General features: G+C 31.1%; 1 protein-coding gene across 1 annotated transcript; it reads right to left on the minus strand.

Annotated features, from left to right (window-relative positions):
• Positions 1 to 18,574: 18,574 nt before the first annotated feature.
• LOC135955632 (uncharacterized) lies at positions 18,575 to 19,492 on the minus strand. Its single transcript, XM_065505990.1, has one exon. It carries the CDS (start codon positions 19,490 to 19,492, stop codon positions 18,575 to 18,577), a length of 918 nt encoding a protein of 305 aa, XP_065362062.1.
• Between the last annotated feature and the right edge of the window lie 52,597 nt (positions 19,493 to 72,089).

A 72,089-nucleotide genomic window follows, 5' to 3' on the forward strand; every position in this document is an offset into this window, starting at 1 on the left:
CATTAGTTTAAATTCACTTTATGCAAACTACTCAACCATTGAATTTTTGTATACCCCCAAACAACATGAACGTAACGACATATAAAACATCGCAAAAAAAACCGATTTGGGTTATTAAAAGGAAATGCGAGAAAAAAAATATAAAATTAAATATCAATAAATCAATTCCACACTATGAGTTTTATTAGAATTTGTTACAATTTCCAGAGGAGCAGAAGAGGAAAGCGAAGAAACACAGCATATGCAAACGTAATAATTTTCACATCGATACTCGTACCAGTTTCCTTTATTTAATTTTTATTATTTTTTTTTTTGGTTGTACGAACGAGTATTTTTTAAAATTGAAATTATGTTAATAATTTGCAAAAATTGATATTTTGATTGCACAAATACACACAGCCCATGAGCAGATTCAATTCAAGTGCTGAATGAAGTACTTGAAAGCTGAAACAAAATTATTGGGTCATGTGCGATTGAAAAAAGAAATGGGAAAATGAAATATGATTGAGAAATGCAAAAAGGGGGTTGACGGCAGCCCAGAAACTTTCTCTATTAAAAAAATATGAAATTTAATTTGTGCTGTTTTTGGTTATGACTTTAGGAAGGGTGTTTGAGAAATGTTGGTAATGGATATGGATAAATTTATACGAGTATAATAAATAATATTTGAAATAGTATTAAACAATTCGCTGTTGCTTTGTATTAAAAATGTTCACAAGCGAAAATGTAAACAAATTCGATGATATGAACCACCTCGACATTAATTAGTTCACATTACCGAGAGTTCACTGTATTTAATGTTCTCTCTGTACCGACCACTGGTCAATTGTCTTTGCACTACAGCAATTGTCAAGGTATGTAGTTTTCAAAAACTTTAAAACAACCCATGTCCCAATATTTGTTCGTAAGTTCCACAGTGTGTATTTGCCAGTTATCAGCAATCCAAAATCATTATTGTACTGCTAACAATAAATATGTAGTACGAAATTGAAACTTATGGAAAACCATCAGATGCATACAAGTTTCAAAGCATGATGATGGTTGCTATTGATGTAAGTATGAATCTCTATGTTTGGATGTGTATACGAAGCATTTGTTATGGAAATTTCACTGGCTTTTCATTGACTGATGATGTTTGAACTGAATAAAGTACCACTCGCTGAATAAAGCATAAATAATAAACAATATAAATGTTTAGAAGCATAATAAGTAGTGTGTGTTTGTGTGTAATATTTCATTTCCATTCAAACACAGTCGTGCTTAATTATAATTTACGCGTACATCAACAGTTTTGCTAAAGTTTATCGTAAAGGTCCCCAGGGAAATTGTCAATATTCGTTAAATTGTATTCTTTAATTTTTTTTAATACTTTGTTAATAAGTTTCTTCTGCTGCGCCTCTGCTGCTGTCTGCTGATGTGATACGTTTGCTCATTTGGATTTTCGCATAAATTGAAAATTGATTATGTAAACAATAGGAAGTCCTACATTCTTCCCTAAATGGCCATAATACGAATACTTATTTGGTACAGTGTTTTATATTTTCTTCTTTATGGAGATTTTCTTGTCAAAATTTAAGGGAAATTAAAAACATAGGATCAAAACTTAATAAGCTGTTTTTTTTAATTTTATGAATTAAATATATAAATATGTACATTAGGCCGGGACGATTTGTATGGACGATCAAAAAGTAAAAAATAGTATAGCAGAAACGCAATCTACTGAAAATTCTAATAAAGTTTCCTCAAGAAACAATAGGTCTAAATTCAAATCCTATCTTTCGCATTTCGCCATTTATCCAATAAAAAAAAACTATTAAAAAAAATATTTATATTGAAATATCATTAGATAAAAGACGAAATATGCAAGATAAGATTTGATTTTAGACCTATGGTTTCATGGGGAAAATTTCGTAGAATTTTCGTAGAATGCATTTCTGCTATACGATTTTTGGTGAAAAAATCGACCAACCCTAATATACATACAAATATATATATCTCATAATCTATATATATATATAGATTATGAGACACTCTAATATACATATATGTATATTAGAGTGTCCTTTTGAATTAAATTTTTTGAAATGTTGACACGGTACCTTCTGAAAACTTTCGTAATGACCTAAAAGGGGGAAAAATAATTTTTTTTCAGTTTTTTTTTTTAAATTTTGCTATTAAGTAATTACTTTTGCAATTTAATTTAAAAGAATCGAAATATGTACGTAATTATCGTTCTAATGAGATATAAAAGACCAAAATTGGTTAAAAGTGTTAAAGTTATTAAAAAATCGCTAGGCCATTAACGTGTCTCAGGCCACTAAAACAAGAAATGTAACATATTTTGAGAAATATTAAAACAAAAGTTTATTCTTACTTAAATATATATCCATATTTACTTGTATATGAGTTTTTATCTTCATAGGATACAGTTAACCTATTTAACGGCAGTTTCAAAGCTACAATTAAAAATTTTTAAAAATTTTGTTAAACAAATTTCAGAATTTTTTGATCATCTCATGGGGAATAAAAATGTGAAAAAATATGTCAATACCTCCTATAGTTTTTCGGTACCTGCGATATAAATTTTGCGATTTTCGCATTTGGCCATATTTTGGCGAATGAACCCAATTTCCTTACAGTTATTAATTTTAAATAAAATCTGTTCAGAATATTATAGTCCGGGTAATTTTAAATATAGTCAGAAAGTTTTCCTAAAATCGGAAAACGTTAACCCTTAAATCGTGAAGGTCAAAGGTAAAATTTTTCCATTTTTGGAATTTCTAATGGAAAGATAACGAAATGTTATATATTTTTTGGTTGATTTTGATGAAACTTAAGAAAAATATAACATGAAGTCTAGTATTTACAATAACAGTACAAAAAAGGAAAAATTACTGTTTTTCGTGATTTTAAAAGTTCAGGGTCATTTGGACCCCAAGTGCTCTTTTTTGGTGGTATTTTACATCTTTAAAATCAACCCTTAAGAGTACTTTGGGTCAAAATGACTGTTTTTCGTGATTTTAAAAGTTCAGGGTCATTTGGACCCCAAGTGCTCTCTTTTCAGGGGGTACCGTTTCAACATTTCAAAAAATTTAGGCCCTAATTTTATAAATCACGTCACCAAAGTGATATTTATGTGCAAAGCAAAAACAACATTTCACACATTTTAAAAATTTGTTTTTGTTTCTTATCCACCAACAATATGAATTTATCCAATTAGGCGGACTGGTTCCATGATAATGACATTTAAATTTTGAAATAAACAGAAATAATTGCATATATATTATGAATCCGTTATAACTAAGTGCAAAAATTAATATTTAGTAAATAATATTATGGGCAATTCACTGGTAGCTTCAGCACGATAATTATAAAACCTTTTCTTGAAGTCTTTAGGAACGTTAAAGGTAAACTTTAGGTACTTGTAAAAATACCAAAACTTTAGTATAAAATCATTAATCGGGTAATTTGTTTTAAATACATCACTTAAAATCTGTCAAAGATCGGGGCGCAAATTCTCGTACTCGTAATGGAAATAAATTTCTACGCTTATAAGCGTACGAGTAAAAACTCGTTCGTTATCGAGCACAATCATTATAATTTACATTTTATTCGATATCGAATAAGTGAATGTCAAAATAATAAAACCCGCACGTTTGAATAAGTATTCGATCGTGTTCGACTGCGGAAGTTAGCCCCCTATGCTTTCTCCCCGATATGTCGCGAATTAGAAATAAGCATTTTTGGTTCCAGGAGAATTTGGAGCTTTGATAAATTCCCAATAAATTAAACGAACTATTCCCATGACATATGGAAATCGATCAGATCACTTCGCCAATTGTGGCAAAAGTTTGACAATTTATCAATGAATTTCAACAAATCTAGGAAAAATCAATTAATTTGAATCAAATTGTGTTGCCAGTATTAGAATATCCGAAAATGAACACATGTTTTTGGATTAAATCCGTGACCTGTCATAAAATGTCAATGTGCTCCTTGCTAGGACGTCGCCATATCCGATCCTTATCACTTTGGTACTTGTCACGTGACATGTTTTGTGTTAATTCCCTACCTAATAGGGGATCTATAATTAAGATGCCTGCACCAGCGTGTACATTTCCCTCTAGGTGAATGGTGGTTTGGAATGAGCAACCTGCAATATTAAATCTATCTATATACAAATATAAAATACCAAAATAGTTCCTACCCATGTCCGTTATAGACTCTGAAACCATCCAACCGATTAGCTCCGGTTTCATTTGAAAGGAAATTTTCTGAAGATGGTTTTAGACACCTAAAATACTACATTAGGTCCATTCGGTCCATTCGTAAATATGATTTTTGAATTTTCCTATACAAACATTTTTCCTAAATTTGAACTTTTGAAAATTTGTGTCTTAAAATTTTGTATGAAGGTACCTCACACTATGTGTAGATCCACTAAGAAGGGATTTTTGGAAATTTTAAGGGGGTAAAAATGTGTAAAATCGTATCTCTAACTTAATCTGAATTTATTCAAAAAATAAGTGTACATGTGTGTGCTACTTTTTGATTTTTATACTTTAAGGGAATAAAACGGAGGTAAACCGAGTAGTTCTTCTAAAAATGTTTCAAATGGACCCTTTTTGAAAATTGATCGTATTGAACGTCTAATTGATACCTCTTTTTGGTATTTTTTTTGTAGCGTAGTAGGTATCTGCTAGTTTATATATGTATATTTATAAGGCGAGTTTCAGAGATCAGCCTCAAATCGATCATTTAATTTCTGTTCGTTCAAATTGTATGTATTTACAATTGAATCGAATAAAATTTCAAATTGGGAAAATTGACCTGTTATGCTAAAATTTATAGATATAATCAGCAATATTTTATTCTCTAAAGACAACTTTTAAAACACAGTAGTGCATGTGTCATTTAAACTTTAAATTGGTAGTAACTAAAACATCTCAAAACTTGTTGAAAAGATAAACTTATCACAATGACTGTGAATATGTAAATAAGCAATACAAATCCATATACCTTACCCAGCGGGAAAAATATGCAGTAAAGATTCCTTCCTAAAGGCCTCATTTTACAGACACAAGGACATAAAGCCGCATTACAAAATCATTTCAATCTTTCGCGTAATGCCTCAAAGCCTGCGTAACATCAAATGTTATAAATTTTGTACAAGATTTTGTTTCTAACGGTTATTTTTTAGACCTGATTTTGTGATGCAATTTTGAATAAAGGTTTCTAAAAGGAGAAGCAAATCTTTTCTAGAACATCTTCTGAGAGAAGGCAGATTGGAATGAATATCGGATTTTATAGAATGTGCAAACAGGTATTTTAAAAGGCCTACAATTTTTCCCGCTGGTTCCCACTTACATTTATACATACCTAAGTATGGACGTCAGTCCAAATACACAAGTACATGCAAAAGATAAGTAAATTATGTTAAGAGAAATTGATTTATGTTATTAAAAGTGTACTACTACTATTCCTGGTTTGTTGGTAACAACCACTTGCACAAATATGTAAGTATTCACAATTCACAAAGTTTATGAATGTCTATTCTGTTGGTCTTTTTCCCCATTTCTCTTCTCGTTTGCACAAAAAATGGGCTTAGTGCGATACAATAAATAATTTCCTTTTTGGCCACAATTACACATCAAACTCGTGCCAACAGTAATACTTACTCATAGTAGTCGCATTTCCACGACTAAACAAGTTTGTCACTGGATATATGTATTTATTTATGTATGGATGTATGTAGGTATGATGGTTGGAATGGTTGTAGCTGTGGTTGTGTAACCAACCAGGAAAAGGAGGAGGAGGTGGATGGCCTGTTGTTATTCAAAAATGTTCGACCAACAAAATTCAGAGTAAATTTGGTCATTCTTCTTACTCTATTCAAATGATTTATTTATCTTTTTCGTGAATATCAGCTTTGGGTATTATAATTAAAATAAACAGCTTTCATTGTGGTAATATAATAGGCTTTTGTGTCAGTTTTTTACTCGTTATTGTTGTTGTGTTTATTTTATTTACATTTTTTTTTCTTTTTCAATAATTTCTTCTCCTGTCGTTTCTAATTTCCCCAAAGAGATGACCTTGTGGCACAAAAATAAGTTTTAATTGGATTTCAATTAAGGCACGTTTTGCTACAAGAGATAATAAAATTTGACAACTTTTTCTCTATTCGTACCAATAACAAAAACAAAATGGCAGTTGAAATGAGAAATTCTCTTAAAGTATTAACTAATGTTGGATAAAAACAAATTATATAAGTTTATGTATGTATCTATGTCAGAATTTCGATTTATACACGTAAATACTAAAAGCTTCAAGAACAGAACACGTACGCAAAAACGATTGTAAGTGATTTAAAAAAAATTGCTCGCAGCTCCAGGATGTCGAAAGGAAAGTGAGTCGAACCTTACCCATTCCATATTTGTTAAAACTTGATGAACAGTTTCTTTTTGGTTACTGAATATTCGTAATTGCTTAAAATTATGAAATTAGCTTTGGTTTGTCATAATCCAAAATTTATATAAGAATAGTGTAAAATTGCTCAATTTCAATTTATTATAACTTTAATTTCAATATATTTTCCTAATAATCCTTTTCATTTAAAAACATGAATTGAACAGAATATATCTCAAAAATAAATCATCCATTTTCTAAGGAATTTTCTCAATTATAACCCATTATTTAGTCAACACCATATACAAAATTCCTAGTGAGACCATGATAGGATCTCGAGATAATAAACACTTAGTAAAAATGTTCAAATAGCTGACTGAAATTTTCAATAAATACTCTCTGTTTATAAGGTTTGTTTGGTATTGAAACTGAGCTATATCGGTCTATGATTTCATCCAGCCCCCATATAAATGTACCCTTGGAATACTAATTTAGCAGTCCTAAATGCACTGATAAAATTGTTCACAAACCAGTTCTAAGTACTCTGAAATTATACTCTAAAGTATTGCAATGATCGGGCAACATTTGTCCCTATTCCCTATACAAGGTCCCCCTCAAACAATGACTTGAACATTCATAATTGTCTTATAATAATTAATATCGCGATATTAATTATTATAAGACAAATTTTACTTTACACTCTTTGGCATTAAGTTCTCTTTCGGGATCATATAAAAATTATATATAGTCCCAAAGAAAATCTTGTTCTACGAAAGAAAAAATATGTAGGCTTTTTTGAGAAAAAAATACGGCCTTTTTTACATGTTCCAATTTTGAATGCGTGTTACTTTTTTTAGGGACTAGATAACTGTCAGCAATTTCTTTTATTTAGAATTTTATCACCAATATAGCAGGCAGCTGAACACACGTAAATCAACTTGAAAACATCTGAGCTCCAACTATGTTATTTATTATATTATAACAATATTTCCAAAAGTACCCGAGATACCGAATTATTTCAAAAACAAAACGTTTCTAAACCACTGTGTATCGTTATGAAATTGGACATAAACAAGTTATATATGAACCTAAATATTTATGCCAACTTTTTGTGAGGATCGGTCCATAATTGACCAATATAACACCTATAGCAGAAAAATATTTTATTGTCAATAAATAATTTATATATGGGGAATTTCATGTCAAGTGAACCAATTTATAAAATCGATGTCTTCCGATGAAATTTGCACCAAGCTTAGACCAATTGAATAGCAATTCAGATAAAATTTTTGAGTTCTTGTTCTTAGCAAAATGTGTCCCAAATAGTTAGATAGCTATTTCTTCAATCTTTCGAAAAAAAATATTTAAAAAAAATCTTTTTTTCGAAATCAAAAACTTTTTTGTGTTACAAAATATTTTTTTTGATAGATATCCCACTCGCATCCCACTAAGCGACTAAAAAGGTCTTCAAGGAAAAGGCAACAAAGAAAATAAAAACGGGACCATTTTGAAAAAAAAAATGTCAACAAAGATTTTGATTTTGCAAAAAAAGTCAAAAATACATTGTTTTGAGTTACAGCACATTTATTTTGATAGATATCGAACTCGCATCCTACTAAGTAACCAAATAGGTCTTCAAGTAAAATATCTAAGCTATCTTTTAAGAAAAAAAGAGCCCATTTTGAAAAAAAGTCAAAAAAGTAATAAGTTACATGGATGAGAAAAAACACATGATTGGCCAAAATGTCAAATTTTTTACCCCCAATAAAAAATATTTTTATATTTTTTGATTTTAATAAAACTAGACATTGAAATTTACCTTTTACTTTGTGTATTTGTAGGACATATAGAAAACAAAGCATTGAATAAGTTTTCAGGCTTGCCAGATCACTTGTGACATTTTCCAAATATAAAAAGTCTTCTAAAATAGCTGAAATATTTGTTTTAATTTTTTTTTTGGGATTTTGAATATTTTTTTAAGTTTTTAATACACTAAAATTCATAAAAACACACTTTTAGAAAAAAACCGGCTATTCGAGGAGAAAAACCCAATTTCTTCAATATTCGAAATTTGAGCTTATTATTTTTCTCCAATAAACAAATTTGTGCATTATTTGCCGGGATTGGAAAAATTTTATTAAGCCCACTGGTCCCTTGACATATGAAACTGAAACTTTTCTAATCTAGTTAATAATTTATCAGTGAATTTTAAAAAAATATTACCAAATGATTTTGTGCTTAGAACAAGCTTGTAATGATTAGTTTCGTCACAGATCAATTGTCTGGATCCTTTCACACAAAGTGGAATCTATAACGGAACCAGTTCGGTGTCGATTCCTTTCTCTCTAAATATTAGAGAGCTACAATGAAGTATTGGGTTGGACTTAGCAATGAATGAAATGTATGTTTTGACTGACAGTATGATATTGTCATATTAGTAAACTTTTATAATTGTACGTTTGTATTATAACAAAAAATAAAAGTTAATTTGAATTCCGGAAGTGGGCATTATATGGGAACTTGTGCCTCATTCGTCAAATATTATTTTAAATATTTCAACAAGTACCATATAATATTGCTTAATAACCAATGAACTAAAGGCAAACATTTCAAGCTTCACAATAAGAGATTTATATATCAACACTTGTGTATTTAAACTCAGATCCCAAGTTGAAAAATGTTAAATTGAACAACGAATTGTCACATTTTTCATACGTTTATACATTATTTATATGTACTTTTTTTAACATTACTAAGTGTCTGAACATTAAATATTTAAACAAACATTTAAAACAAATAAAACACTAAATATGTCAACAAAACAATAAAATATTTAACACATGGCGTTTTTCTCATTATTATCCAATTTACATTTATAACAAATAATGAAAACAAAACTAAATGTTATTATTTGTTCAATTAATTCAAATATAACAGATTATAGTCATATTTTAACCCCTTCGTTTAGCTTAATTATAAGCTGTGCAACAGAAGTTTCCTAAACAAACATATTTGAGGTATTCACGTGGTCTGCTATTGGTCATATTGTCATAAGGTCCTAATATATTATAATAGTTGTTGTTGTGTTTTTTCATAATATTCAAAAAATTTCATAATATATTAGGACATTATAACAATATGATCAAATAGTAGACCGTGTGAATATCCCAATTATATATGTGAATATGTACAATATTTGTAAGAAATGTATTTGTAAATTTATCTTAAATGCTCCATAGGAAGTACAGGAAAAAGCATGCAATTTAGGGTTCCTAAATTCCCGGACTTTTTTCTTTCCCGGGAGGAAATTAAAAAATCGGTTCATTCCCGGGAATTTTGTAATACTAAATTAAAGCAAAAACCAGAATATTTTTTCGAATAAATTGACTTATAATTTTCCAGGGTTTTAAAAGAAGTATAAAATAATTATATTTGGCTGTATAGTGTTGGTCCAGCCTTTACATATTTTCTCATTTAATAGTGGCACTTGATTGGTATTGACACAGTCGTAGTTTTAATCAGTATAAAATCAATAAATTCTTTGTTTAATTAAAAAACTTACGAATTTCGACTATGTTAAATCTATAAACGCATTCTATGGAAAATTCTAAGAAATTTTCCCCTAGAACCATAGGTCTAAAATCAAATCCTATCTTGCGCATTTCGTCTTTTATCCAATGATATTTCAATATAATTTTTTTTTAAATAGTTTTTTTTATTGGATAAAAGACTTTTTTAGAATTATCCTTAGATTGCGTTTCTGCTATACGATTTTTTACTTTTTGATCCTCAATACAAATCGACCCGGCCTAATGTACATAAAATTCAATTTAACGTTTGGTAAAATCATCCCTAAGCTTATAATGAAACATTAGTAAGATTTAGCTTAACTTCTAGAATTGTGCGGAATTTAATTTTTAATAGTTTCATTATTTGTAATTTATTCTGAAAAAGTTTTTAAGTAAACTCGGTTCCCAAATCAAAATTCTTTTAAACTTTGAATTGCGATTAAATTTTTGTTAATTAAATAAATAAATTTGTGTTTTTTATGTTTTTTTTAAAGAACATTTTTAGGACCATCAATTTTTATTAGCAAAAATATTAATAATAGATATAATTTCTTTAAAAACTTAAATCGATTATGCAACCAATACATTTTAGCTTGTAATTATTCATTTGTTTGTATTTTTGTATTTTCTTTGTTTAATTTTTCAGCTCCTCTTTTTTCTTATGATAACAAATTCTATATTCTTCCTTCATGGAAGTGTTTGTGGTACCATAGACTGCCCTGAACTATTGAATAATATTAAATTTCTTTTCCTCAGAGATCTCTTAGGAAATTTATATTTTGTCACACTTATTCTCATAGGACTGATTATGCCAGAACGTACCATTAAAGAAATCAATTAGTTTATTTAATACCTTTTGCCAATATTTAGATATAAGACAATCTAATACTATTTTTAAATCCCAATTAATTAATTTACTAAATGAATTTAAAAAAAAACTAAATAAATTAAAAAATACTCTTAAATTGTAATAGAGTTGAAAATACTTATCACTTAAATTAACTTAAAATATTAAATAAAATAAATTTATTTTTTTTATTTTTATATATCGCGATAAATTTTACCAAATAATTCACGCCAACGGATTTTACACTCTAAAGTTCTTACTCAAATTTCAACAAAATTCAGTTTTTGCTGTATTTCAGTCTTAATCCTAATTGTTTTTTCAGCAATTATGTATTAACATATTTAATTGAAATAAAACTTTTATCACATAAGCACTTGAAAATGTTATAGGCTTTTTATTTGTTGTCTTACTTTTTTATATGTTTTAGTTCGGTATGTTGATAATTAAAATGTTATTTTCATTAATAGAATCGAAACCATTTCCACAGTGATTCTTCAATAGATTCTTCCACTTGAATTGAATTACACTTTATTGTACACATACAGTGGTGGCCACCAATTTAAGACAAATACTTGAATTTTTTTCATCAACTGAATTTTAAGTGCGATAGAGCCAAAATAAAAGGACCTCGAAGGGTATGAAATTTATTATTAATGTTTCTAGTTTCTGAAAAATGTTTGGAAAAATCGGTAAAATATATATGGACAAAGATATGTGGAAATACGTTGACCCACCTTAGCGAACATCCGCTGTTAATAACATGATATGACCGAAACTAATGGAACTAAAAATACGAAATTTGTTCCGAATATTTTATAATAATAAAAATATAATTATATAAATGTGAGAAAATATGTTTATTTAAAAAAATTTTTTTTTGGTCAAGTTGTAGAAAAATTTTATGTGTTCGTGGTGAATATGTATGAATTGACACAGTCGAATAAAACACCCTTGATTGTTAAAACAGTCCTCATGCGTACATATTTGTGGAAATATTTAAAAAAATAATTGACAATTACATGGAATTTAGCAAACAATATTTGTCTTAAATTCCTGGCCACCACTGTATATCTGCTTATCTGATGCAATTAATTTGAAGTTGAGAAATTTTCCCCTATTTCGATTCAATTGCTACTTTAGATTGGGTTGAATATGTATTTTTATACCCATGAGTGGCAAGATTGTCATTCTGTTTGTAATTTTTAAATTTTTCATTTGTGACCCATAAAATATGTATATTCTGGATAGCTATAGATAATGGAGTCAAAATAGCCATGTCTATCTATCCGTCTGTATGTTGAAATTTATTTTCCGTAGCCACAATATAGCCTATAATCCCGGTTAGTTTGCTATTTAAAATCGAGAGATAAACACCATGACTACCTCGATTTGCTTTACCTATTTTTAACAGATATCTGGATTACTAGACTTTGGTGTAGGGTAGATAAGATTCGGCATAGTCGAATATTGCTCACCTACTTTTTGTTTGTTTAATATATTGCAACTAAAAACGTGTTTCAGAAAATTTTCAAATAATTGGTTTTGTTTGCAAAAACTTAAATATTTTGTATCTTTTGAGCAAGATAACCAAATACTTATTCCATTAAATGTAAAAAATCTTAATTAATAAATTCACAATCAGTGCCTTCATATTTTAAGTGTTCCTAGTAGCACTACTTAAAATGATAATATGAACGATCAGCTGTTAGAAATTGAAGATTTTTCGATTTAGGTTGATGATAAAAACTTTAGTGCAACACTTTAAAATTATTACCACTTAACATGGCAACATCTTTTAAAGAAATATTAGAGAAAAACTAAAAATGTCGAAAATAATATTAATTTTTGTACCTCTACTCATCTGCAAAAATGCGTAAAGTAAAAATGTTAATAACTTTTGAAGTGTTAGTCAGATTTTATCATTATACTCTACACCACCATATTGGGGAGGGTATAATGCGTTTGTGAAGATGTTTGTAACGCGATGAGTCGATTAAACGATGCACAGTCGGGGATCTGAAAAAAATTGGAAATAAATCTGTAACTTCTAAACGAATAGCCCGATTTTAATAAAATTTCCATGGCTATAGAGGAGGTGTCGATAAGTTTAAGTTTTGAATTTGGGCTTAAACAACCAAGGGGGGGCCGAGCCACAATGCGCCAAAGTGGGGCACCTGGGGTATATCAAAAATTAAAAATGATGCCAAATTTTTGTTTGCGATCTGATTTGAAAGATTTTTATATATATGGAATGTACTGGACGAGATCTACAAAAAACATTGCTTTAGCCATACATTATCTCTTATAGTTTACGAGTTATTCGCATTTGAAAAGTAAAATTTTATTTTTTTTGCCTACCTTGGTCTGCCATTTTGCTAATAATGAAGTATCTTTTTTTGAATTAACAACAAATTTATTAATAATCTTAAGAAAGAATTGTTAAAAAATATTTACTGAGTCAAAAGTTATGTGCATTCAAACTTAAAAAAAATAAAAAAGTCGTTTTTTCGCCATTTTTTTTTCGAAAAAAGTACCTACATAAATTTTAAATTATACAGAAAATGAGAAAAAAATAAATAATGTGTTTATATTTTTCTGAAAGATAACATTTCGGGAAATATTATAAAAGCAAAATAATATCAAAATTCGTATTATTGCGTGGTCCAGAGCCTTCCGAAGTAGACCTATTTTTTATGTAAATTTCAACTTTAGACAACATATTCTAAAATCGCATAGCTGCTTTCAAAAAATTAAGACCAGTTTTGTATGTCCCAATCTGTTCTTCAATATCATGCAAAGGGATTTCATAGCCCCGAGCTTGGTACCTTCAATAGATCCAAAAATCAAAAAAATCCCAATTTTGGGATTTTATCTTTCAGAAAAATATAAACACAAAATATATACATTATAAGTTCCATGGAATAATAGTGTCATAATAATAGTGTAAAAAAGTGTCTACTTTTAAAATGTCATCATGGTTGTGGCTACCAAAACCGCAACCATTATTTATCTAAAGCTCTATCCAATTTTGCTGCGGATAACACTTAATAAAGTTGTTGGACAGAAGTTCATAGAGCAGATATAGATTAAATTGTAAAATCAATCTATACAATTGCCAATCGATTAAATTAGAGTTACTAAAGAAGCCAGGAATACTGTTCTCAATTCTCAATTAGATCGTTAAAAAGGCGTCTTTAATAATTACAATCATGTCAAACTTATGTTTTTTCATTCACTAGACTAGGACGAGTAGAGAACAATCCCACTGTGTCTAATTTAAGATCTCTTTTATATGTTCCAGATGATACCAAAAATATAAATTAAATTTTGATACAGATAAACCAAAACCTCTGTTCACTATCATTTCAGCCAAATAAGTGGAAGAATTTGCCATTATTTTTATGATAATTTACACCAATCAAACTTCAAAAAAAACTTTTTTCTGTAACTTTTTGTTTAATATTGTTTATAAAACGTTCGACAAACTAAACACTAATATTAAATTAGCCGTTATCTTGAATACATTACGTTAAAAAATGACAGATGACATAAATAAAATCAAAATAATTTATTTTTATTAAAATGCAAAACCCTCCCTACATACACATTGAATATTTTTGAAAAGCAAAACCCTCTATCTATCATAAAGTCCACAATAATGCAAAATTTGAAAACCCATTTAAATGTGAGATTCAGTAGTTGCTTTTAAAAAATATTGTAGAATACCGAATTTAAATAACTCAAGTAATCGCGAAAGAAATAGATTTTTGGCTATCCTGAAAGGTTGTGTTTTTCAAGATAGAGGGTTTTGAATATAGTCCCTCGATATCCTTTCTTAAAGTTTTAAATATATTATAGTTTCTTCTCCGAAGAAAAAGTTGTTGGTGATATACTCAGAAAATTGAAGTGCCTACTATTTATATAAGTTTATAAAAATCTGACAACTAATTACAAATATATGCCTACACAAATATTTGAAGTTATTTGGTTAATCTTCGAAATATTAGTAAATCCACTGATGGTTCCACTTTGAATTTTTATGTGTTGTTAACCATCTAATGACTTCTAATTGAGAGAAATCTTTAGAAACAGTAAGATGGGTTTTTTGATATATCCTTTTCAAGGAGAATTTTTTGTTCAATAACCTGTGCTCAAAGAAAAAAAATTTTCCATTTACATCCAAATCTACATATTAAATGATATGAAACAATTATTTTTCAAAATGCAATACATTTTCTAAAATTTCACTTACATACTTTAAGCTAAATTTAAACAGTTCGTTCGCATTTACACCTTTTGTTAACCTACGTTACCAGAGTACGGATGTAAAGTTATAAAAAAATATACTGTAAAATAAAAGTTGATTTAGTTTTGGTGTTTCTATTTTTTTTACAGTGAACAGTAAAAATACATTTCCGCTCTTCAAAAAGTGTAACAACCTTTCATGCAAATTTATGTTTTTGGTTTTGTTTTGTGTGCTTTTTTTGTTTAATCGATTTAGGTACATATTCGCACGAGTAGTTTTGTGAAAGCCATGATACACAAGATGTAAAAATATTTATTTTCTGCATAACGTATCCCGTAGTGGCCAGAATTTGGCACTTGAATTTTCCAACTACAAAGTCATGATTTAGGGTATAAGGTGAATATGTTTGCTAATTGAATAGGATATTTCTCTTTTTTCATATTAGCAACTAGTCAAATAATTACATTTTACTTATACTTTTTTACAAGGTTGGACATTGTATAACATGTATGTAGTACTTATGTATGTTTATCTATACGCTTCACTGGTTGTTACCTCGAACATGTTAATTTTGATAGATCTGGAATAGTAAGAGTGAGATTATTATTTATGTTTGTAGAAGAGGTACATGAACATATGCACATTAGTAGTTACAAAAATAAATATACTACATACATTTTACACTCATAAGTGTTTAAAATAACCCAATGAATGTTTTAATCTTAGAAAAATATGAATAAGAATTTTAAAACCTAACACAGTGGTTTAGAAACTCAATGAAGGAAATGTTGAACAGAAGCAGTAAAGTAAGGGAGACATTTGCGATTTGAATTTAGGATGCAATACTTATAGCTTTTAAGCGGCTCATTGCGAACACGCCTTATGAATTTGCAGCAGCAAGTGGTTGTATTTTCTTTACTGCTTCCGAAAAATTTGGTTATGTTTGCGTTCCCTTACTTTACTGCTTCTTTACAACATTTTTGTAAGCTTTTGCTGTTAGTAGCTATAGTTTAAGCTACAGTATTGCTTATAAGGATGCACTGTTTTTTGCTGGGTAGAAGACAATTTTTGCGGATTTGCTAAAGGGAAAATATATTTTTTTTTTATTTATTAATAAGTTCATATGTTTATACAATTGTAAATTTGAAAACGGCATAACTAATTTTTTTTTAAATATCAATGAAAAAATGGTTATATTAAATAGGTTAGGTTAGGTTACGTGGGTTGCTCGCAAGTTAGCGAGTTCACTCGGAGGCCTTGCGGCCCATTGTGGTACCCTTAGAAGTACTATTCCATTATGCTGAAAATGTTATACATAAAGTGAGAATAGTTTCCCTCCCTAGTTTCGTCTATTATGTGATTTCTGTGGTCCCTATGGGAACCAGCCGGTACTTCTAATAAACCCAATCATATTCACTAGTGACACATCTCTGAGACAGTCCAGATCATGGAAAAGAGCTCTACCAAGATGTAGTAGTCTATGCTCTTGTAAGGCAATAGCCATAACGTGGGTAACCCATACGTTCCGACATATGTCCAATCATGCAGTGCCCAGTAATTATACCCGTGAGAAGTCTAATCGAATTCCTACTAAGAGACAAAAGAGTCCTAGTTCTATCCTCTGTCAGATTGGGCCAGAGCATTCTGGATATTCTACAAGTGATGATATTTGACCACCTGAGTTCCGTCTCGCTCAAAGCCCATTCATCTATCAATTTTGATACTGTCACCAAGGGAGTGTGAATATCCCTTTGCGCAAGAGATACGTCCAGGGACTACCCGTTGGTTGCGCACTCATCAGATACTTCATTTCCCCGGATGCCCGCATGTCCTGGAACCCATATCAACTCCACGTGATGTTGTGTCAGTTGTGCCAGTGATTTGATACAATTGAGAAGACATTTCGACCTAATCACGTTGGAGTTAAGAGCCTTGATTGATGCCAGGCTGTCCAAGTAGATATGTATGGTCGAATTTTCGAGATTCAGTTCCCGGATTCTTCTCGCGGCTGTATCAATAGCATAAATCTCTGCCTGGAAAACCGTGCAGGTATCGGGTAATCGAAGAGACATCAAAAGGTCCAGCTCATCTGAGAAGATTCCCGAGCCCGTGCCTCTTTCTGTCTTTGAACCATCAGTATAGATTGAGATCACGTCATCTCTTAGGACAGAGTTCGCGGACCAATCATCCCTTGTCGGTATTCTGATCCTAAATGTTCTATCAAAATTCGGTGTGGGTATTATATAATCCGTTTCCCGCCCTATGATTGGCCTGCCTATCTTTTGTAGGATGGTGCCATGACCAATACGATCATGCTTCAGTCCGCTCGACTGTTTGAGTCGTAGAGCAGACTTAGCAGAAATGCATTTGATATATATATAAAGAGGAGTTATATTTAGCATCGTCTCTAGACTGGCCTGAGGTGTGGAATTCATAGAGCCAGTAATTGCAAGACATGCTAATCTTTGTACCTTGTTTAGAATAGAGAGGTGAGTCTTAGTGTCCACCACTCTCCACCAAACAAGAGCCCCATAGGTCAAAATAGGTCTTATGACCGCGGTGTACATCCAGTGTACAATGTATGGTTTAAGACCCCATCTCTTCCCAAAGGTTTTCTTGCATATATAGAAGGCACATAATGCCTTCTTCATTCGACTCTCAGCATTACGTTTCCACGAGAGCTTAGAGTCCAAAATTACGCCAAGATATTTGGCTTCGCTTGAAATCTTCAGAAAAGTACCATCCAGTCGTGGAGGTTTAAATTCTGGAGTTTTATATCTCCTGGTGAAAAGAACCAGTTCGGTCTTGGCAGGGTTAACACCCAAACCGTTTTCCTTGGCCCATGATAGCAGAACGCTGAGCGCTGATTCCATGAGTTCACTTATTGTGGGAAGAAACTTCCCTTGAATAAGAAGCACAACGTCGTCAGCATATGCGACTACTTTGGTACCTATCCTACTGAGCCTGAAAAGGATTTTATTTACGACAAGATTCCACAGAAGTGGAGAGATGACCCCACTTTGTGGTGTGCCTCTTGTCACAACTTTCCTTGTCCTACCAATACCCATATTAGAGTTAATGGCCCTGCTCCTAAGCATATTTTCTGTCCAATTCCTTATCCGCTAATCAACACATAAGTCACCCAGTGCATCAACTATTGCGGATATGTTCACATTATTAAACGCACCCTCTATATCCAAGAAAGATGCCATAACATATTCCTTCTTGTCAAGTGTCCCCTCTATAGTTCCGACAACGTCATGCAAGGCTGTCTCCACCGACCTGCCTTTAAGGTATGCATGCTGTGCCCTACAGAAATTATCAGGGGAGAGGATGTTCCTGACGTGGATATCGACCAATCTTTCCAGTGTTTTCAATAAAAACGATGACAGACTGATCGGTCTATAGTCCTTTGCGGTACTGTGGTTTACCTTTCCCGCTTTGGGGATAAATACCACTGTAACCTCTCTCCATTCTTTAGGAATGTATCCTGTTTCCAGGCTGTACCTAAATATCATTCACCGCGGGCAAGATCAACCGGAGTTGGTTTAGCCCGTACTTGATGACGCCTTGAGAAGAACGCAGGAGTCGGAGGGATTCTAAACCAATTTTGATCCAGAGATCCTTGCCTTCTCCTTTGTCCCTAGAGCGTCCTCGTTCAATCGTCCAGTCCTCTGTACCAAGTTCCTTGTTCTGACGCTTTATAAGTGTTAGCGTGGCTTCGTCCTCCAAAAGGGGAGGAGGGACCCACACTCTCACCGTCGTACGAAAAGGTACTTGATCCAGTGGGACGATTTCGATTCTTGCGTTGGGCCAGAGTTCGCCAACTCCTCGGATACAGTTACTGAGAAAGCCTAGAGCCTTCTCGTTACCGCACCCGATGATCTTGACACCCTTTAACCATTTGGCGCCGTCGAATGCAGTGAAGGAATCATCCTCACTGCATGCGAGTTCGTCCACTAGTGCCCGCAAGATCTTCTCCTCCAGAAGCAGCCATCTGTCCGTAGTCATTTTCCCATCAGGTTGACTACGATCTATGATGGCTACTTGTAGCTCAGGTGCTGATGTTAAGCTAGTTGATGGTTTCAGCCGTTTAGATGTGATCACCTGCCTGCTCTGGTTTGGTTCGGTCGTAGTCTTGGCTGGCCTTACCTCCACAACAGTAGTATTTAGCATGGCCTCATACTTCTGTATGTGGTAGGTATGTTTACGCCGCAAACGCTTTTCCCTGGTGGTCAAAGACGCGGGATCTCGCGAGTCCAACGTCCTGACATACCGGAGAGAGCGTTTGTAGCCCGCCAACCTTTTCCGTTCGTCCTGTTCTGAGTCCTGTTTCCTATTTTTCTGTTCTGTGTCTCCCTTTGCAGGGTCATGGGCCTCCGGATGTACGTCTTCATTCGCTTTTAGCGGCTCGGAGGACACCATGAGTAAGTCCTCCTCATCAGTCTCATAAAGGTTTAACCCTTTCAGACCTGAGAGGTTGTCGTCGCTGTCGTCCAAAGTCACTCTTTCCTGTCTAGTCAAAAAAATATTCGTTTTATTTACCCCAGTAGCATCACCGACTACCAGACCCGGGGTATTCGTCTGATTAGTTATATTAAATAACTTCATTAAAATAAAAAAATCAATTTTAAGTGAGAAATAAAATGTGGCGTATCTTCTTATTAAAAATTGCATTAAAACTTTTTTTGTGTCTAAAATTTTAAGGATTTTATTAAGTTTCTTTATTTAAGCATTTGATATTAGTGAAAACCTTAGGACCTGAATATTTATATTTAAGTAAAATTAAATAATTTTATACATTTTTCGGATGTCATTTACATAAAAAAATATACATATATATAATATGGTTACTTTCCTCGAAGTAAAATATAAATTTCTAATAATTGTAAAATTTTAAAAGATATCATAACAAAATTTGGAACAAAATACATATATGTATTTAAATATGTATTTAAATATATATATTTAAATGTCTTTAAATCAATAGCATTATAGTTGTTTTTTGTTTTTAAATACCGAAATTCCTAAAACGGGGAAAAATTGTTCCAAAAACTGAGTTTTTATAGAAAAGTGCCCACTGTGACGTTATTTACCGTGTGATAATAAAAGACCTTTGTATGTATTTAAATAGCATACAGGCTAAACAAAAATTGAGCTTTTTCTAGGATAGGTGCTATACGTTTTTAGTTAGTAGAATTTTTTACTCAAACCTAAAATTTTTCTTCAAAATTAGCCAAGTTGTGTGAAAAAGTACCTTTTGTTCTGCGGCTCCACATTTAAGACCCGTGGTGGTCTTTCCGCTACGAAGCTTAACAAATGTAAATCAACTCGAAAACACCTACCTCAGCTCCAACCATATGATTTCGTTACAATATATCAAACAGTTCCCGAGATACTGAATTGTTAAAAAATAAAACTTTTCTAAACAACTGTGTGTGGTAGTATATTGAATAGCGGTACTTAAGAAATGAAGTTAAATGAAATTAGGGTTTCCAGTTTTATTTTTGCAAAAAGCGGGACAATTTTAAAAATAAATGAAAAATGGCGGGGTTTTAAAACATAAGCGGAACAAAAGATTATAAATTATACCTCAACTATCTTAACACGAGCAGAGTTCACTATTAAGTAAGCAAATGCAAAATTTTAAAGATTTTTTGTGTATTTTGTTATTGGATTACGGTATAATTTTGCATTTGCAATGATGTTTGACCATTCGCACTTAATAGGGAACTCCGCTACTGTATTTTTCCCAAATTGTAAATTTACGTAATAAATGTGTAAATCTTATAATAGAGTAAAATTAAAGAAAATTTCGTCCTGTATAAAAAATACGTAACATGTTTGCTACTTTATCTTGATTTGGAAATATTCCATACAAAAAATAAAAAAATATATATTGGAAAATATTGCGAGCCAAAATAAATGCACATCTTTTGAGGCCAAAAACTGTTCCAAAGTGAAGTGTTCTGCCCAGAGAAAGTGTTCTGCTTCAATCGAAACAAATAGAAAACGAACGGGGCAACGTTTGGACTATAAAGTGGATGAGGCAAAACTTCTCAACCACTTTATTTTAAGTGGTTTTTAACAGGTAATGCAAATGTTTTGAAATTGCTTATTGAGTAGCTCCCAACGATTTCGCAAGCTCTTGTTCAGTTTGACAACTATCTTCATTGAGTAACGCCTCCAATTCTTGGGTATTTCAGTCACGGACAACCAGCCAGAAGATGGACATAATGGATTTTAATTATTCTGAGTCGATTGATCATTTTCGGAATAAATATTTGCTCACTGGAAATACATACATATCAGTTCCACTTAATTGTTTGATTTTTTTTATACATTTTAAACATAATGATGTTCTTTAAAACTAGATATGAAATAAGTAGTTATTAGATATGGAAAATCCAAAAAAGCGGGAATTTCGAATCCCGAGCGGGACGTGGGATTTCATGACTAAAAGCGGGACAATCCCGCGAAAATCGGAACATTTGGCAACCTTATACTATATACTCATACACGCCCACTTTTTTTCATTTATCTATAATCTGAAAACGGATGCACCGATTTGGCTAATTTTTTTTGAAATGTTCGTATTGGTTTACAATTTAAGTTTTTACTGAAAGAAAAATTGACCATTCCCACTTTTTTATGAAGTCACTTAATTTCCATTGGGACGTTATGTTAGCACCAACAAAGCAATTTGGTGCATATTTTCATTTGCCATTCATGAAAGACATCCAAGTGTTGTTCATTTAGCCGTACATCTGGAAAATGGTCAACCGCCATCTACAGCATTGACCAGATTTTTTGAAATAGGCCGTAATGATGACTTTTCTCGGAATCAATCGTCAAAGAAATTTCAACGGCGGAAAATTCACTTCCAGGTTTCCCCCATTTTTTCCAACCGACGCATTAGGTAGCATTTACACAGTCCATCCAAGAAACAATGAGTTTTTCACAAATCGGACACAACGATTTTTTTAATTTGGACATATAATTGCATAATAATCGCAAAAACAAAGATAAACAAATTTGTCAAAAATTAAAAAAAAATATATCTCTTGAGCTAAAAGTGATAACCAACATCTATCTGAATCTGCGTCTTTCTGTTTTTGAACCATCAGTGTAGTCATCCTTTAGAACAGAGTTCCCGGCCCAATCATTCCTTGTCGGTATTCTGATCTTAAATGTTCTATCAAAATTCGGTATAGGTATTATGTAATCTTTCCCGCCCCATGATTGGCCTGCCTATCTTTTGTAGGATGGTGCCATGACCAATACGATCATGCTTGAGTCCGCTCGACTGTTTAAGTCGTAGAGCAGACTTAGCAGAAATGCATTTGATATACATATACATATATCAAGAGGAGTTATATTTAGCATTGTCTCTAGACTGGCCTGAGGGGTGGAATTCATAGAGCCAGTAATTGCAAGACATGCTAATATTTATACCTTGTTTAGAATAGAAAGGTTAGTCTTAATGTCCATGACTCTCCACCAAACAAGAGCCCCATAGGTCAAAATAGGCATTATGACCGCGGTGTACATCTAGTGTACAATGTATGGTTTAGGACCCCATCTCTTCCCAAAGATTTTCTTACATAAATATAAGCTACATAATGCCTTCTTCATTCGACTCTCAGCATTACGTTTCCACCACAGCTTAGAGTCCAAAATTACACCAAGATATTTGGCTTCGCTTGAAATCGTCAGAAAAGTACCATCCAGTCGTGGAGATCTAAATTCTCGAATTTTATATCTCCCGGTGAAAAGAACCAGTGCGGTCTTGGCAGGGTTGACACCTAGACCGTTTTCTTTTGCCCATGATAGCAGAACGCTGATTCCATGAGTTCAATTATTGTGGGAAGAAATTTCCCTTGAATATCACTGTAACCTCTCTCCATTCTTTACGAATGTATCCTGTTTCCAGGCTGTACCTAAATATCATAATAAGCCATGGCATGAGCGGAGCCTAGCAGCACATTCTATGATGAGATCATGGCCCCTTGTGTTACACTAGTCTACAAGTCTGCGTACGGCACGTGAGGGCGGATTAACTTCGTCTTAAGGTAGGTACGCAGATGATATGATTAGGGTTGGTAACCCTTGTCGCTCTAGTGCAACTACCGTTAAATCACCAGAACTGTAATTAGCTAGAAGGAAAACCTTAATGTATTTCCTGACCAAAATACAGCTCCTTACTTTACCGTCAGGTGTCGGAGAAGGGAGCACAAGCCAGGGTTAGTGGATTAAGGCCACGTGGATAGATTCCTTCTTCATGAAGCGCAGAAAATGGTCCGATGCTACTTCGGAGTGGTGCAGATTAATCTGTACCACTCTCAGGCCACTTGGGTTCATCGTTGCGTTTCACCGCGGGCATGATCAACCGGAGTTGGTTAGCCCGTACTTAATGACGCCTTGGGTAGAACGCAGGAGTCGGAGGGATTCTGAACTAATTTTGATCCAGAGAGTCCTCCTTCAATCGTCCAGTCCTTTGTTCTGAAGCTTTATAAGTGTTAGCGTGGCTTTGTCCTCCAAAAGAGGAGGAGGAACCCACTCTCTCACCGAACAGGACGATATCAATTCTTGCGTTGGGCCAGAATTCGACAACTCCTCGGATGTAGTTTCTGAGAAAGCCTAGGGCCTTCTCGTTACCACACCCGATGATCTTGACACTCATTAACCATTTGGCGCCGTATGCAGTGAAGGAATCATCATCACTGCATGAGAGTTCGTCAACTAGTGCCCGCAAGATCTTCTGAGCATAGCAAAGATCTTCTGAGCTTAGCGAATTATTAAACTTACTTTTAATAATCATGTAATAGCGAATTATTAAAAGTAAGTTGGTATTCATTTAGAGGTTTTTTTTTCATTTGTTATTTTTTTCACATATCAGGCGTGACTGGAACTAAAAAACATGTTTGTAATGTACTCGTATGTACATAAAAATGTTATTAACGGTGGATATCTCTGAAAAATTAATTATACGGATCTCGACCCAACATATGCCAAATATTGCATGAGGTTGGCTACCGCATGTAACAAATTTGGTTGGGTTGTTATTTAGTATGTGTTGTAAGTTTATACATATGAATTAATGTGACGACAACCCACAATAGGTAAACGTGACAAATGATGATGGGTTCTGTGGCAGACAGACAGACAACTAAAACAAAAAAAAAAATGAAGATGATGTAGAAGCTGAGGATAGAGACCATGGTTGTGAAGTTTATAACGTTGATTCATTAGTAGATTCTGTTGCCTTTTAAGATTGTTTATTTGTTTGCTCGGTTTGCTTGTTTGTTTGTGTTTCAGTATTTGCATATGACAACCACATAGCAAAAATATACAAATAAACGGAAACTAAAACATGTGTTTACACTGGCAACGATATTTTACACTTTACAAGTTTTGCGTTGTGTCTATGTATTAAAATAAAATTCTAGATACATATTTATAAGGAAATACGTTTTTTTACATTTACTTAGTATGTAAAATAGAGTAAATAATAAATGTCTCTGATGACAATTTTGATGTAAATGTGAACACATTGTAGAAACAATCAGATACGATGCCAGTAACTAAAGTGAAAAAAAATATATGTTTTCGCTGATGATGATGACGATGTTGTTGATGATGATTGCTTAGCAACACAGCAAGAGTAAAACAACAAATTGTATAAAATAAACTGAAAGAAAAAACAGCAACAGAAAACCGCTTAGCAACACCTTAAAAATATTGTTGTAGTATTATTTGTAGTTGCATGAGCATATCACAGTGGTGGCATAGAAAAAACACAGAAACAAAAAATAAAAATAAAATAAAAATTGGGCTTATGAACTCGGAAAATGGCAACGCTTGAGTTCATTGACGAACAATGTTATTGACATTAACGCTATTTGTTAAACGTGTATTGTTTCACAATATTTTTTCCGTTTATTTACGATTTTTATTATGTACTATTTGTATGTATTTTACAAATTATTTTTAAAATTTAAAATAAAAAAAAAACATCAACAACAGTATTGAAACACATCATAAAATTTACATAAAAGCCAGCCATCTTGCTTGATTTGAAATGCAAGATGATTGATATTTTAGAAAATTTTATATTCAGTTTTGCTTAAAGCTGAGAAATAATGAATTGTATAACGTACTATATACGTCGTTGCATAGGTCTTTGAAATATCTATCATTAGATATCCATATTGTCTATATTAATGACTTAGTAATCCAGATATAGGTCAAAAATCGAGGTTCTCCGGTTTTTTTCCTTATATCTCAGCCATTTGTGGACCGATTTTCTCAATTTTAGATAGCAACAGAGCCGGAAGAATTCCGGAGATACTGATGTACATATGAGTTATTTGGGTGCTTCGAAAAGTTGATTTCAACAGATAGACAGACGGACATGGCTTAATCGACTCCGCTATCTATAAAGATCCAGAATATATATACTTTATAGGGTCGCAAAATGATATTGTAGAAATTACAAACGGAATAACAAACTTATATATACCCTTCTCACGAAGGTAAAGGGCATAATTTACCACTAAACCTATAGTTTTGATTTTTTTATTTGATTGCAATTATTGTTACAACTTACAAAAAATATTATTTTTATAGTTCTAATCAATAGTGATGAATTTATGAACATTTTCCGGAAACCCTTCAAGGGTTTTTATTAAGGTTTTTATAGTGCTTTCTGTCACTTTGTTCTACCATACTTTTGGACACCTTTTTTTGCTCTTCAATTCTCTTTTAACAAGAGCCCAATATCTCTCCACTGGCCTTAGCTCCAGACAGTTTGGAGGATTTACCATAAAAATATTGACCTGGAAGCTACGAAAAAATTTCCAGAACATACGTTTCGTCATCCATTATGCAGCAGGTATATTTTTGTATAAAATTTGACTTCAGTTTCCGTGCTTTGTTTTTGGCTTCTAAATGTTTAGCAGAGTTCCTGTCAGGAAATTTGTAACTATGTTTTTAAACCTGTATTGGCTTTAACTTTTCGCACCAAATAGTCCGAGTACTGAGCAAACCGGATGTGTTGGGAGCTCTTTTACAAATGCTTTCTATTTATTGGCTTTAGAAACATCATGTGGAAGATCTAAACCCGCTATATCCATTCATTAGGGGTCAATTTGACCATTTTTTATGAAAAAAAAACAAAAAAGTCCTTTCAAAAAGAACATTTAAGGATTAAAATATTCTAAGAAAATTATTGCCGGAACATTTCAGTGGGGGTCACCAAAGATACTAAAGTTGTAAATAAAACACTTTACGCTTAATTAGCAAAATTACACGCCACCTCGGGTCTCACATTTTTTAAACAATTCGCCAAAAATTCAAGTATGATCCGACTGAGCTGAAGTTTAAATATAAATAGTCCTTAAGGAGATCTACAAAATATTTTAATCCTTAAATGTTTTTTTTGAATGGATAACTTAATAACTGCCATACTTTTCAAAGTGAACTTGATCAAAAAAAATCAAATAATACTTGGGTTAAAAGTTTTAAGGAAAACGTGTGTTAAGGTTTTTCGATCTCACTCCTTATACCCTGAAAATAAACATAAATGTTTAAATAAGTGATGAGTGTTCATGTTTTCTCAATTTCACTTTTGGGTTTTCAAGTTAAAATCTTTGCACGTTTTACTTTACTGCACATTACAAGAGTAATTTTTGATTTTATCTCATTTCTATTTTTGATTTTATCTCAATTTTCGCAAAAAGTGGAGTTACCTAGTTTTTCCAATCGACCACATATGTATATTAGAGTGACAATCAGTTGTATGGAAAAAAATTTTTGTTAAAATTTTGAAGAGTGCCGGGTGGAATATTGTGACACTAGGCCTAAATGCTAAGTGCTGAACATTTCGGGCAACGATTTCTGGACGCGCATCGAGGTCAAAGTTCAGATATATGCAAAATTTTACTGTTAATATGGAATAAATAGGTGAAACTCGTTAACTTTCTGCATTGTTTTCTAGAAATATGTAGATTTATTTATATTAATGAATATTACACTAAAAAAAAAAATTTGGAAATTAACCCTGTATCTCCTTTGGTTCAAAATGACCCAAAAACTGTATTATCGCCAAAATTCGGGAAAAATTCAAATTTGTCAGTTTTTTTAAAAATGTTGCTACTAAATAAATACTTTTGCAATTGAATGCAAAAGAATCGAAATGTGTACGTAATTATCGTTGTAATGAGATATAAATGACAAAATTTGATTAAAAAATTGTAAAGTTATTACAAATTCGCCAGACCATTAACGTGTTTCAGGCCACTTGAACAAACAATTTACGAAAAAAATTAAGATATTTCGAGAAAAATTAAAATAAAAGCTCATTTTTACTTAAAATATGTCCATATTTACTTGTATATGAGTTTTTGTCTTCGTAGGATACCGTTAACCTATTCGCAGGTATGGCCAAAAAAATAATTTTTTTTAACGGCTGTTTCAAAACTCCATTTTCAAATTTTTAAAAATTTTGTTAAACAAATTTCAGATCCTTAAGTTGCATTAAAATCGGCCCAAAAATATATAATATTTCGCTATCTTTACATTAGAAATTCCAAATATTGAAAAATTTGACCTTTGACCTTCACGATTTAAAGGTTAACGTTTTCCGATTTTAGTAAAACTTTCAGACCATATTTAAAATTACCAGGATTATAATACTGTGAATAAGTTTTACTTAAAATTTATAACAGTAAGGAAATTGGGCTCATTCGCCTAAATATGGACAAAAAATTAGTTTTTCTTGAAAATCGCAAAATTTAAATTGCAGGTACGGAAAAACTGTAAGAGGTATTGACATAATTTTTTCATATTTTTATTCCATATTTTGATCTCAATAAACCCCAATGTGATGATCGAAAAAATCTGAAATTTGTTTAACAAAATTTTTAAAAATTTGAAAATGGAGTTTTGAAACTGCCGTTAAAAAAATTATTTTTTTTGGCCATACCTGCGAATAGGTTAACGGTATCCTACGAAGACAAAAACTCATATACAAGTAAATATGTCCATATTTTAAGTAAAAATGAGCTTTTATTTTAATTTTTCTTGAAATATCTTAATTTTTTTCATACATTTTTTTTCAAGTGGCCTGAAACACGTTAATGGTCTGGCGAATTTGTAATAACTTTAACATTTTTTAACCAAATTTTGTCATTTATATCTCATTACAACGATAATTACGTACATATTTCGATTCTTTTGCATTCAGTTGCAAAAGTATTTATTTAGTAGCAAAATTTTTTCAAAAACTGAAAAATTTGCATTTTTCTCTAATTTTGGCGATAATACAGTCTTTGGGTCATTTTGAACCAAAGGAGATACAGGGTTAATTTCCAAAATTTTTTTTTAATGTAATATTCATTAATATAAATAAATCTACATATTTCTAGAAAACAATGCAGAAAGTTAACGAGTTTCACCTATTTATTCCATATTAACAGTAAAATTTTGCATATATCTGAACTTTGACCTCGATGCGCGTCCAGAAATCGTTGCCCGATTTGGCTCAAATTTTCAGCACTTAACATTTAGGCCTAGTGTCACATATTCCACCCGGCACTCTTTGAAATCTAAAAAAAAACAAGTAAGAGTGCTATATTCGGCTGTGCCGAATCTTAAATACCCTTCACCAAATTATACTTCAAAATTTTAAATATTTTTAGGTAAACAAAATTTAATTTTTTTTTTAGTTGTTTTTTGAATTTTTTGGAAAAAAACAAATTTTTCGATTGTTATTTTTTTTTTAAATTTAAACATTTTTTTTTTTAAATTTAAAATTTTTTTTTTTTTAAATTTAAAAATTTTTTTTTTTTTTAAATTTAAAAATTTTTTTTTTTTAAATTTAAAATTTTTTTTTTTTTAAATTTTAAAATTTTTTGTTTTTTAATTTTTTTTTTTTTAAAAAAAAAAATCTGGTTCAAAATTTTTTTCCCGATTTTGACCCATTGTAGGTCCAACTTTCTATGGTCTTATATACGTCGTTGCAAATGTCTTTGAAATATCTATCATTAGATATCCATATTGTCTATATTAATGTCTTAGTAATCCAGATATAGGTAAAAAATAGGTCAAAAATCGAGGTTGTCTTGGTTTTTTCCTCATATCTCAGCCATTTGTGGACCGATTTTGCTGATTTTAAATAGCAAAATTCTCGAAAGCATGTCTGACAGAATTATTGAAGATTTGGATCCCGAAGATATCTGGGGTCTTCAGAAAACTGATTTCAACAGACAGACAGACGGACAGACAGACAGACAGACAGACAGACAGACAGACAGACAGACAGACAGACAGACAGACAGACAGACAGACAGACAGACAGACAGACAGACAGACAGACAGACAGACAGACAGACAGACAGACAGACAGACAGACAGACAGACAGACAGACAGACAGACAGACAGACAGACAGACAGACAGACAGACAGACAGACAGACAGACAGACAGACAGACAGACAGACAGACGGACATGGCTTAATCGACTCCGCTATCTATAAGGATCCAGAATATATATACTTTATAGGGTCGGAAATGAAAAATGTAGAAATTACAAACGGAATGACAAACTTATATATACCCTTCTCACGAAGCTGAAGGGTATAAAAATCGGCTGTCACTCTAATGTATATGTACCCATTAGTACGGATTTGAGTTTTTTATTTTCAGTATTTAACACAATTTTAAATTGGAAAAATTTATTTGTGACTATTTATTTTTATACGAATTATAAATGAACTATCTACCGAGTATATCCTCTAGTGGTAATTATATTTAGTACTCCTATGTGTTATAAAACAACTGCTATTTAATATAATTTGGACATTAATTTATTTATGTATCTCAGTATTCAGTTTTAAATAAAATATCCGGAAATCAAACACAAATATTGTATTAATATATGGTTAGTTTGAAGTTTTTATTAAATAATAACAATTTACTCTCATACCACATTTAATCTAATGTCAGAGTTTATCAAACTATTTTGAATATTGTCTATTTTGAATGAATTGTCTACTTTGTAAGAATCTCTGTCTAGTCTGTAAGGATAATTTTCAATAGAGTTAAGGTTAAATAAATACTAATATGATCAGCTGCAAAATTATATTCAAATTGGATTTGTTGATATCGTATTCTGAATCATTTACTGGCAAAACTCTACTAAAGTGAAAGTTAATAATGCTGGTTCGCTTTGGAAATAATGTTAAATACATGTCTTAAAACTGTCAGTCAGACCGCCAGTGTAATTTAAAATACATAATTATTTTTATAACATTTCTATATTCCTTTTTTTAACGACCCAACACCTCATACAAACGTTCAAACGTTTATAAATAAATATCGTCATCATAATAATCATATCATCACCACGTAATTTGTTCTCCAACTCAAAAAAAGTTAAAAAAAATCAACATCGCGTGTTTTAAAGTGTCACGTACTTATTCATCATGTCCGCCTTTAATGTGCCTCGGTCATCATTTTATATACTGCGTCCAGATCTAAAACAACTTACGTTTGTTGCATGTGAACGAACAAATAGTAATATTAAAAAAAATCTAAAAACTTTTAGAGGTTATTAAGTGAAATTTGTAAATTATAAAAAATAATAACACACGAAAAAAATTATCTACAAATATTGTACGAGTAAAAATATTAAATTATGTATATTTATTTATATTTGCGTTTAAAAATAAATTTACCTGTACGCAATGTACCTTTACAGACTACTTACATACGTATGAACGTACAATACAGTTTGCCACTGCTTTGATGTTGTATTTGTACAATTTGTGTATTAAATGTATTGTAAAAATCACGTATCCATGAAATGGGGCTAATATACCAATTTTTCTTAAAATTTATTTTATGTTTGAGACGAAATTATATAGTGATTATTTTAGATTTCTCAATGGAATTGGAATTTTTCGGTTTAAAAGTTTTGCATAAACACCGCTGCACCTAGCAGTCGAACTGGCCAAAAGGGGTGCGTTGATGAATGTTGATGAGATCGACCCCTTTTCTGGTAGCTCCCTTGTTAAATGCAAGATGGCTGTTCAGCGGATATTTTATGAATCTGCACAAAGCAGGTGGACCAATGAGTCTACCTGTGTTATAACGAGGTCTACTTGGCCCGTATATGATGCCAGCAGGACGAATCTACTTATGGAATTTCGTCGTGAGCAAATAATGCTAATTGTCTCCTTCATTACGGGACACTGTATAATTGGGACACATGCTGTGATTCCCCCTTGGGTATCACAATGGGATCAGTTTTGAATGGACCCAAGTGAGCTGCTTGAAGAGTGGCTACCCATGGAACCTAACCTAACCTCTGCACCTTTTCACAAAAAGTGTTCCACAAAGCATTTAATCATCTTTGCATTTCTGTCTTAACACAAGTAATAATTATTACTTTTCACTTTGCTTTGCTAAATAGAACGTGTTAAAAAGAGCCGCAAAATAAAAATGGAAAAAAACTTGCACTGTTACATGTGATTGAAGAACAAGTAAGAGAGCTATATTCGGATGTGCCGAATCTTATATACCATTCACCAAATTATACTTTGAAATATTTTTACGTAAACAAATATTTTTTTAATTTTCATTTCAAAATGTTTTTAAATTTTTTTAGTGACAAAAATTTTATGTCAAAATTTTTTTTTTCAAAATTAATTTTTTATTTTTTGGTGTTAATTTTATACCAAACATAACCGCGTCTTCACTATCGTCGAACAAAAATTCACGACTTAAGGTTTTTAAAGCTTCACTAGTTATAACAATATGAATTTGTAAGGCGATCGTTTACCTTGCAAATTTTTGACAAACTTATAAAAAATAGAATTTACTTTGCATTTTGAACAAGAGAACGTACGTGGAACAGAAACTGCAAAGAGAATATATAAATAGCAAAAACTTTGCAAATTACACTTATCAATTCCAACTTGTCACTTATCAAATTTTATAGTTCTGAGGAACATAAAGTTTTGCAAATTGACCAACAATTTAAGTGCAAAGTTTATACTCGTATCATGTCGAACAGTTTACGAGAAACCATTACCAACAATAATAAACCAGTTAGTTGAGGGAATTCTTATGAAATCTGTATCACTCTGCTACTTGGATCGCATTAAAGAGCATAGATGGAGGTAGTGCACTAATTTTGAAGTTTGCACTAATACTTAGTGATAGTGCAAAATTAGTGCAATCTTTTTGTTCATATTTAGTACTGAGTTGAAAATTAGCAGCCTCACTAAACATTAGTGATAGTGAGTTAAAAAATTTTGCACTCAAAATTAAATTAGTTGATTTAAAAAAATGCAACCATCAGTTTATTGCAACTTTTTTTTTTGCAATTTGAGTGCAACTTCAAATTGTGCAGTAATTTTTAAGTTCAAAATGGTTTAAGTTTGTTTCTGTGCACTAATTTAAAACTTAAGACTAATACTTCCTTAAAAATAAAAACAAATATTTAAAATTTTTTTTTCGTATTTGGATTCAACAATTTCATGACCACTCATTTTTGAAAATATGCAGCTTTTTTTGATTGCAGGTTAAAATTTTGCACTAATTAATTGTAGTGCAGATTTTTGCACTAAATCTTCGTTTAGTGATAGTGAAAAAATTATTACAATCACTATTTTGAAATTTGGCATGTCGAGTTTATGTTTTGAATTTTGACGGCATGGTCCCATATATATATATATATATTTTGAAAAATATACAAAATTTCCTATCCATTGATATATAAGATGTCTACAGTATATTTTTTACATGGCAACAACTAGAATATCCAAAACCGAAACCGAAAACCGGTCAACCGGTTTCGGTTTTTTTAACTTTTCGGTTTTTTGACATACCGATTTTTGTAAGACGGTTAACCGGTTTTAATGTAATATATTTTCTAAAGCTCAATCAAATATATTTATAAAAACTTTGATACAATTTTTAAAAATATTGATTTATTATATTTCGTAAAATATATAAAATAATTGCATAAACATAGAGCTTTAAAAATTCAAAAATGCTAAATAAAAGTTTAATATAAACCGGTTAACCGGTTTTTTTTAAGACAAAAACCGAAACCGTTTAACCAGTTTTTTAAAAGACAATAATCAAAACGAAAAACACACTTTTTCGGTTAAACCGGAAACCGTTTTTTTGGACACTCTAGTTTCTAAGTTTTTCCTAATTAATTTACCATGTAGGTTGACAATTAAAAAATTCATGACAAAAACTACTTTTTATTGAGTTTTTGCAAAGATAAAAATTTTTCAAATTTATATTAAGAGCCTGGCTCACTAAATGCGAACGAACTTTTTTTTTCTTATTTTATATTGAAAGCAACAAATAAATTTGAATTTTTATGAATAGGTTTTAATGAAATTTTACAGTTGCATAGATTTTTCTATTGAAAACCGAGAAATAAAAACAAATTTTTAAACATTTAATCAGGAATCCCGCAATTTCCGAAAAAGAGTTGGACATCGGCCTCGACCTTGAACCTATGCGGTCAAAAATCAAAACTTGACCTCGGCATGTCAAGTTACTGATTAATTTTGCCCTTTTTATACCCACCACCTGAGACCCAACAAAGTATATATTTTCTTGATCCTTATGAAATTCTAAGTCGATTGAGCCATGTCCGTCTGTCTGTCCTTCAGTGTGTTTGTGTAAAACACGCTCACGTCCAAAATACGCAAACGAAATTGATAGACTTGCAAAAAATATGTTTACTGTTGTCCTAAGCAGTTTGGTATTGCAAATATGCAAAATCGGTTTAGTAGAACCAGAGCTATGAACCAAAATGTGAGACAACCTAAAAAAAAAATTTACAATTTTCACATATTTTTAGTTATTTGTGTAAATATATTGCAGATAATACCATAAAACTTTACACACGTTATTTTTATAATAAAAGGACTCTAGTGAAAGTTATAAGAATCGCTTCATGATTTCTCCTAGCCCTCATATAAATTTCTTCCCGAAATATGGTTCTATGGTCTATAAATGCCTTCAGAATTGCAGTATCCATACAAAATTCAGCAACAATAAGTTTCGTGGAAAAAGAAATCACAACATTAAAGTTATTGTGGATCGGCCAATATTTGACCATAGCGCCCATATAAAGTTCACTTCCGAAAATCACTTAAATTAGCACAAATATCTTATAAATATCGCTATTAAGTTGAAATTCGTCATAAATAATCCCCATATATACCAATATCGCTGATAATTGGTTATAGCTTCCATATATGTAGTATATCAACCTAAAAAATATGTATGCAGGTGGAGGGTATTTAAGATTCGACAAAGCCGAATATACCGTTCTAACTTGTTTTCTATACCAATGTGCGACGTTGAAACAGCTTTTTTTCTATCCAGGCAACAAATTTGACGAATCTGATGGTAATCAAAGATATTTGCTCTCAAAAACAAATCTAGACACTTATTCTAGGATATTCTATACTTACACTGGCATACAACAATACCTGAAGACATACAATTTTGGATTTACCGAAACTTTCCTTTATTTCAATATGTTTATTTTTGACTTATCATATCATTACCCTAAACCTTCAATTAAAAGATTTGCTTATTCTTATTAAATTAAGCTCATAACCATCATTAATGAAATTGTAGAAAAAATACATTTGTTTACACAATTATTGTAATTTAAAACAAATTGAAGATTTAAACAGAAATAAAATTTTAACCGCATTTACAAACACGAAAAGAAACTCAAATGTCAGCGCACGCATCTTTCTGATACGAGTAGTAGGAAATTTGTAGGTAAATATATTTATACGTATGTGTTTAGCTACATGCATATGATTTAGATACATTATTTTACATACATTCTCCCATTTTTAAATAAACCGTTAAACAACAAATTTTTATCCAAAAATTAAACATCATCATAGAATACAGAAACCATCATTTAGAGGGTTCTTTTTGGTTTTGGCAATCTAAACACCTAGAGAGTATTACAAATTCCATAAATTGGTATTGGTAAAACAGAAGCAAGAAAATCTCTTATATTTACACCGCTTTACTGTAGAGCACGACTTTAATGAATTTGTGTAACAGTTAAATGTTTAGGTTTAAAAATAGATTTTTTTTGGCCTACTATACTTTTATACTAGTTCCCAAGCCCCTAAACATTCAGACCCTAGTTCTGTAAAATATTTATTTTTAATTTACTTTAAACTTTTTGTTGTAATACAATCCCTACTTCAGTTCATTTTAGCCATACTCAATTGTATTTAAATATTATGAAAATTTCAATCTTTTTGTATACTTCTTTCGTATCTTCTTATTTACCCTCTATTTCCGTGGTTGATATTTTCGTTGTTGTTTATTTTTTGCGCTATTTCTGTTGGAACAATATTTAGAGGTTTTCAATTTATTTGGCACGTTTTAGCAATAACAAGCTGGCTGCCATGCATCCATCCATCCATCTACATCTATCTAACGAACCAACCAAGCGTACTCTGACATTTTTCGTTTTTGTTAAGGAAAATCTAAAAATTTACGGTTTGTAACTGTTGCCAGAAAACGCGTGTTTTGTTACTGTCAATCGATTTGTGGGTCTTTAACCTTTTTAAATGCCTTTAACAAAAAAAAAATAAGTAAAAGAAGTTGATCCCAGAAATGCTAACAAAAAAGGAGTTCTAATGAGATGAGGGGGTGGATTCATCAAACATGCACACTAACATACTTATAAAGGTATATCTCTGTAGGTATGTATATAATATGTATCTACCCATTTGAATAGTAATATTGAATCTTAAGGGTGCCATGTTAATTTATTTTCAGTGTTTTCAATAAGCAACATTTTTTTTAAACTATTAGAGTACTGTTTCATTTAACCTTGTGATAACCTTTTGCACTATCTTTAATTTGAATTTTTATGATGCAGAAAACTTAACAGTTAAATTCCATATCCTTGAGATAAAACTGCTAAAAAACGAGATCTTTAATAGACTAGTTAAGTTCATGAACGAACTAGTTCAATTGAACGATTGCATTATTAGAACTAACTGAACTAGTTTAAATCGTTTGCTCACTTAGTTCAGTACGCTCTTAACTAAATGCGTATTTTCGTTGTTTTTCCTGCTTTTTTATACGAATTCTGACATAATGTGAAAAAATAAGGCTCATAATGGATAGAATCCGTTCTCAGAACTATTCGGCAACTGACAGCAAATTAAAAACCCAATAGCATTTTAACTCTAGTATCATAGTATCAGATATGAATCTATTGTATTAGTTCTGAACAGAGAGACAATTTAATATTTTATTATAAGACATGTATCACTCATTTCTTGTTCTATTTTATAAATAGGTAGTTCAAAAAGAGCGATTGAACTACCTAGTTAATTTTTGAACTATGAAATAAAATGAGCGGCCATTGAAATGAACTATTAAGCACAAAACTAGTTTTTAATGAAAACCCACAAGTAAAAATATATCGAAAACTGTACGATTTCGACACATTTGTGATCAGCTTCCCAAAATTATACAAACAAGATGTTTTTCCCGAGGAGTTCTATTTGGTTTCGACTAGTGTTATTAAAGCGTTCTACTTGAGTTATTAGTGTTTAATTCTTTACACTTAAATAATTTAACCTAGATTTTCAATAAGCCAATTAGATCACTTTTTTCTTCCAAAATATTATTACATCAGATATAACTTACCGCCTGTTATTTGCACATATCACCATACTGGAATACAAATAATCTAGTCTTAAATCGAATTTTGTAATTATAGCATGAATGTTTCATTTTCCTCTCGTTTACTCTAAAAAAGGAACCAACAAATAAAAGCAAAATGTTGCCATTGTCATCGTACCAAGAATTGGTCAATTCACAAGGTCTCATATTGTCATAATGTTCTAATATTTCACAATGGTTTGGAAATGTTGTTATTGCCTTTCAAGCACAAACTGTCCTAAAATAATATTACTCTGTATGCTATGTTTATTGTGTTATCGTAACCAACTAGCAGAGACCTGACCCGAACGCCTAAGAGTCGGTTAAGCCGGGCAACCGAGTCGTGAAATATTAGGACATCATGACATGATAGGAGAACTTGTGAATTGACCAAATATATATATATTTGGTCATATTTTAATTAATTGAAAGAATAATAAATGGGCACAACAACAATAACAGAGAACAACAAAAGCGTTAGCAAGACAAAAAGCACATGTTGTATTTTTTTCTTCTGTTATTAAAGTTATTTTGTCGGCTTTTATTGAACATCGAACACATTGAACACAAATTAACACTCAAACAAACTCTCAAACAGACATGTAACATTTACTTACTTGTCATTATATTTGGTTCTTTGTTGCCATAGCACCATCCATCTCTGCCCCTCATAATTTGTTTTGCTTTATTTGGCCAAGATTATATTGGTTGAGGGAAAAAATCACCAGTATTTCTTAGCAAAAAATAAACAAAAGTGATCGAAGGGACATAAAAGATATTTCATACCTTTCTTATACAAACATGTCTACAAGTTTAATTTCCTTGAAAGTTTACCACCTTTTTTACAACTTGTATACAGTGTTTAAAAAGCTACGATAACTAACAAATTGTTGACTGTTGCTACAACTACTGCTTCAAAAAAGTGTATGTAGCGGTAGCAGTAGCATTTGTCTTTTTTCGTTTTCTTGTTTTTTTAAAACTACTGCTACCTTCAAAATATAAAACTCTTAACAGAGCAGTAGTAATAAAACATGAATTGTAAATGGAGTAGTAGCATAAAAATACAAATCATTGCTACTGCTCTGTTACCGAGTTTTAATTTTTAAGGTAGCAGTAAAGTAGCAGTTGATGCAGCAGTTAAGGTAGCAATAAAAGTAGTCAAAAAAGAAAATCTTCAGTCATAACACCAAAATTGACAGAATTAAACACTGTGTGTTGTTTTTGTTTTAAGAGAGTTTGAAAGAATTATTCGATTTTATTCGTCTCAGATATTCGTGTTGCTAACAGAAAGATCGTGTTTTCTGTGTGTATAACAAAAAAGCCGAACTTTTGTTTACAACACGACCAACATATACAAATATACATTCACAACAACAACACATAATATAATTTTTTGGCTGAAGATTTTTATTTTTGACTTATTTTATTGCTACCTCAACTGCTACTTAGCTGCTACTTCAACTGCTACTTAACTGCTACTTCTTCTACTACCTCAACTGCTACTTCTATTACTACTAAATTTTAAAAGTAGCAGAATTAATAAAAAACTAATGACTGCTACATCAAAACTTTTTCTTTTTTAAGGTAGCAATAGAAAATAAATTACTCTGCTACTTTTAAATTTTTCTTTTATTAGTACTACTACAACTACTGCTACCAAAATGTGAAGGTAGCAGTAGTAGTAGTAATTATTGACTCCGAGTTTTTATTAATTTTTTAACTAGACTACTTGTGTTTTTTCGTTGCTACTGCTACTTGTAGTCTAGTTTTTTAAACACTGAAATTTCATTTGAGGGGGGCTTAAAGTTTCCCAACTATTATTCTTAATCGGCATAAGAAATCACAAATCAGGCATGGGTCTTTTAAAAAAAGAAAAAAAACACCATTAAAACAGGGATTTAAAAGATTAAAATGTGTCGCAAAAATATTATCCGTGAAATTTTACTGTAAGTCCCTGAATACACCAAAACGGAAAATTCAACCAGAAAGTCAGAAATAAGACATAACAAAAGAGAGCCTAGGGTTAATTTCACATTTATTATGAATTTTATTTTAAATTACCCCAAAAATTTAGCATGAAAAAAATAGTTAAAATTTAACTAAAAATAACTAATATCTCTATTATTTTACCTTCGATAACAAATTTGGATTGGAAGTATTCATTAATTACATTTTTTTAGCTCTTTTTTTTTTGTCTCTTCTATCAAAAATGTTCAGTACAACTGGCCTCTTCGATTTTCACGAAAACAACTTTTTGATGGTAAAATGTTCAGTAAAACTGGCCTCATCTATGGTGTGAATTCATAACAAACATATTTTGTTGCTCTTTTTATTGCATTTTTGTTATTTCTCACAATTAATAATTCTGAATTCTCTCTATCTCTTCAAATAATTAATTTTTAATTTTTTTTTAATAATTTCTTCTTGCAATACATGTTTTCTTACTATCTGTTGCAAGATCTCTATTATATCTTCCAGATGTTATCGTAAAATATAAATTAAATTTTGATACAGATCACATTGATCTATCTACCTGCTCGTAATCAATCTTATAGAGGACATATTAAACCTCTATATTCTGGTCCACCATCAATTCAGCCATATAAGTGGAAGAATTTGCAATACCATTATTTTTACGATAATTTACACCAATCAAACAACAAAAAAGCAAAAAAAAAACATTGTTTCTATAAGTTTTTGTTTAATATTGTTAATTTTTTTATCTTATGTTGTATTATTAGCAGTTATCTTAAATAAATCACGTTAAAAACAGACAGATGACATAAATGAAATCAATATAACGTATTTTTAATAAAATGTAAAACCCTCTATATCTGATAATTTTCATACATAGACAATGAATATTTTTGAAAAGCAAAACCCTCTATCTATCATAAAGTCCCCAATAATGCAAAATTTTAAAAACCAATTATATGTTAGATTCAGTAGTTGCTTTAAAAAATATTGTAGAATATCGAATTTTAGTAACACAAATAATTATTTATAATATATAATACGCGAAAAAAAAGTTTTTTGGCTCTCCTGAAAAGTTGTGTTTTTTTTATTTATTTATTTTTAACAACCTAGCCTTAACCGGTTATAAATTTTTTAAGATAGAGGATTTTGAATATAGACCCTAGATATACAATTTTTGATTTTTTTGACAAAATCAAAAACTTTTTTGACTTTTTTCAAAAAGGCCCGTTTTATAAAAAAATTATTAAACAATTTGAAGTTTTAAATATATTTTATTAAATTATTCGAATAACATTTTTTAATCGTTATTCGTTCGATTAATCGAAAAAATTTTAAAAATTAATCGATCACTCGAATAATAAAAAAATTCAAAACTTTTATAAGATTAAAATAAAACTCGAATTGACAACCATATTGTGTATACATTTTTTCAATCGTCCATTTTTGGCGACTGTGCAACATACATTCTATTCACAGGCAAAGGTTTTCAATGCAAATACAAATTTTGTGTGCAATAATAGAAGATCGAGTTTTTATATTCAAAAAGAGCTATCTGAAAAAACCAAGTTGTTCAGGACAGCAAACAAAATTAAAAATTTAATCATTCAGTCTTCCAAAATACTTGTATGTTAAAAATACTTCTCCTACATTTCACAAGCAAAAATTAATCTTTAAAATTAATTATAAAAATGTAGATAGCCCTTCCATGATTCAAATTTTTAAGCTAAGGCCTATCATTGGATATGCACACAGAGAAAACAGATTCGTAGTAGCAACCGAATTTGTTGCTAATCGAATGATTCGGTTGCACACATAGAATTTTTCGGTTCTATCAACAGAAAGTCACTTGACAAAGAAGAATTTCGCTTGAAGCAACCAAACTTTTGTTACCCCTTCTAAAATTTGGTAGCCACAACTGTAAAATTCGGTCACTAAGGCAGAATCATTCGATTGGCAACAAATTCGGTTGCTATCACGAATTTGTTTTCTCTGTGCATATATTTTCGATAGGAATTTCCATGGAGTTATATGTGCCGTTGGATAGGCCTTGGAAATGTCTGTCAATTTACATGACTCAGTAATCGACGTGGATAAGAGGTCAAGTCGCGAATAACCTAAATACTTCCATATATATATATATGTTCTACTTCGGTCATGTAAAATCAGAAATATCGTCTAAAATTAGATCTAAATTTAACTAACTGGTTTATAGAACAAATTTTAATTAAAATTCAGCATAACAACGATATAGATCGTAAATAGTTGCCATGAACAAATTACTACTGATGAAACTTGAGGGATAAGTCCTCTATAAAGGCTAATTAAAAATTTGTATCTTCATGTTTCGTTTCAAAGATTCCAAGATAAAATATTAAGAATGATAAAAGCACCGCCTTGGTATGTGAGAAATATTAACATTCGTAAGGACCTAGGTGTCTTCCTGGTGAAAAATTAAATAAGAAAACAAGCGGAGTTTTATTTGAAAAAGTTAGAAGTTCACCCTAACCCACTTGCACGAACATTAATGAGAAGTAATAGCTACATTCGACTAAGAAGAAGGCATCCAATAGACCTGCGCTGATGATGGGATCTATAAATTAAACACCATTTTTTGTCCAACTGTGGTGGGACGTAAATAAAAATTAATACTTAGATATAATATTTGAACAAATTATTGATAGTTCACATCATTTTGTGAAGATACAATAAATAAAATATGAAAAAAAAAATAATTTTGTCGTATAAGATCAGCAAATGAAATATAAGGTATCTTGGGTGAAAAGTCCTTTACCCTACCCCAATTGATATCTGTGTTATAATTCTTATTGTCAGTTTGCATTAGAATACCTACAATTTAATTTATTTTGTACATTTTATGAAAGATATTTATTTCAATTTCAATTAAATTGAAATGGCTTTGGTTTATAAATAAAAGTATGTACGTCCCACCACAGTTGGACAAAAAATGGTGTTTAATTTATAGATCCCATCATCAGCGCAGGTCTATTGGATGCCTTCTTCTTAGTCGAATGTAGCTATGTCTTGTATTTCTTTGTTTTCTTTTTTGCAATAATTAAAATATCCAAGAATATATTAAAACATAATAAATAAAGTTGGTCAGGTGTTCATTATTTTCACCTAATACTATCAGTACCTAATAGTGTTAACCATTATTTGGTTACCTGATTAATTTCAATCGATTAACGATTCGAATAACTTTCAAATAACATTTAATCGATTTATGTAAATAATTTTCCTTATACTAGATAAGCAATTTTAATTTCAAATTAATGAAATGGACTAGGGCTTTAAAGTGTTATTGACAAAATACATTAATATTTTCTAACTGAAACAAAGGCATTAGAAGAATGTTTCGAAAGATAATTTTCCCTGTAAAATACTCCTATTTTTTCTAAAAAGTTCAGAAGTGATGTGGCGACAGGGACAAGTATATTGAATATAAAACATTAACATAAAAGTGTCCATCAAAACAACAATATGTCTTAAAAGTATGAATTTCAATTATTCGATTATTTCAAATTTGAATTATTATGTGACCTTCTGCATAGTACTTAAACATCTAATAAGATGCTGTTTATTTTAAATTGGAAATAAATTTATAACGCCTTGGTATGAATTTTACCAAAACCTGTGTATTTAAACTTTAATTTTAATTAACAGTATATAAATTTAGTAGGACACATATTCATTGTATCATTCACTTTTGAGAATCCCAAATTATCCATTGTATAAATATGTATAACATACAAATACAAGTAATTTTATTGCAAAACTTTTGTTTTAGCAACGACAGCACTTAAAGTTCAATGTTTATACATATAACCATCAAACATAAACTTAAGTTTTGTTGCAAGCAGATTCATTTTTATTACTTAATTAAAATTATAATTGAAGAATTTCAAATACTTCTCTTCGTTTTAATCAATTCTATTTAAAATGATCCCAAGAAATTTCTTCATTTATTGGCATTTAAGTTATGGCAACTATAAAAACTATGACAACGTTAAATAATATTCTAAATTACACTGAAATAACTTTTGAAAAGTTAAATATTTCTCTAAAGTTTTTAAGCCTTGTGTGCTATAAAAATACATTTTTTTTTTTTGCTAAAGCCACAATTTTTTATAGTGACACTTTGTCTTGAACTAGTAGCACAAACACACATCGCCGTATAACATGTTTAAAATGTGAATTTGTGAAATATTTATATACTTTTTATTTTACATTTTCCCACAACTGTATGACTTAAAAAAATTGGTCCCTTGATACGGAATTCTATCATCATATTTTAAAAATAATGATTTTGGGTCCTTTTCATATGTGTGTTTATATATGTATACACACAAATGTAAGGACATAAAAACTGAAGTCGTATTAGTGTGTATATACTCAAATACATAGTAATTTATACAGAGACACGTGTAGATACAATCTACACATTCATTCATATGTACATACATACATTTTAGCTTTACAGCAATTCGCAGAACCACTGCCACAACTACATTAACGCCATCCATCCCAGTTCAAAGGGTAAAATAAACCGCAAAACATGATTATATAATTTAAATTGTAAAAACAGAAACAAAACAAGTTTCATCTGCTATACAATTAATATCTACTATATATTTGTTTAAATACATAAATGTTTACATATGTATGTATGGTCGAACAAAAATACATATCAAGCTACAGCCAAATTATTTAGAATTCATAACAGTAAAGAACTTGGGCTTATTCGAAAAAATATTGGATAAAAATATTTCTTCCCTAAACTCGCAGAATTCAAAATCAAGGAAATTTGACATAATTATTTTATACATATTTTTATTTCCAAAGATATTCTTTATAAATCATAAAGAGATGCTATAAAAACTCTAAACATTGTTAAACAAAAACTCATGTACGAGTAAATATCGATATATTTAAACTTTAAAATAGACAACTAAATTGTCAATAATATACAAACGATTTCAGAGTAATATTGATTAAAAATAGATATTTTTGCTGTTTTTTGGACGAAAAGGTGACTTAACTTAAAAAAAACTTTCTTTAAGCATATATATGTAACAATTTTATGTTTTTCTGTAAGGTATCTTTACGGGGAAAATTTTGGTATAAAAAACATGTCATATTTATCGAATATGTTGCCCCTACGTCCTTCGGAATTTGACCTATTTTTTATCAAAATTTAAAATTTAGGTTACATGTTCTAAAATCCCAAAACTGGAATCAAAAAACCGAACACAGTTTTTGGAAATCCTGATTTGTTCCCTATTTATCCCCAGAGTATTTTCCCAGCCCCGAAGGTAATGTGGACCCTATAGCACAAATTGTACAAAATATTATTTTTGGGATTTTCGCCCCAATTTTTAGGAATTGCGGGATTGCCTTTGACCTTTTGACAAGTTTTTTTATATTTTGTTATTTAGAATGACAAATGTAAATAACTTTGAAATTTTCATTGTTTTGTTAATAAAGATTTTATTACATAATACATATTTATTGAGTTTCTAAAACTAAAATTTGTATCAAAATTTTAATAGGATTGCAAAAATTAGGAACAATTTGATCCACCTTTATTCCGAACTAAATTTTGGATTACATAAGTTAGTTTTTGGTCATACAAAAAAAAAAATCAAGTCAATATCTCAATTAAATTTTAAAATACGCCACTTTAAAACTCCGTCCATCAAAAATATTGCACTTTTTCATATTAAAAATTTTGTATAAATTTTCTTAATGTGACTGAGGCAGAACCAATAAAATAATAAGAACATTTATACAAATTTTTTAGTATGAACAAGTGCAATATTTTTGATGGACGGAGTTTTAAAGTGGCGTATTTTAGAATTTAATTGAGATATTGACTTGAAATTTTTTTTGTAAGACCAAAAACTAACTTATGTAATCCAAAAATTTAGTTCGGAATAAAGGTGGATCAAAAGTCCGACATATATTTTTAAAAAAGAGGAAATGCGTATAACTCGGAAATTATAAGAGTTAAATAGCACACGAACGCATGTTTTTTCAAGACCTAACCGAGGGCTTTTCAAAAATATAAAAACTTTGAAATCGGATGGGAAACAAAAAAATTGCATTTGTTTAAAAATTTTATATGTCGAAGGTACACTACTTTGAGCCCTCATAGTGCCGCCCCTGGATCATTTGTAAGGCATATTTTAGTAACTTAAACTCGAATACTCCTTGGCTACGCCCATGTCAAATTTTATCCCGATCGGATGAGCCAATGCCAGATTTATTTCCAAAATTTGTTATTCTGCCCCACTGTGCACCGGTATAATGTTTGAGCACTCATATATATGTTGATTATGCGGAAATTATGATAAAATGTCACACAAATTAGTCCCAAGTACTCTAAAATTATGCTGTAAAGTACGGCGAAACATTTTTCCTAGTCTACATACAAGGTCACCCTAAGAAATTGACTTGAACGTACAAGTTTTTTTTAATAATATTATGGATACTGTAATAATTTATATGATTGTAGCAACAATAATATGTTAAAGTTACGCTGCACATGGTTGTAGCAAACATATATAGACAATATGGAATGATAGATATTTTAAAGTCCATTGCAACGATGTATATAAAGCTATAGTAAGTTGGATCTACAATGGATCAAAATCGGGAAAAATATTTTTTAACCAGATTTTTTTTTTCATCAAATTTTTTTTTTGTCATAAATTATTTTTCCAAAAAAAAAAAAATTAAAAAAAAAATTTGGAAAAACTTTTTTAAAAAACAATTTCAAAAAGAAAAAAAATTAAAAAAAAACTTTTTTATGAAATTCGAATTTAAAATTCTAATTTCAGAGCGTTTTTTTTTTGTTATTTGAACATAAGACATCTCCAATTTATTTTTATTCTGTTTGAACATAGTAAAATTAAAAAGGGGAATCACCAAATGTTTTCTCCCTATTTGTTGTTTTTTTTAACACATTTGTGGCTAGTTTATTTGCGAAATTTTTAATTTTTTTTTAAATACATGTATAAAATATTTTAATTGTTTTTTACTGAATTGTTATGTTTTTTAATTTAATTTATAAAAATACATTTAATGTATTGGACTGAATTATTACGTTTTGTTTTCTTGTTTTTATCAAATAAAATTGAATTAAAACAAATTTAAAAGTGTTTTATTTATTTTAGTTTTTGGAAGTAACTTTACTCAATTTTTTATTTTTTATTCGAAAAAAAAACGTCCAGAAATTAGACTAATTCGGAAATTAGAATTGCCTCAAAAACAAAGCGGTTCTAATTAGCGAGCGTCTACTGTATTTAAAAAAATTATTTTTAAGTATAATTTTGTGAAGGGTATCTAAGATATATAGATACGAATACAGCTCTCTCTTGTTTCAATTAGTCTTAAGTTCATTTTATTTATAATTATTCAAAGAATATCACTGATTAAATAGATGATATTTACAATAGACCTTGACAATAAAGATTGTTTATGATTCCCTTGGCAGGGTAGAAAATACAATACAATTTGCCAATTGTCTAAAATTTTAGTATTCAGTGATAATTATTACAAATAAAATGAACTTAAGCCTAATTAAAAAAAATTTAAATCAAATTATGTAAACATGTAAAATAATTTTTTTTGTTCTTATCATAGTCCACCAAACAAGTGATCCATTTTCCAGGATTGGCCATACTATAACAAGTAGTACATACTTGGTTATGTCCCCAGATTTTTCGCATAAAGTTTTTACATGCTAACATGCAGCGTAGAGATGGGCAAATGGAAAAAATGTATCGATATATATCGTATCGATATTTCTGAACAGTATCGATATATATTTCTTAAAAACATCGATATATCGAAAAGTATTTACTAAAAATTTTAAAATATTCTAAATTTAAAAATTAAATACTCATACCAACATAAGTACAAGGATGTTACATTAAATTTTCAAAATTAAATATTTCTGCAAACTGTTCAATGAAAACAAAAAAAAACAAAGTTAGAATTAAAAATATTGTCGCTAATTAAATATATAAAAAAATAAATGATTTAGTTATTGTCATAGCCTAAATTTGTTGTGTTTCCATACGTTTTGTATCTTACCACACAAAATAAAAGAAGCGGATTCATTGATTTAATTTTTTGGAAAAATTTCCAAACCGAAGACATATTTCTTTAGACAAACCAACTTCGATCATATAAAAACCACATTAAAAAAATGGGTGTAGTTTCTCCGTATTGACTGTTATTATGATGAAAACGACAAACATTTATGGAGCTCTTAAAAATATCGAAAACGATATTTTGATATATTTTGCACATTCCTAATGAAGCGTATACTTTTCATACTATTTCCTTTAGATTTCGTAACCATTTAAATTTATTATAAAACTAGATGACCACCCGGCTTCGTCCGGTAGCTATTTACTAATGTAGTTCTTCAAGTTTCTCCACAAAATATGTCTTATTAAGAAAAGTAAGAAGTGAAAAGAAGGCAAAATGTTGCCAACTTTGATAGCATCAAGACCAATTTTGGGTCAGACAAACAAAATAGTCTGTGGGTTAATACTTCGGTTGCATTATTTGAATTTTATTTTAATCGAATATGTAAACATAAAAAAATATGCTTACATGTGAATGTTGTCCCTTTTATTTCCAGAGATATTTAGGTTCAGTGCCGTAATTTGTGAAAAATCTTAAAAATTTCATCACTTCCTAAATTAATCGCAAACTAACTAATCATTAATTACATTGTGTAAACATGATTAAGAGTATTATTCAAACAAAATCTAGATGAATAAATTATAATGGTATTTGATTGGTATAATGAAATTTAAAGATATGGACTCAGTAAACAAATGTCTCATTTCTGTTATAAAACAATTTATTTATTTGTACAGCGAACATTTCCTCAAGGTTAATTAAGGAAAATTAAACATTTAACATGACCACATCGCCAACAAATAAACATTAATAATTTACAATAAAAACAACATTACAAAGGTATGACTCTACACTAGAAATAAACTTAAAAAAAATACAATTAAAAAGCTACACGTATAGAAAAAATTGTAGAAAAGTCTTTCAAACAGAGGAAATTATTTTGTTTTCATTTTAGAAATGATCTCAGCATTTGTTTAATGTCACGTTTTTTTTTTGTTTTATTTATTTGCTTCTTATTTATACTTTACATTTTGTATCCAAGTGTTGTAGTACATATAAATATATACCTATAGTATTTATATAGTACGAGTACAAACATATGTACATATGTACATATGTATATTGTGAGGGGCAAAATCATAGAAGATACGAGTATTAATACACTTTATAAGGCACTAAAAAACAGTTTAGGTTTTCAAATAAATATTATCAAATAATGACCACAAGCATATTTATAATCTTTGATCCAGTAAGATCCAGATTCAAGAATATCTTTTTATTTCGAGGTTCACATTATTCAAACCAGCACCGCTTAGCTTTCAAAAATAGCAAAAGACTTGCTCCCTAAAGTACACACAAGATCATTTCAAGATCATTTTCTGACAGTTTTAGAAATAATATTTCGCCTGTAGAATGTAGGGTAGCTAGTCATACCACAAGCAAAATTCGAATTTACCTCATATGTAAACGTACGTATGCCACACTTGTTTATCATAACAATTTATAATTTGTTTGTGTTTCTTAGAATTTTGTTCAAATATCTGTCGCCAACAAGTCTGCTGACAAAAATCAGATCTTTTTTTATTTCTTTCTATCTGTATTTTGTATTTTGGCCACAAATATATTTGCGAAATTTCTTGGCAAATATGAGAATTTCGTAAAATTTCAAACATGCATACAATTGTGTATGAACAACATCCAAATACATTTCAAAAGATAACCAACCACATGAATCTACATGCAAAAGGTACTAAACGACAAACATACTATGTTGTATCCCATCATGTTTGTTCAAATACATGATGTGTATCTGTACGTGAATAAATCTTTAAATATAGTATAATATACAAAATTTTACTTTTAATTATTTTTATTTGAGTAGTTTAATGCTGTTTTATTTGTATTTATCTTGTTTTTTTTTGTGTTTTCTAAAAGTAATTATACAATGAAATCATTTAATTATAATCTTACACTTTGATGTTGACAACAGAAACTACATCAGAAATAACATACAATATTGTTATTAATTAGCTAATATTTTATATCATTTCATACATTTATTTTTAAATTTTGTATATTTAATTGCTTTTATTTCTCTACGAATTATAGTTTGTATAAAGATTATTAACTACTTGTGCTCATATCAAAAACTCCATTATAATCATATATTTTTAACACAATACTGCATACAGTCAAGGAAATTCGATTAGAGGTACCCTTTTTATATTCGCCACTGAGGAGGTTATATTGATTTTATTATTGCGTTTAAAATACATCGAAATATTTGTCGTAGATCCACACAAATACTATGATGATCCATCTTTATCTGTCCATCTGTTGAATGCATGATATTCTTTGTTGATTAGAAATGTGTGGTATTAAAAATGGCAAAAATCAGTCTAGTAGAACCAGATTTGTATGACCAAAAAGTTGATATTTTACATTTTCTTTAAATATATTTCAGTTACCATTTTGCATAAAAAATTCAGCAAAAATAAGTTTTCGTTGTTCGTCACAACATTTTATTTTTATACCCTTCACCTTCGTGAGATGGATATATATAAGTTTGTCATTCCGTTTGTAATTTCTACATTTTCCATATCCGACCCTATAAAGTATATATATTCTGGATCCTTATAGATTTCGGAGTCGATAAAAAAAACAAAAAAAAATTTTAAAATTTAAACAAAAAAAATTTTTTTAAAATTAAAAAAAACATTTCCAAAAAATGAAAAACAACTTTGGAAAAAAAATAATTTTTTTTACCTAAAAATATTTAAAATTTTTGTTTTGAAGTATAATTTGGTGAAGGGTGTATAAGATTCTGCAAAGCCGAATATAGCTGTCTTACTTGTTTTTTTATAGTTGCCAAAAAACCGAACAAAATATAATGATACTAGCGGAACATAATGATACCCTGCTTGTGCTACTACTAGTGTTTACAAAAAACCCGACTTTTTAATAAACCGGTTTGTCGGTTAACCAACTTTGAAAAAACGGGTTTAACCCGTTAACAGACATTGAAAGGAATTACGTAGAAAACATAAAATATCCAATAAATTTTTAGTTTTTAGTAGTCAAAAATCTTTAAAATTTAATAATTATTAATATGCAAAAGTGCTAAGTCCATTCTATTTTGTAAAAATTTCAGAATTATTATCCGAGTTAAATGTTATTACTAAATATATAATACTTGTTTTAATCATTGGTTTTTTATTCATTAAATTTCAACCAAAATGTGTAAATATATTAAATATTTCATAATGAAATTTATTATCAAATTATTAAAAAAATTTATATATCCAAAAAAGTATCTACAATATGCAAACGCACTTCTTCTTATTTTTCATTATAAATCATTCCAAATCTTATATATAAAAAGAAATGTACATTTTGATGTCACCTCTAACTGCGAAAACCGGTCGACCGATTTCAACCAAAATTTCAGGGTACGTTGGGGATGGTCTGTTAGAGTTGTGTAGCTCATGAATGACCTAGTTCAATTGAGCTATTCACTCAACTGAGCGAAGTGAATCATTCATCATACTGAGCGTTTTCAGCTCAGCACTGAGCGTTTTCAACTGAGCGCTGAGCGTTTTCAACTGAGCGCTGAGCTGTTTCAGTTCAGTGCTCATGAAAGAGCTGCACAAGCACATTCATTTGTCGTCTTCAATGTTTCAGATGTTTCACATGTTTCACTTTACTCGTCAATGCTCTTACATTCTTTCGCTCACTGACATTGAAAAGTGAGTGAGTATTGTGTCCTACAAAAATAAAACGATCATTCGAATGTAGGTTTGTTATGTATGTTTATGATCGTATGCTGCCGCGTATATATTTTTGTTTCAAGAATTATTAGAGTTATTCAAATTGTTTTTGTTTTCATGAAGGAATTTTTATATGTGTGCTATTGAATGAATGTGAATTTATTTATGGTATGGTGATGTAGAATGAAATAAAGAAAGAATATTGCTACAGTTTGTAAGTAAATTTCATAAAAAAATAATGAAAAAGGCAAATACATAATTGTTATTGTTAAAATAATAATTGTAATTGAAAGTATGTAATTAGTAAAAAAATGCTATTTCAAAAATACATTAGTGGGATTATATCTACCAAAAAACATAATTAAAAAAATACAAAGTACTGATATTCTTAATTAAATTAGCAATATCATTTCAATCACTTTTTTTAGAAAACATATGTATATCTTATGCACTTTTTTACTACACTGCTACATCAACAGAACATTTGTCAGCTGCCATGAGCGGCCTATCGTGGGTTTTTCGCTGTTTTTTGGAATGACAGTTTAGAATTTCTGAATTTAAGGAATGAGATTTATAAGATTTTCTTCTTCAAATTCCAGTTAATATCTCGAGTTTTTTGGTAATTTTATTATTTTGTGGTAAAAGAATACCTTATAGTTAGTGAATGTTCTGCTTAACAAATATTGTCTAAACATTTGGTTAGCATCGGAAATTAGAAATAAAAAATAATTAACTCTTTTTTCCGCAAAAATATTAGTTTAATAAAATACAATTTTATTTTTTAAAATTTTAATCAATTATTTCACGCATAAATCTCTAATTGTCAAAAGACTGTGTGTTTTTACAACTAACAACATAAATAATTGATTTAATTCACTACAAGCAATTCTCAAAATGAAATGGTCATTATACAACATACTGAGCTAATGAGCTAAAAGAGCGACCTAGTTCATTTGAGTGAGCTGAGCTGAAAAGAGCGGTCACTTCACTGAGCTAATAAACCCAACTCTATGGTCTGTAGATGGTTTATGTGAAGTTTGCACGAAATCGGCATAGTAGTTCCGGAGATATGGCTGGACGGATTTTTATCAAATTTTCAGTGAATCTTCAGATTTTTACACTATACCGCTAATGACACTATACCTAATGATTTCAAGGTCAGTAATTGTGGCCAAACTTTTGCATCATTCTAAAAATTTTAATTCACAGTGGTGTACTCTGAAGCGAATGATTTGGTGTAACATGTCCGGTACATACCAAATTTTCATATCGTTCGATAAAACAAGTAGGCCTCTGTTAACATTGTATTATAAAAGTGCTTTTATATTATCAACCGATGATAAACAAATTTTCCGAAAGTACAACTAATATAGTAAACAACGTCGACAAAACAGATTTCGTTCCCGCCTAACTTCTGCCAAATGCAAATGAATATTCAATCCGTTGTCGACAAGGTATTCACAAGTCTTACAACCAACTACTACCAAAAAATGATGATGTCAACAAGCTCAATGAGCGAATTAATTGGAACTGACTGGCGAAACAATGAAATACAAATCGATTGACACAGTAATGAACGAAGAACAAGCCTCAATTATGCTACTGAAACATTTAAGGTTGCATCACAGATAATGTTTCTCCGCATCATGAACGCGCCAAAATTATGCAACGGAACACGATTGACCATCAAAAAATGTTCACCAAATTTAATTGAGGCAACAATCATCGGTGGCAGATTAAAATGCATACCAAAGATTTCCAACGACAAAGCATAGTCCAATCGTTGACTATTGCTGACTTACATTTGGAAAATTCATGTTTTGTATGTGGTTTGCTCCCGAGTAAATAAAAAAAAAGAAACGTATATCCCCTGTCCTTAAGATAAATTCATAAATATAATATCCCATTTGCCTTAAATACATCCGTTTCTTATTTTTTAAGGGCATATCATGCCACTGTACTTATAGATATCTGCTACAACTTTGTCAAATGACCACCTCAGGTCGGGGAAGTCCGTGCTTTTTTTTGTCCGACACTGTATATTCAAACCAAGATGCAATATAAAACAGAATTATAGTAAGGGCCTGCAACGCGGACCGGGTTCAGCTAGTAGATAATAAAATCGCATTAACAGATTTCAAAAATATTTAAAATCAAGGATTTTAGTAAGGAACTTAGCACATTTGTACACTAAGCTAACGAAATGATTAACAAAATAAGTTTATGTTTCAAATCAGACCAAATATTATATATAATGTGACCATAAAAAATGTATTAAAACGAGAGATTTATTAAAATTAATCCCAAATTTTAAAAACCGGTTAACCGACTGATATAAACCGGTTAACCGAAAATCAACATTTCGAAGAAAAACCGGTTAACCGGATTATAAACACTAGCTACTATATTAAAAATTCTTTATTAATGAAGCGGTTTTATAATAAACATTTTAATATATATGTTGATAATATTTGTTTTTAAAAAAAGTACAAATTATCCTCCTAAAGCACAAAAATCAAAAAGTACCAAACAACTGTCCACATATTTTTTGCATAAATTCAGATTATGAAGCATTTTTGGTGCTATCCTTATTAGTCCCGGAGATTTTTAAACATTTTTACCCCCTTACCATAGTGGATTTACACATCCGGAGAGGTGCATACATACATAGTTTCACGACATACAAATTTTCGAAAATCGGTTTCACGAAAATACCGAATGGCCCTAAAGCAGTATTTAATGTGTCTTAAACCATCTTCACCTTTCTAATGAAACCGGTTTGAAGGTTATCGGTAGAATGGTTTCAGAGTCTATAACGGACATAAGTAGAAACATTTTTTTTTGTTTTATATATGGGGGATTTCATGTTAAGTGAATGAACTTTTTAAATCTATTTCTTCCGATCGGGATGAAATGGGCCCTTTCTTGAAGATCTATTTGATCGCTTAGTGAGAAAAAAAACTGGATGAGAAAAAAAAACTGATTGGCAAAAAAAACAAATTTTGAACTCTAACTCAGAGAGTTCTCCACCGGTCTTGTTGAAAAATTATGTCCAAATTACTGACTAACCTTGGTGAAAATTTCATCCCGATCTGAAGACATCGATTTCTTACTTAAAATCTATAACAGTAAGAATTGGGCTCATTCGCCAAAATATGGCAAGAAAAAAATGGTTTTTCCCTAAAATCACAAAGTGTAAATCGTAGTTGCGGAAAATCTGGGATCTCAATATATCAAAATGTGATGATCAAAAAATTATGTAAATTGTTTAACAAAATTTTAAAAAATTTGAAAATGGAGATTCGAAACAGCCGTTAATTAATTTTTTTTACAAAAACTGAAAATTTTTTTCCGAATTTTAGCATTAATACAGTTTTTTTGTTATTTTGGCCCAAAGGAGACACAGGGTTAATTTCCAAAAATATTTTTTTTAATGTAATATTCATTAATATAAATAAATCTACATATTTCTAGAAAACAGTGCAGAAAATTAACGCGTTTCACCATTTATTTCATATAAATTGTAAAATTTTGCATATATCTGAGCTTTGACCTCGATGCGCGTCCCGAAATCGTTGTCCGATTTGGCTCAAATTTTCAGCACTTAACTTTTAGGCCTAGTGTAGCAATATTCCACCAGGCACTCTTTGAAATCTAAAAAAAAAATCGGCTGTCACTCTAATATGGCAGTCTTAATTGAATTTCGTTCGGTGTACGACTACAATTTGTATTATTATATTTTTTATCTAAATTAAGTACATTAAGTAATATTTCAATTAATGAATATTATTCTGTTGTTTTGTTTTATTAAATAACAATTTTATTTTTAACACATTATTTCATTTGGTGGCTGTTATTGTTTGTATTCTTTTGAAAACCAGTGTAGGTAATAGGTGCTGTTTTGGTCAAACCACATTGACGCTGAAGAAACAAAAGAATTACATTCATATTTCACTTCATGAATGTTTTAAGTGTTTGTGTGTGGACAGAAGTCAAACGAACAAGACACTTAGATAATTTGTATTTTATATTTATTTATTTTTGTATTCAGAGATTATCAGTCTCCCACAGAGTTATTTAAATTGATATGTATGTATGTATGTATGTATGTATATATATTGTATAGAATTTATTTGTAGATGATGAAAATAAAAATCAATTATGAGAAATTGTTTGTCGGTCATTGAGTGATATGGACATCGAACGTATGAACATTTTCATTTAATTGACACTCGTGCGTATGAGCATTATTTATTTTTGGCCACTTATACGTCATACTGTACACCTGCTGTGAATTGGCATATATTTCAATTTCATAAAAAAATCATTTTAAAAATTAAATAAAAATAAGTTTCTGGGAAATATGACAATTATTAATGAGTATAAAGGGAAGTAATTATATAACGACTTCCATGTACACATATCGACATTGTACCTATAACAATGCTATGAATTTGATTTTTAAATAGATTTAATATTAATTATAGTATGATTTAGAAATCCCCATAAAATTTGTTAAAAACATACTTTAACTTAAAAATGTCTACCATTAACTACCATTTTCTATTCTTGTTTAAATCATTTCTGAATACACATTTCATTCTTGCACATTTTAACATCGTGAGTTCGTTATGTGTATTTAAATCATAAAACCCTTTACCTGAATGTAAATAAATTGAAAAATATATATATGCAAAAATACTATTTATCAAGACATCCTCTTAAAAATTAAAACGTGTTGAGGATTTTACATTTTATTTACAGTTAAACATTTCTTTACTTCTATTTAGCTCATTAATTAAAAGTGGTCCTCTAAGCAAATCAAGATAAATAGCATTAATTTGTCTTCTTACACAAGAAAAAATTATTGCTAACCTGAAATACAAATTTGTATTTCTATTATAATCAATTATATATGTATGTTCTCAATTTTTATGTTAAAATACTTTAAAGCTATTTGTATTCTAGATTCTAACAAAGAGAATATAAATTCCTTAAAGTTTCATGTCAAGTGAACCAACTTTTGAAATTCGCACCAAAGTTTTCAGACACAATTTTTCAACAAGATCGGTAGAGAACTCTCTGAAATAGAGGGGGTCATAATTTTACATTTTGGCAAATCAGGTGTTTTTTGTCATCCATGTAACTTACTACATATTGTTCTTAACCAAATGTGTCCTAAATAGTTTAAAAAGCTATTTCTTCAATCCTTGAAAAAAAAATTTAAAATAAAAATTTTTTGACATTTATTCTCCGAAATCAAAAACTTTTTTTGATTTTTAAAAAAATGTTGGTCATTTTAACCCAAAGTGACATTAAGGGTTAATTTCCATTTTTGTGTTGCTATTATAAATACCAGACTTCATGTTATATTTTTCTTAAGTTTCATCAAAATCGGCCCAAAAATAAATAACATTTCGCTATCTTTAAATTAGAAATTCCAAATATTGAAAAATTTTACTTATGATCTTCACGATTAAAGGTTTAACTTTTTCAAATTTTAGTAAAACTATCAGAGTATATTAAGAAATATCTGGAATATAATATTCTAGATAAGTTTTACTTAAAATTCATAACAGTAAGGAAGTTGTGCTCATTCGCCAAAATATGGTCAAATAATTTTCATAATTTTTTTATACTTTTATTCCGTATTTTATTCTTAATAAATCCCAATCAGATGATCAAAAAATTTTGGAATTTGTTTAACAAAATTTTTAAAAACCGATTTACCTACAATTTTTTCAGAATGATTTTTTACCAATGTTCACCAAATTGGGGGATGAGACTGGCAGAAATACAACTTTCGTTTATTAAGGGCCACCGCACTACATACTTGAGTAGCGAAGTATTAGAAATAAATAACAAATTAAAAACTTTGTAAAACTGAATTCCAGTTCAATAAATAATAACAGTATGCACGAAATTGACACTGGGTTTTTTTATTCAATAAGCTAAACCGTTTTTGAGTTACGCGAATATATGTTGTGCAACCTCCCGCTCCTCCTCAATAACGGTATATCACGAAAACGAGAGCTAACATAAAAAACGGTTAGCACCACTAGATTCAGCGTACTCGAATTAGGTAAACCCGCCACTCTTGACAACTAGCACTGTTTAATTAAAATGAAAAAAAAATGTTGAACACTATGAAAAAGCAGAACAGAAGAATGAAGGAGTTTGATGAAATGTTAAAAACAATTGAAAATAAAATCTTAAAATTTGAAGCAACAATAAATGTTCTACCCGTTGCCGAAATAAAAGTATTATCCAAAAATATATAAATAACTTATACTAAAAATGTTCCAAATATTTTCCATGCAAATTAAGAGATGTATGCAACAGTTACACAGCAATTTACGTAATTTCGTAATCTAACAGAATTACGAATTATTAAATAAAGCACAAAATATAATTAATATTTTTAAAAACTTATTTAAGAAAAACGTTTTTATGTTACAACCAGAGACCGTAATATTTTAAATTATATTTGACTATTATTTTATTGCTTTGAAATATACAGTGGTGGCCAGCTATTTAAGACAAATACTTAAATTTTGTTCATCAACTGAATTTTAAATGCGATAGAGCCAAAACAAAAGGACCAAAGGGTATGAAATTTATTATTAATATTTATAGTTTCTCAAAAATGTTTCGAAAAATCGGTACAACATATTTGGGCAAAGATATGTGGAAATACGTTGTCCCACCTCAGCGAACATCTGCTGTTAATAACATGATATGACCGAAACTAATGGAACTAAAAATACGAAATTTGGTCCGAATATTTTATAATAATAAAAATATAATGATATAAAAGTTAGAAAATATTTATATTTAAAAAAAAAATTGTTGGTCAAGTTGTAGAAAAATCGTATGTGTTCGTGGTGAATATGTATGAATTGACACAGTTGAATAAAGCACACTTGTGTGTTAAAACAGTCCTCATGCATTCATATTTGTGGAAATATTTGAAAAAATAATTGAGAATCACATGGAATTTAGCAAACAATTTTTGTCGTAATTACCTGGCCACCACTGTAAGTTATTTTTTTTTTATTATTATTATTATTATTATTATTTATTTTCAAGAACCTAGCCTATTGGCCATAACCGGTTATAGATTTCTACTTATTTCTGATTTTTATTTTTTATTTCGTTCATAACCCCCTGTCTATACCTGATAAATGTTTATCATGTGGAGTTCTCAGTCTCCCATCGGACGCGTCCCAGGTGGCGGATAGGGGGAGCAACTGCCTAGTCTAGTGATACTGTTTTGACAACAGGTCATTAGCCTTGACAACTGCTCAAGCGATGCCAATATCTTAAGATACATTTTTAACAAATGGTCTAAACTTCTTGACATAGCTAGGTTAGTAAACGGAACTGCGCTAGCCGACTATAATAATACTGTGATGCATTTTTATAACAAATGGTCACTGTAGGATGTAATTGGTGTTAGAATAATGTTATTACTGGTGATACATTTTTGACAAATGGTTGCCTAGTGCTAACACATTCTTTCTCTCTTCTTAGTGTTACAACCCGTTACAACCCGCGGACTGTTCTTTCCTCTCTCTACTCTTTCTGTCACCCCCCCCCACTTGTAAGGTCAAAGTGATTGTAGCAGTGCCGAAGACCTGAATGGCTAGTAAGTGGTTAAAGAAAACTAGTCGCTAACAGCTCCCCTCCGACGCCAGGGCACGGGTCGGTTGTAATACAGTTTTCGCCTAATCCATGTACGCCGTCCCTGCATGGAGTGTCCATCCCCTTACGCGCATACTCGTGGGATCAAAATGAACAAAACTACAAATAACAATAAACAACAAAAACAAACAACAGCGAAAGGCCAGCAGGGGAAACCTATGCTGGCTCATGGCAAACAGTCAGCTGTCCAACCTTCTGGTGACAGTTTGACTAAAGGCAGCGAGGTAGCCTTGGATTTCAAGCCGAGCACCTCCAAAGCTGCATTAGCCCTCGCTGGTAATATATCAGCAAAAAACCCTTTGTTGGACACTGTCGATAAGACAGATGTCTCTGTGAAGATGCTACAGGTTGGATCGTCGAACCAGAAGTCGGGTCCAACCACCGTAGCCCCACCCGCCACTACGGCAGAACCGAACGCCCCCATTCGAAAAGAACCATCTAGGAGGGCTTTCGTGCAAAGGCGTGCCGCCATGCGCATTATCGACCGGCTTGGATCCAAGTCGGCCGATGCGCTTAATATCGACGAACTGTCGAAACTTAGCTGGGCTAAGGCCCAACTGGCTGAGCTGGACAGTTCAAATCCTCCTCCAAGCGCAGATGCAGCAAACCAAGGCGCATCTGCTGGGCCCAAACGGCAACGCTCTGAGGAGGAACTGCTTCAACAGCAAAATCAACAGCCGAAGACTAAACGTCCGAAGCAAGAGGCTCGCGTGGTAAGGAGGCCTGGGCCTCGCAACCCACTTGTAAGGGCGATTATCGACAGGAGTGTTGAAGACGGAGCTATCTCCCAGGAGAAATGGCTGAAAATCCGTCAGGGTATGCTGGGGGTATACTGGAAGATTCTCAAGGAGAATCCCGGTCCATCCCCGCAAAACGACGATGCTGGCTGGTACCAAGGCCATGTAAAACTGCTAGCGTGTGCCAATGACCGCTTTATTGCTAAAGTTAGCAATCGCGTCCCTAGGGGAATTGTGGCCCGGCGCGAAACTGGACGTGATACCGGTAAGTGAGATACCTCGCAGACCGAGATCACTCGCAGTTATACCGGCGGAACCACATGAACCTGAGGAGATCCTTGCGTACATTCAGAGCAGGAATCCTGACCTACCGACCCATAATTGGAAAGTGGTAAAGGTTTCCGCTCCTGAAGGTGCGAATAGGAAGGTGGTCGTGGTTCTGAATAAGGAATCATTGGCGCCACTACGGGAGAAGCAAAGCCGAATATACTACGGTTTCGATAGTATAAGGCTGCGCGTCTATCGTGGTGACGACAAGATCGACCCCGAAACTTCTGAGGTTAAATCAGAAGCTCCGCAGGAGATGGATGCGAAATCCGAGGTTGATGACCCCGCTAACCCAGATGACGAAATGGAGACCCAATCAAACTCCGGTATGGTTGGGGATCTATTCCGTTGTATGGGTGAAGTGGAGGACGAGGACGCTCTTCTGGTCTCTGATCCAGAAGACGTGGACGTAACCGTCATCTACGACCCCGATCATGGTGAAGGTGATCCAGGTGAACCTTCATCACTCTAAGGCAGCTTCTGCTGCACTACTCCTCCACATTACTGAAAATGGGGAGGACATCGCGTTGGTCCAGGAGCCTTGGATTTGCAATGGCGAAATCAAGGGACTCAACGCAGAAGGGTACAAGCTTTTGTACAAAAAAGGCACAGGTAAAATTAGATCTTGCATATTAGCTAAAAACTATCTTAATATCTTCATTCTAAATGATTATAGCGATGAGGATACAGTAACCGCTGTATGGGAGACGAGGTAATATAAAATATGGCTTCTCTCATGCTACATGGCCCATGATCAGGTCGACCCACCACCTAACAATTTGGTGAGGAAAATGATGAGTGCTGCAAATCGCTCCCGGACTCCTGTGGTCATAGGGGCTGATGCCAATGCCCATCACACTATCTGGGGAAGCTCGGATACAAACGCTCGAGGTGAGTTTCTATTAGACTTTATATTGGATTATAATCTAGTGATAACCAATAGAGGTTCAGAACCTACTTTTGTAGTTGCAAATAGACAAGAGGTTCTTGATATCAAGAACCATCAATAGGAAACCAGATAGGGTTGAACCCTTTTTAAATAGGAGGAGGACAAGATGGGATGAGCATCGACGTATTCTATCTGAATTCCTACCCCAATCTCCCACAATTAACGATATTGAGGACATTGTAAGGGCTGTAGATACACTTACGAATTCCATTAATGAGGCTACTAAGCACACTTGTGCATCCTCTGTACAAAGAGGAAAAAAGCGACCACCATGGTGGTCACTAGAAATAGCGGACACCAGGACGAGATGTCGCAAACTCTTCAATGATGCTAAAAGATCAGGAGACTGGTCAACTTATAAGTCATCACTGAATAAATTCAAAAATCTGGTCAGAAATGCAAAACGGAAGACATGGAGGGACTTTTGTAGCTCCTCTGAAACTAGACGTTTGCGCAAGATTCTGTCTAAATCACCAACCGTTCAGGGTTATATCCAGAAACAGGACGGTAAATGGACCACCAGTGGACAAGAGACTCTTGAAGTACTCATGGACACTCACTTTCCGGGAAGCCTGCCATTTAGCATGGCATATGAATCCCCACACCATGATAGAATCTCATCTTCAATTGAGATTAACGAGGATAAGCTACTCTGGGCCATTCGGAGCTTTGATCCATACAAATCTCCGGGTCCTGATGGTATCATACCTGCTGACCTGCAAAACAATGCAGAATTAGTTACACCATGGCTGATTACGATATTTCAAGCCTGTCTCTCATGGTCCTACATACCTAATCAATGGACCGAATGCAATGTGACTTTTATACCTAAGGGTGGGAAGGCTTCACATACCAAGACAAAGGACTTTAGGCCAATAAGACTATCATCCTTTTTGCTTAAAACCCTGGAAAGAATTATTGACATTCATATAAGAATGTCAGTTGGCCAGGGATTATTATCTCCCTCTCAACACGCCTATACAAAGGGGAAATCGGTTGAGACGGCACTTCACTCACTAGTAGGGTATATCGAGAAATCTATCGAATTCCGCAATTACACACTTGTCGCCTTTCTGGATATAGAAGGGGCATTTAACAATGTGAAATCTGCAACCATAATATCAGCCCTGGATTCACTAGGACTTGAACAATCAGTAGTTAGGTTCGTTAGGTACCTTCTGAATTATAGGATCATCCGTTCTAAAATTGGAACGACCACGATATCCAGATCTGCCAAAAGAGGCACTCCCCAGGGGGGTGTCCTATCTCCACTTCTGTGGAACTTGGCCTTAAACTGTTTGCTCGGAAAACTAGATTCCCTGAACTACAAGACTGTTGCCTATGCGGATGATGTAGCGGTGGCGGTCTCAGGGTTTCATCTGGGCACGATATCACCAAGACTGGGGACGGCACTCGAAATTTTAAATCGATGGTGCATCGATAGTGGTTTGAGTGTAAATCCCAGTAAAACTGAACTTGTACTGTTCTCTTTACGGAATAAGATTCCTAACTTTACGCTACCCCGACTAAGCGGCACTGAACTGTCGCTCTCGGATAGTGCAAAATACCTGGGTATTATACTTGACAGGAAATTATCCTGGAAACTCAACGTAGAGGTAAGAGCAGCTAAGGCCATGACGGCTATGTATATCTGCAAAAAGGCCATAGGCACGAAATGGGGTATTAGACCCTGGAACATGAATTGGCTAGTCGATACGGTTACTAAACCAATACTATTTTATGGGGTCTCTGTCTGGTTGAAGGCAATGGATAAGGCCTCCAATCGCATACTCTTTGAAAGGGTATTGAGACTTATGGCAATCCTGATAACAGGGGCATTGCGAACTACCGCGACAAAATCGCTTTTTACTCTACTCAATTGGATTCCAGTAGATCTAATGGTCAGGCAATTGGCATTAAACACGGCCTTTAGGCTCAAGGCCTGCAACGCATGGAAATTCAGGTCCTATGGGCATGCTTGCATAATAGGAAACTTACGAAATCTTCCTGATCTTATTGATTACTGTACCCCCAAACCTCCTGAGGAATTTCGGTTTCTCTATCCCATCCAGAATGGAGATTGTTGATGGTCTCCCTGTCGATGAAAGGAGGCTATCGATCTATACGGATGGGTCCAAAAAGGGGGATAGAGTGGGCGGGGGCATATACATTCCTGAATTCGGAATAAGAATATCCTTTAGGCTCCCAAATCCTTCAGGCTGAAATATCGGCCATTAGAAGAGCGGAAAACTGGCTCAGATATTACAGTGTATCTGGTCGAGATATCCGTATATATACTGATAGTAAAGCCGCAATTAAATCCCTGATAGGTGTTTACACAACATCGAATATGGTCCAGGAATGCCGGACATCCTTAAATGAGATGGCGAGACATTCGACAGTTGTACTCACATGGGTACGTGGACACAGGGACAATGAGGGCAATTGTATTGCCGATTACTTGGCGGGAAGAGGAGCCTTGATGTCAGACGACGAAATAGACTTCCTCTGTGGAATCCCGTTATCAACCTGCAAGGAATTGATACAAAATGCGTATTACGAACTTGCCCAAGCAAGGTGGGGTAATGAACCCACTTGTACCACTACGAGGATGATATGGCCTACGTTGGACTGTAAACGCACGTCGTATCTACTTCGATTACAACGAATACGTCTGAGCAACTTGGTGGCGATGATCACCGGTCACTGCACTTTCGGGACTCATTCCGCAGGACTTGGGTTACCTCATCATGACTTCTGTAGAAGTTGTCAGAACGAGGAAGAGGAAGAAACCATCGTACACTTCTTTTGTAACTGCCCGGCACTGGGTGATCTACGTGCTAGGCTCTTAGGTGAGAGATTCGTCAGTACCCTCTCCGGGTTATCTGTAAAGGAACTAAGGTGTATAGACGCCTTTATCAGGGAAAGCGGATGGTTGATAAGACCGGTCACGCAAGTTTTACCTTCTAGGGATCCAGCAACCATCCCATGATGATCTGCGTTTTTCGAATTCTTTGAATTCCTAACTCCTCTCCTCCTCCTCTTTTTCTTTACACTCTACTCTTGTTAACTTCACTATGACTCAAACTATAGATTTCCCTTTTCTTTAACTTATATTTTCCTTTTTCTTCCTTTCTGTTTTTATTCTTCTTTCAGGTATCACAAAGGGAACGTTTATTGGACCCAAGTGAGCTGAACAATACCTAAGGTTTTGGACGGCTGCCTGAATACCATACCATACCATATCATGAAAAACTTCAAAATGGTTATCTAAATAAAAAAATATCAGGTATAGTCTATATATATTAGTATTATTGTTTCGTTATGACATAATTCTTAGTGCTTTTGCTTAGACAAATTTCTCTTGACAACAAATGTCATTTATTGTTATGATGAATATTTGTCAAGTATAGACAGGGGGTAACAATTATTGAGAATTTGTTCAAACAAAACTCAAAAATCAAAACTCAAAAATATCGATATTGATAAAAACTATAACGCAAACTTATTTAAAGTAAGCATAAATCTTACTAATGGATTTTGCGACTATCAATACACGGTTATACATAGCTCCATCAACACTACACCAAAATTTTGGAGGGTATATTGATTTTGTCATTCAGTTTATAGTATTTCCAATTATTGGTCGTAGACCTACAAAAGTAGTATATAATAAGGAAAACCGGAAATATGCTTAAAAAATGAGTTTCATGAGCATAAAATATTCTGCAAAACCGAAAATATGCTCTTAAATTTTAAAATATATACTCTAAAAATTAATTTCATATAATTTTTTAGACCAAACAAATATTTTTTAATAACACCGTACGACACTCAATATTAGACACGAACCGGATGATATACGTCTGAAACAATAATTTAAATGGAGAAAAACTGCATTTTCAGTTTTTCATTTCGTGATTCTGTTTCCTTTTAAAAGGACTTCAAATTTTCAGAGGAGTACATTTTTAAAAAAATGTTTTAAAATACTTCACCCTAGAGAGAGAGAGTTGTAAAATATTTCGTATTATTTTGATTTTATCCTGTAAGGATCAAAAGATGTCAAAAATGTCCTTTAAAATTTTTATCCTTGAATATCCTCTTAGATTTCTAATAATTTTTTTTTCAAAAAAATAGAGAATTAAAGATCCAAATATTGAATACCACATGCCAAAATTTCATCCTTCTATCCTAACTTAAGTGTTAAACAATATTTTAAATTTGAATTATTTGATTTTTTATATTTTATTTTAATATTTCATTGGAAAAAATATAACAAAATCCGTTGTGAAAAGCAACAAAGAAGACTTTTTAATAAACAAGTAAAATGGCATAGTCGGGTAAGACCGAGTTTATGATACCCTACACCGGGTATATGATTATAAAGAGTTTTCTTTTGATATTAAACTTATTTGTGTTGAATCTTATTTGAATACACAAATTTTCGGTAGTGGGCCTTATATGGGAGCTATGACTAATTATGGACCAATCGTCACAAAATTTGGTGGGATGAATTGCGAATATATGAGACATATTTGTGTTGAATTTTGTTTGGATACTGACATATTTCAGAGATTTATGTATATTAATTACATTTTCGAGAATGTGGCTTATATGGGAGCTATGGAATATTGTTGACCGACGAAATTTGGTCGTGAGAGTTCGGCTTACATAAAACTTAATTGTGCTGAATTTGGTTTGAATGTGTTTATAATTAAGATATTTATGAGAGCTTAACTATTTTCAAATAGGCCAATTGTATGGGGGCTAGGATAAATAATAGGCTGATTCTAACCAAATTAAATTATCTTTAAACCTGCGACCTGTAGTTTGATTACAAGGTTTACATGGATGGATGGACAGACGGACGGACATCGCTTAGTTGACTCAGAAAGCGATCCTGAGAAGATTTGTATACTTTGAGGTGGGTGTTGGGACAATATTTTTGTATGTTGCAAACAACAGCCCTAACCCTTTATACCTCCACATCTATGGTGGTGTAGTTTTTAAACATGCACTTTTCTTAATAAAACTTTTTTGTGTACTAATAATTTTTTTTTTATATTTTAATTTGACCTTTATATATAAAAATAATGAAATTTTGACATTTAGTATAGAATATTTGGGTCTTTAACGCACTATTTTTTTAAAAGGAATTTATTGGCAATCTTAAAGAATATTAAAGGATAAACATTTTAAAGGACATTTTTGACATCGTTTGATCCTTACAGGATAAAATAAAGATAATACAAAATATTTTAGAACTCTTCTTGTTCATTTGTCATACAGTTTGTCATTGTTGGAATAGCAGGAGTATTTTTAAATATTTTTTGAAAAATATACTACTTTGAAACTTTGAAGTCCTTAAAAAAGGACACAGGATCACGAAATGAAAAACTGAAAACAGTCTAACGAATTTTTTCTCTATTTGTCGGACGGTGTAGTCAACACAATTTCTTTAATAATCGTCATAATTCAAAAAATTAATTTCGTGAACAATGCAATAAAACTGATGTTTTATTACATTTTACTATTTCTTAAATAAATTTTCAACAAATCATGCGATTTCAAAAATAAAACCTGATTTAAATAGTAGATGTTAATATCTTTCTAATCTGTATTTAACCCAAATTTTTAACTGTCAAATATACGAGAAAACATGAATTTTATTTTTGACGTTTACAACAAAAAAACACTCTCACACAAAAAATAATTGACTTTTTTGACATAACAGACATAACTATATGGAAGACTATAGAACGGCACATATTTTGTATTACTCAGTTCAAAACACACGGATTTTGAGTTATGACGTTGTTGAAGAAAATGAGCGATATGAAAAATAAGAAACAAAATTTGAATTTTTAAAGAAATGTAGGTGATTTTTTAAAACATCAATTCCAAATGTGTAGTTTTGTACCAGTACACTATCCAGAGCAATACAAAGTTATTGCTATAATTTACATCCAATATTTTTAAAGAACATTTGAATTGTCTAGAAAAACAAAATATACACTAAAAAGGCCAAATATGCTCTAAAAAGTCAAAATATGACATAAATATGCTGTAAAAACAAAGAAATGCTAAAATAACAAATCGATAGAGAATTTCTTCGAATGTTCTGAAACGAATAAATTGATTATGTCATGCTCAATAGGAGCATTTATATACTTTCGGTTTACCTGTAAATAATTATAAGCTATGTCTGTCTGTCTGTTGAAGGCGAGATAAAGCCTAGAAGGTCGGACATAGGTGCATGATCGCATATTTTTTGTGTTAAAAATTTGCAAAATAGGTTAACAAATCAAATTTTTGAAAGTCCCCCGACGCACATTGAAAATTTTGGTAATTTTCGGATCAAAAATCTGTAACTTTTGAATGGATGAGGATTTTTGTAAGATTTTTCTCTTATTGAATAGGTGGGACTCTAAGCTTTAACATGGATTCTTAATCATAAAAGTCGAATTATTCGAAAAAAAGTTATGAACGGTTAAAAATTAATTTTATGATTTTTTTTGGAGTTTTTGTATAAAAGTGATAGTACTATAGAACTTCTAACTCACATATTTTTAGACCGATGTCAAAATTTCAAACAATTATGAAGAGGCATCGAATTAGTCTTTCATAAACGTCTTCATATTTCGTAAAATTATGTAAGTTTTTATAAAAAGTTTCGCATTTTTTTATTTTTTTCGTAATTTTTCAAATTCAAAAATATTTATTTTAATTTTTTTCTATGAAACCTATTTTTATTGCACAGTGTTTTAAAGATAATTTTATATAGACTAAAATGAGTCTTTATTTGTTAAAATCGTTTATATTTACAAAAGTTATTAACCTTTTTCGAAAAAATTTACCTTGTAAATTAAAAATTGTACAAAAAAATTTTTTATACTTAGTTTTTTGTTTTTTTTTATTCATATGCGCTGAGGGAGAAAATACTATAAAAGGTGTTAATGAAAAGTTGAATAACTTTTACAATTTTCATCCGATTAAGAACTAAATTTACTTTATATATGCTTATAAATTTTTATAACCCATCATAGCAAAATATGCTATAAAAAGGAACTAAAATCAAAAAAAGTTGATAATTTTTTTTAAAAAATTTCTAAGTTGCTCAACATTTTTGAATGCAATTTGTTTATAGGCACCAAAAGGCAGCTAATTTTCACATATCTTTTAGATAATAAGTTAAACTTTAATTCTATGTTAAAACTATATCGGCGGCAAACGGCGCCAATAGTTAAAATCCTAGTCAAAATTGAGTAGGTAATCCAAAAAACATTATATATTTTAAATGAATAAATTTCAAATCTGCTAACAATATATATATGTCATTACACAAATAGAATCTGGACAAGATGCCCTTTCCAACAAGGTATAACAATTCTAAAAAAAATAATTATAAATATTAAAAATACGCCCTTGAATATGGTATAATTTTAACTCCCCAAATCTTTAAAGTCGAAAGTAGTGTGTTCCTTCGCTATTTTCGAATACTTTTGTTGACATAATAACTATAATTTCTGCAAAAAATTATTACTTGACATCTTAACTTTACGATAGAACTTGTTTTGTGGTTAATTTCAATCATTTGCTAAAATCAATTATGAGATGCATTCACCGTATATAATCCATTGTGCGACGTCTAAAAACAATTAAAATACGAGTTGACCTTGCAGAAATAGGATTAAAATAAATGAACAACTTTTTTCGGACTTGCTACTATGCATATTTTGATCCTGATACAAAATACAAAATTAACTAAAAACCAAAATTACGAAATACACAACAATCGGTGGCCATATTATATTATTGATGGGTTTATAAGTTATTTAGTAAGTTACTTTCATGTATTCTAACTGAAACACCAAAAGTGTCATTATATTAGACGTTTCATTACATTGTCTGAATGAATCTATGCACAAGCACATTGCTTAAGATCTCGGGCTATCTAATCCCTGTAATCCATAGCTTATCAATCAGCAAAGCCTAGGACAATTATCAAAACTTCTAACTTCAAAAACCCCAATAGATATAAGTCAATGTGTGGTTCACACAAAATTGAGTTCGATCAAGAACCAAGCCAAACAACCATTATTTCACGAACACCGCCACTCCAATACATTTCCTAAGCACTGAGCCAAGTGAATTTCCATACTAACTAATGGCGCAGTTGATTCAGCAATGATATTTGCAGCTTATAGTTTAATTTAAACCATAGTAGGGTTCATTGCAACCCGGTGTTCCAGTGTAGTCCCATATCTCCCTCCGAAGCATAAAACCTCATATTATATTGGACTAAATATATTGGATGACCAACCTCTCTATTTTAAAACTTTTATGATAAGAAATTGGCCACCAATGTTAATTGCCACCGAGTTAAAATAATGAATTAAAATGCTAATGTAGAGTAGGTATAGGTGTATATAGCTTTTTAACTCATAAATTTGTAATGTAAGATTTTTGTGGGTACTATTCCCAAAAAAAGAGTGGAATATAATAAATTATTTTATAAAATTGTTGTTGAAAACCTTTAGTATGAAAGATAATATTGCAATATAATCTGTTCAATATTACTTTGTAAAATTTAGTCATGATTGACAGCGACGAAATTTATGTAAATTATTCAAATAACTGCATATCAAATCTGCTGCCAAACAATTGATGGACAGATTAAAACAAATATTATTTGACAAATGTTTTACGAGGAATTATTTATAAAATTTACTTAAAACGAAGTCTTTGTTTAAAAGTTTATGAAAATAATTTCACTAATAAATAAAAAGAAACTCGATACTTAAAGTAAAATACGATGTATTGCGTCTTGCCATTAAGAAACATAATACTTTGCCCTATTTTTCTTATTATTAATTTTTCTTTCGTTTTGTTTTGTGTGTGTTTATAAAATAAATATTTGAATTTTGCTTTTATTTGTGTAATATTTTTTGAATTTTTTATTTATTTTTTTTAAACTCAACTTACATAATGAGAACATTATTTGATTGTTAATAATAAAGACGTGCTTTGAATATTAAACAGTGTACAAGTATCTGTTTGTAGTCGTTCAAGTACCAGCTTCAACACCAGCATCGGCACCAGCTCCATCTCCAGTACCAGTACCAGCATCAGTCGACATCACAGTATAAATAGAATAGTTAACAACAACAATATAATTTTATTTTTGCTTCTTAAACAAAATATTGTCGTTCTCGTTGTTGTTGTTGTTGCTGCTGCTGTTGTTATTTTATATTGTTAAATACTTTAATGTTCAAATCTTGTTGTTGTTGTCGTTGAATGTTGCTCTGCCATTAGATGAAAATGAAAAATAACAAAAACATTTCAAACGACAAAAAATAAACACTGGCACTGGTTCCAGTACTGGCAGAGATTGCTTCTAGTACTTCTTAAATGGAACACACAATATTTGAACGAAATTCAACACAACAGACCAGAACTGAGCTGAATTGAATTGAACTGAAGTGAACAAAATAAAAATTAATACTTTTTCTAAACAAAAATTGAACTGAATCCATAGTAGAGACCAACAACAAACAGTACACAAAACAATAGACATTGTTTGTGTGTTGTAAGTGTGTGAAGAGAGTTGCGTTAGTATTTGTATGAATAGTTAATAAAATATTCAAAGTTGTTTTAAAACTCTTAACGACTTTTTGCCATTAACTTACATATATATACACACACACATATGGGCATTTCCACGGTCCCGAACGCGACATTCGTAATAATAAAAAAATACAAGTCAAACATTTTTTTTAAATTAAAATTCTTCGATAGCATCTTTGTATTACTATGTTTAGTGCAATAGATTGGTTTTGTCGATTAGTTGTTTACAATCTATTAGTAATAAACAAGGGTTCTTGAATGAGACAAAAAATATACCTCTAGAAAAATCAAAAAATCAAGAAACTGGAACATATTTTTTTAAAGCGATTTTTTTAATAAAATGGATTAATATAGCAGCTATCTAAGTTAAACTAAATTTTGATTTTAAGCCATCTGAATCGTACGATTGCAGAATACTGATAACAAAAGTTGATTTAAGTACTGGAACGCGACATTGCAACATGAACAATATCAATTAAAAAATGTACCTTTAATCCAGTTTTGATCGGCCTTTATTATACCCTTCACCATAACTGTTGAATGAGGTCATATGTATATATGTTTGCCATTCCGTGTGTAAGATTGCGAAATATTCTCCTAAGATCCAACAATGTATATATACAGGGCAACACATCCAAATATTCCAAACAAACGACCCTCCAAACCTTAAAATATTTTCTGGATTATTAATCTACATAAAAATGTCTTTCATACAACGTTTTTTCATTGTAGCCATTATGTTATTAATAATAAATTTTACATAAAAACCAAATTATTTTTTATGGAGTTAAAAGGGACATTAATAACTCCATCCAAATATAAAGGGAAAAGTATTTTTTAAATATCAATAAAAATACATAAGGATCGGTTATTTTCAATTCAGAATATTTACATAAAAAAGTTTTAAGGAATAATAAATGTCACAATATCTTTAATACTAGAGGTGTAGAGAAAAACTAATGACGCCATCATCATCAGCAAATGAAAATGCATAAGAATAAGCTATTTTCATTTCAGAAAATTTAAAAAAACTCGGTACATTAGAACCAGAGGCAACGACCAAAATGTGAACAGTCTCCAAAAAAATAGGTTTTCACATATTTTTTCTTGTTTGTGTAAATATATTGGATATAATACCATAAAATTTACACTTGTTACTTTTATGATAAAAGGACTAACTATGTTGAAATTGATAAGAGTCGGTGCAAAATTTCTCCTAGCAACAATACAAATATCTTCTCGAAATACGGTGCTAAAAGAAATCACCAGACTAACTCTGTTGTGGGTCGTCCTATATTTCACCATAGCCCCTTTACAAAGTTCACTTTAAAAATCATACAACAGGATTTTGTTTCTGTAAATTCTACTTCCGATAATCAATATATTATATGACTTAAAAATGTGTATCAAATAATTAATCGGGGTTTAGATTTATTCGGTTAATAATCGGTTAATTTAAAATTATTCGATTAACCGAATAATGTCTATTTTAATTTTAAATTGAAAATACAACCATGAAATTTGTGTACAAAAACATAAAAAACAAACAAAACATAACAATTCAACCAAAAAATAATAGCAAATATGGTATTTGAGATCCTTTTTGTATACAAATGTGAGTTGTTTTAGGATTTTAGTGAGATCTTCCGAAATAATCTTTTAAAAAAGAATATAATTTAATTTTTTCCTTTTAAACGATTTTTTATTTAGATTTAATAAAACTTGACTTTGAAAAAACTCTGTCGCTGATTGTAGATGTTTGAGAAATCGAAAGCATGATCAAGAATATCATCCAGTATCTCATTTTTTTTAGTTTTTTCTAAGCATATCAAATCTTTCGTTATACCATAGGATTGTTTTTGGATTATTTCAGATATTGAATACTTTTGATAGTTTCGTTTAGTTTCATTAAGTTCAGTACATGTAAATGCAAACAAAGTTTCAAATACATATAAATTAAATATGCCAGTTGTTATTTTAATTTTAATTTGAATTTTGTATTTGAATTG

The sequence above is a fragment of the Calliphora vicina genome, chromosome 3 (genome assembly GCF_958450345.1).
Source record: "Calliphora vicina chromosome 3, idCalVici1.1, whole genome shotgun sequence".
Lineage (NCBI taxonomy): Eukaryota > Metazoa > Arthropoda > Insecta > Diptera > Calliphoridae > Calliphora > Calliphora vicina.

Bases quoted from the DNA above. Each gene is read 5' to 3' on its own strand.
- LOC135955632 (XM_065505990.1), bottom strand. From the start codon at position 19,492: ATGGTGTCCTCCGAGCCGCTAAAAGCGAATGAAGACGTACATCCGGAG.